We start from the raw sequence: 72,089 nt of genomic DNA, 5'->3' as shown, positions 1-72,089 counted from the left end.
ATTCAGTATAAGTCCGAAAACAGCGCATTCTGGCCTTTACATCGAACTATTAACAACGATAACAATGATCACATTTACAAACACCCAAGCCCTAGGTGGAGGAAAACTCACCCAGGCGGGAATCGAACCCGCGACCCTTGGAATGGCAGACGAGGACGTTACCCCGCCGCCACCGGGGTCGGCGTATGAATGTATATTAATGCATACGTCAAGGCACTCGTGCGCATACACAAATACACGCTTTTATACATTCTGCAATAATTTGTGTCTTTTACCAAAACCCTTAAATTTTAGTCTTTAAATTAATATATTCGAGCGATTGGGATCGATCCTGTAACGATTTCATATCGCAAGAGAGAAAAACGAATAATCAAATGTATTGTAGTCGCTGTCTTTCTCTCTTTTTTATTCCTGTACTCGAATAATGTACCAATTGATGCCACGATATTTCCTTCGATGTCTCAAGAAAACTGAGATGACTTCTAGTTTTCCAAGTCCTGCCTGCTATCTTCGTGAACCAAGAGGCTTCCAAATTAATACCTCAAACATATCCGTCCCCCTTAACCTCTTCTCGAAGCAGTCTTGAACGGATTTTCTGTGAATCTTATCCAGTTCCTGAATTGAAGGTTTCTCCGATGGATCCCCAAATCCTTGCCTCATGCAATGATTCGTCCGGAGAAAAACTCAGTGATGCACTCTTCAAAGTCTCTGTGCACCCTAACGCCTTTAAGTTGCTGATTCTGTTGTGCAGAATCGTCAAACTCTTAACAGAAAAAGTTTAAGTTGTTTCAATCCACCCGTGTTGCAACGAAACCTCCATTGATCCCCCCATTTATCTTCGGCTCTGGTACTTTCATTTCTTGGGCAATGAGCAGGCACTGCTTGCTCAATGCCCAAGTTCCTCTTTCTGTCACTTCGACTCCCTCCGAGTGTCTCGAGGGCACTTATCCCATCCAGTCGGATTGCCCTGGGGCGGCGTGACAGCGGGGAGGCGGGAAGGATTGAGCCAGCACAGAAACGCACTGACCCTCTCACATCCGCCACAACCCCTTCGCTGCCGGGTGGATGGAGGAGTGGAGGAGAATGTCCTCACCTTCATTCTGACCTCCGGCAACCCCTCCCCCTCAATGAGCGAGGAGGTAGTGACTTCCACGGGACAGGAGGAGGGGGTTGCCGAAGTGCTCTTCGTCTTCGCTGTGACGGACGCTTCGAGTTAACCGAATCATCGCGTCACATCCTTAAGCGTTTTAGCACCCTTGACATCAGGGTGAGTCGAGAGGTTGGTTGAAGGTTCCTTCCTTCCGCTTCTCCCCTTTCCCACCATTGTCATGCGACAGGAGGGACGAGACGGTGAATCCCGCCGCGAAGGTAATAACGTGGGCCAATTTCCCTCCCGAAGGGACTTTTCGCGAGTGATGTGGACTCCTGTCTTCGGAAGAGGAAGGTCTCGTCCGAGGGGGTGAGATTGGGGGGGGGAGTATAAGTCCCGGGTTTGCCCTCGCCCTCGTTGATTGTCCGGCTTTCTGTTTTCTTTTGTCTAAATATCTTTTTTTTCCATTCCCTTTTGGTTCCCTCCCCGCACGTCCGAATCCATAGAAGGAAGTTTTCATTCTTCCGCAGCGGCCTTTTGAGTGTTTTTTTTCCTTTCTCTCCGTCTCCTCTCTCTCGAAGAGATTCATCAAAAATTAGCCCCGCCTCCTTTGTTTAAAGCAAACTCGTTTCTCTCGTCCTCAGACTGAATAATACATTTGTGCGTGCCCCATCTAAGGAGGATTCAATCCTTACCCCCTCCCTGCTCCTTATTCCCCCCACATCCAATCCTCCACTCACCTCCCCCTCCCCCAAAACCTTCTCCCCGCCGACACGCAGGACGACCCCCAGATCTTGGAACGAACGCACTGTCGCAGGGCGGTCGATCGTCCTTAATTTAAATTCACACCATCCCGGCCCATACGGCCGAGGAAATGAAAGTGGCCCTTGCTGAGCAAGTGCTGATGCGGAAGGAAAGAAAGCAGGGAGGAGGAGGGTTGGATGGATGGATGGAGGAATAAGAATGGGAGGACTGAATGACAGAGGAGGGAAGAGGGACAAGAAATTTGATGGGAGAAAGCGAAGGTTGCGGAGGAGGCGGTTGTTCGACGCCGAGGCGAACTGGTTGCTACATCCCGCACGCACTCCTTGTAACGAAAGGACCATGGGGCTAGGGCAAAAGTCCACAAAATGATTGAGATGGCAACGGAGTGAATTATAAATGTGTATATAGAGAAAAAATAGAAAAATGTTCAAATCCGGCATTTATCGCTTTGAAGATGCTCGTTGAGGGAAGCAAAAGGAATAAACATTTTATATTTCCTGTGAATAAAAAAAAATATGTTTCTAATGTCTTTAATCAGTACGTGTATGTTTTATGATCAGCAGTTTTAACGTCATATAGAGTTATTGATTCTATATCGAGAACATGAAATGCATGGAAATAAGAATGAACATTGAATCCATTGAAGACGCTGCTCATAAAATATCTTCGGCATAAGTCAAATCTAAGATGACAGAGATTTGAAATAGGAAAAGAGGCGACTTATTTAAAATCCAATACGTTAATAGGAGCGCACCGAGGGCAGTGAAATAGGAAATGATGATTAATGTTTGTTAGCATATTGAGGCAATGTGTTCCTTCGTCTCTGGATTCTTTGGATTAATCCTTAGGCGCATGCTACGTTAATAGGAATGGCAGTACCTGGTAATGGTTTAAAGGTAAAAGAGGGACTTGATTCAAATTTGAGAGTGGGCATTCGGTGTAATAATTCAATCGGGTCGGCAGATGATAAAATGTTAGTAACTCAACCATGAAGTTTCATATATTTAAAATCACGTAAAATAAAAAAAAACTAGAAACTCAGATCCGCCATGAAGATCAAACACAATCAAGACGATAGTGGAATTTTTCAAAAAATTACAACAATTTAAATTTTTCGAATGACCGGATCGACAAAAGGAGCCTTTTTAAGGGACAGCAAAAGTAAAAATAAGTGGAATCGGCCTTATACGGCTCGGAAAAGTAAACCTTGAGCAAGGATATTTTCCTTGCGTTATCTTTGAGACGCGAGTCTGGAAGAGGTCGGAGAAAATGCGATGGACAGAAAAAAAAACAAATAAAGAGGAGATGAATGTGTTAGAAAGGGAAATTTGTATTGAGATGCCATTAATGGCGATTTGAGAATACAATGATAGAGGGCCTTACCCTCACGAACGCGTTGGAGGGAGAATAATATTAAGAAGGGGGAGAGGGGTAATTTGCATTTAACTCGAAAGGGGGCAGTTAAAATGAGGTCTTAATGGTGATAGTACAGGATTAGAAATTTCCTTCGAATGGAAATTATGATTACACAGTAGAGTTTTTTCAAGAATGAAAAAAGAACCTCATGTCGTTTCAAACTGATGATATTTTGGTACAGCTCCCAATTTAAAATAGATTTAGTTGAGAGTAGATGAGAGCTTGCCCGGTAATCACTGAATTAATTTCCCACATCGTCGTCGATTCGGCGCCCCTCTGTTCGTCTTCAGTCGCTTGCTATGTCCACCAGCTTCTTTTACTTTTTCCCTTCACGCGTTCATTAATTAAGCAAGCATCTCATAGCCACCCATTTCATCAATATTCAAACCTCAAGACAAATAAAAATATTCGTTGGTTCATCTCAAACTTACAGCTTGATTACATTGATAATTGGATTTATTTTATAACGCAAATGGTTAATGATGCGAGGCATCACACAGTGCTACAAATCGGAATCCGAACCCAAATTAAATGTTTTTTTTAGACAAGACTTTCAGCATCCCAAACACAATAGGTCACCCTCCCCCCCTCCCAAAATTTCGAGGCGATCGGTTTGAAATTACAATTTGATTCTATAATGTATTTTTTCAGTCAATTCGGGGTTCATTAGCGTAAGAGAGAGAGAGAGAGAGAGAGAGAGAGAGAGAGAGAGAGACACACGTCTCGGGATGACTTTAATTGGCGGCCTTGTTCTTTGACGCCCTTTGGTACGCTCAGCTTCTGCCTGCCGCCCTACCCTCGTCTGCCCTCCATTCGCCGAGCGACCTTTGAATACGTCGATAGTGGCGTCAAAGGATCTTACCGAGGTGTCACCTTCGCTCCGTTAGGAGGAGCACACATACACACACAAACCGACTGCCGGAAGACTGTCATGGTAGAGCTAAGGAAAGGAAGAACGGATTCCTAAAAAAAAAGGGGGAGAGAAAGAATTATCTGTCTCAGCGTGACATGATCCACGCGAACGCCAAGAGATGGGGGGAGAGGGAAGGGTTCCGGGTCGACTGTACTCGGCCAACTTTAAAAGACCACATCATTATTATCCACGTTCAAGCCAACCGTTGAGAACAAGGGGTGGATTACGAGAAAGATATTAGGCGACGATCGTTGAGAGACTTGTGCATGCTTCACTCCTTGCTTACAGAGGCGAGTTTGAGACCGTGCGATTCATGCTCTAAACCCTTCAGTAGGTTTCCGTAGTAATAAAAAGAAATCACAAGTCAATTTTAGTACTGAATGCATCGACGGCGGTAAAATGGTGAAGTGTGTCATTATCAAGGCATAGGGCATTAATTGACCAGGCGTGGCACAAAGCATGTCCTGGTACGGTGGTGGTCTATCGTATCAATGGTTGTGGTTCATTTTTATTCCCTTCTTTTTAGTATACCCCCGAGAAGTTCTACAGGTATAGTGGGTAAAATTAACACTCGTTTAAAATTAAGTTTTTGCCAACATGCACGTTTATGGGTTTGAATCAACACGTATGTCTTTTAAGGGATTTTGATTGGATGTTTGTTTCCCTTTCCTAACCTTTAAATACCCTTCCTCTCACTCATCCCTCACTCTTTCCATCTGGTTCTTTAGGCGTCGTCTGTGAGTGATGTGGATTTGATTTTTTTACAATGGATAATATAGTCCCTCACCTCGGTCGGCGATCGCGTTTATACCACTTATGTGGGTTGGTAGATATTACATGGCCCATTATGAAAGCAATGCGCATGATTTTATTGTGACGCGACTATCCATGGCAACGCGGTAACATCAGTCGGGAAATGTGGTGAGGGGTCTGCCCTTCTAACGCAGCCGGTCGCCAGTTTGCTCCGAGCAGTATGGTGGGAAGATGTGCCTCCGCGTGAAGTGTGTTTTTCTACTTGGTAACACGGCGCAATGGAGCGTTCGCATGAACAGTGATACGCCCCCAGCCGCACCTCCTACATCGTTACCAACTTCCTGGCCCGGAGCACCACCCTTTAGGGATAAGGAGAATCGGGTGGTCCCCATTCTCCTTACAGCCCCGACTTAGCTCCGTGTGACTTTATTTTGTTTCCCCGACTGAAGAGAGAGCTTAAAGGAAAGCATTGGGAGACTGTGGAAAACATCATGTTACAACGTTCCCGAAAGAAATTCCCGTCGAGGAGTTCCGGGGTGCCTTCCAGGCGTGGCAGACACGTCCCCGTAAGTGCAATGCAGGGGGAGAGTATTTTAAATAATTTTAAGCATTTGTACGTGCACGATAAATTAATCTATTTTCCCAGAGAATGCCCATTACTTTTATAGTTCCAAGTTCCAAGGGTCGCGGGTTCGATTCCCGCCTGGGTGAGTTTCGCTCCATCTAGGGCTTGGGTGTTTGTAAATGTGACCATTGTTATCGTTGTTAATAGTCCGATGTAAAGGCCAAAATGTGCTGTTTTCGGACTTATACTGAATAAATAAATATAGTGGACCCTGTATGTTTCAATTAAATTTGCTCTTCTTGCCAACACGGTAGCAGAACCTTGAGGCTTATATGGAAATAATTTGAGATTTCACCACTGTCACAAAGCAATAAATACTGTTTTCTGAAAATGGATTTATTTTGGTAATTATTTCGGCGAATTTCTCTTCATTTGCCGCAATTTTTCATTTCGCTTGCTTCTTTCGTAATTATTTTCATTAGCTCCTGCATTTATTTTCATTACATTTCTTCTTCAGCGCTTAAAAAAAACCTCGTACTTCTTCTTGACCTTAATTTTGACGCAGTCATTCTCTCATACAGCTACACAAAGGCAGATCGACATATTGGTCACTTCTACCCACATTCTCAAGTGCCTCTAAATGACTTACTCACGACATTGGAGGTTCTTAAGCGTCTAGATTTTAACATAGTTCTGAGAAGTTAAAGCAAATATACGTAAGAATTTCAACTCCTCAGAGCCAATTGATTTTCGTCTATGTTAACCCGGCGCTAATCCATGTAATCAACAATGGTGGCTTCTTTCGCCAAGAGGAGTTGATGATAATCTCACTTGGCCAGCAAAAAATCTACTTCTTAAAGTGAGGAGTTGCGATGCTCCTCTTGTGCCAAGCAAACGCACCGAAAAGGAATTCGTGAAAGCCGAGATTTATTTGAGAGTATTTTTTTCCGGATCTCGGTTAATGCAAGTCGTAAATATATCTGGAGTTCTCCGTTTATTCTACCAGCTCAAGAAGTTAGTAACCGGGAAAGATGACTCTCGCTTCAGTTCACTTTGTGAATCATCCATCGTCCGTTTAAATTTTTACCGCCTTTGATTAATGATCATGCAATATTTACGTCCTCCACAAGATCCAGACCATGAGGGTTTCTCAACGTTGGGAACTAATTAGCCATAATGATCGAATGTAACCCTACGCCTTAATGGAATTTTGTACAGGGATGTGAGTCCATAAACGAGAGGTTTTTAATCAAAGGTGAGAGTTCACTTTAAATCAGAATTTAAAAAAAAATGAAAGGAGCTGGATGGATGGATAGAGTTTCCAAATGAATCAAGGCTTAAAAATAACGGGTGAATTAAAAAAAACCTTATTTAGTTTTAGAAATCAGTAAGGGCTGAATTTTTTCTTTAATTACGGCCGAATAAATTCAGATGTCGTCAGAAAGATTATGTAGCACAAATTTCCATGAAAAATAAACACGCTAAAGGGATTTGCTCATTTACGGAAAATTAATTTGTCACGCTAACAGCGGTGAGAAACAAGTGAAAAATAATTTGAGTTTACTTTATGGCGATTAAACTTATATTTGCGGTATGATGAGAATTACATTTCAAGCATGGAGGTAGGTAACCTCTCGGCTCTGATCTTAACCATGCACTGAGATAACTTTGCAAAGACAATCGAACCTTTTACAAGTAATAGATACTCGTTAAAATACTGCAAGGATAGCTATGCATGTAGAAGTAGTCTATGCTTGAAAGGGAAATTAAATTTCATATACGTAAATGACATCCTTACTCAAGAAAGAAAAAAAAGACTCGTAAAAACTTTGATATGGAGCGTAGCTATGTACGGCGCGGAAACGTGGTCATTGAAGCAGGAGGATAGACGTAGACTGGAGGCTTTTGAAATGTGGGTGTGGAGAGGAATGGAGAAGGTGAAATGGACAGAGAAGGAAACAAATGAGGAAGTACTTGATATGGAGGGCGAAGAGAGGGGTTTGTTGGGAGAAATCCTATGGAGGCAGGAAAAGTGGCTGAAGGGGGTATTGACCGGCAGCGGGATGTTGAAGACTGTAATTAAGGGGAGATTGTTAGGCAAACGAGGAAAGGGAAGGAATAGGATAGGGATGTTGGACGGGATGAAGGGAGGAAGAAAGTACTCAGAGCTGAAGAGGGACCTGATTTAGAGAACGATGTTGTGTTTTGCTAGGCGTCACAAATTATTTAATTAGTAATTATGTCCATCCAAAAACCTACCTTAACCGGTAGATTACCTAATAATAATAATAATACGTAAATAAGAGAAAACCCTATTGTGACTTCTTATTCTATCGATAATCCTATTGATTTCTACTTGGATTTTAGTCCCATAAAGATACCTAGGCCCCTACTACAGAATGCTTGGCGTAATATTAAAATTAAGTTTCATGAAGAAAACAGAAAGTAATTATTATTAGCTTGCCATTCTAGTCACCTTTTGACAGGAGCAGTAAAAGCTCTGTGTATTATCCGTCGAGGGCTTGGACGTTAGATTACCCGCCACTGCTCATTGCGGGTATTTTTATTTCATTATTATAATTAGCTACTCGTTAAAATTAATGAAAAAAGAAGTGAAATAATTATTTCACCGTTTCGTAATGTTTACAAAATGACATTAGATAAACAAGAATATCATAAAACCTACGTCCCACATTAAATATTTCGTGCCTCCGTATGCGGACTGAACTATCAACAACTAATTTCACTACATGTATGAATTATGAATATTCCTATTAATATTGCCTCACATTTGACCCAAAATTATACCATGCGTAAACCTGAATATTGGTTCATCCTTCGCTAGTATTTAATATAGCGTTTAATTTTATATATTTCAAATCCTTGCGAAGTTCTCCAGTGAATAACATTAATCATTCATTCACTATCACCACTATGCATGTACCTCCGCCTCAAATCATTATGGGGGCCGATTGGTTAAGATTCCGAATACCGCTTGCCCATGCGGACGTCCCGAGTTCGAACCACGGCAGCGACGACAGCGACCTCCATGAAATACCAATCCCTACTTATGGGAGCAAGTACGTTGGGATGAGTAAAATATGCGTGGGAAAAGATGTTCAACTTTAATCCAGTGGGATATAACTGAATCTGAAAAGAAAAACTATCAATAAATATCAATTATGATTATACTGATGAACCCACGATTTCTCTTGAGATTTCAATTTAGCGCCTATAGCAATTACTACGGCTTATTGTCTTACGGATTCTGAAACTTAAGTTACAAGAAAACATAGAAAGCTCTCTTTATCAGCTTATAGTCTTGGAAGATGCATAGTACTCGTATATAGAAGGTAGAATATAGTTGAAAAATATTCAAGTTGCGTCCTAATGACCTCCGCCCTTATACTTCGTGGCGGGGTGTTGCCTAAATAAAATTGTAGAGCTAAAATATTTTCGAATTGTCCGTCCTGCAAGAGTAGAATGCTACCGGGTAATTAGTGACTGCGGTGCTTGTAAAACGGCGTTTTTAGTGAATTTTCTTAATTGGCTTCTTTTTGTACTCAGTAGAGTAGTAACTTACAGTATAGAATTCGTAATGTGTACGAAGGACATTGAATGAACGGCGCCCAGTCGTCCCCCTTCCACGTGCGCTTTCGGTGAATTGCGGAGTGACATAACCATACTGAAGTAAAACCATGACCACAGTAATTAACCCGAAGGTCGGTTTGATAGGTGATGGTAGAGTTCACCCAGTACTAAGCCAGATGGCGTGTGAAATTCAAACATCAGGGTAGGGGGGCCAGTTCCTTTCCCTGTGCCGGTTATGATTTCCCAGGAAGATCTGGTACCCGAAAAATCACATAGCTTGGGTGGAGCTGCAGGTGCCCATGTCTGTATGTGTGTATATACATGTATATATATACACACATGCACGCGCAGCCTTCGTCAAACAAAGAAGGAACCCCTCCTTTCTGCGGAGAAAGGTGGTCTTGCCACCGAAAATTTCGAAACAGGTGTGTATCCTTGTTTTCTACGATAGTGTTTTCTCGTATATTTTATGCTAACGCCATCTCCTTTCTTCGGTTGAATATATATATATATATATATATATATATATATATATATATATATATATATATATATATATATATATATATATATATATATATGTGTGTGTGTGTGTGTATATATATATGTGTATATATATATATATGTATATATGTTATATATATATATATATATATATATATATATATATATATATATATATATATATATATATATATATATATATATACATATATATCCCCTCCCCGGACTACAACCTTGACATGGTGGAAGGGCTTGTGCGTTCCGATGACCCTTAGAGCTGTGCTGGCGGGAGTAATAATAATTGCTCCTGTTAGGGCACAAGTTGTTTAAAGAGGGTAGGGAGCTCGTTGAAGACGACCATCGCTCTGGACGGCCGTCGACGGCGAGAACCGACACGAATGTGGACAGAGTGAGGACACTGCTGAACACAGACCGACGCTTAACCAGTAAAGAAATTGCAGATAGGTAGAAGGTTAGGAGCCAGACGAAAGGTAGTCCACGCATCGTCTGTTCCTCAGTGAGGCGGCTGCAATGGCGTCCGACCCCAGCGGGGCGGCCAGTAAGTGATGGTGTCACGTTAAAAACACTATTGAGGAAGGCAACGGGAAACCACCTCAGTTATCATTCCCAGGGTGCCTTGCCCAGGAATCGAACCCAGGCCCTCCGGTCAGTAGTCCAATGCTCTACCCCCTGGACTAATTATAAATACATACTTAAAATATTGTTTTCAGCACTCAATCGAATGCTAATAGAATGACAACTTATTTGATTGAAGAAGAATTTTCATCAGCTTCCTTGTTGTACTGTTCTGCACAGTTTTAATTTATGAAACTGAGGGTATGAAGTGAAATTATCCTTGGAAGAAAATAGTGTTTTCTAAATTCAACATTAGTTTTAAATTGAAACTATGAGATTCTCAAATTGAAAGCTGGGAATAAATACAGGTTCCTGCATGTTCATGCACCCGAAAAATCACATAGCTTGGGTGGAGCTGTAGGCACCCAAAGACTTGCCCGAGAATCGAACCCGGGACATAATGAAGTAGTAGTGTATAATTAGAATTGATAGTGTTCTAATATCCCCTGCCACACGTCCTTGCGACGGATTGCGGGGTGGTACAAGGATGTACAGAGATTTAACTTCTATACCACTAGAAGGGTATCTGTAGGGTAGGATGTAATACCTTCAGCCCCGCGACGCGTTGTTCCTCGTCAAGAGAAGACACCATCAGTTTCTGTCCACCCTCCGCTATAGAACACTGCTATCTAATTGAAACACGCCAATCCCGAGACTGTTGGCACAAATGATCTTATTTCTTGATTACAACCCCTTGAATCCACTAATCTCAAAAATGACATTCCGACCATGACGCAATAACCGGCGAGTGTATCGGATCCGGAACGCGGATGACGATGAATAACATTCGATTTTAGAAGATCAGAATGTCCTAATATCCCTCTTAAAGGGATATCCACGCGTGATAATCATTAACGCATTAAGGATGTCGAAATACTGTAGACGAAACTGAAAATTCAAACGTCTATCGCTGGGAGACATATTATTATAGCCGTATTCACTGCTAAAACTATTGGGGGCATTACTTGTATACTTGCGACATCCTCAGGTTCGGAACGTTTTTGTTCCACTGTTCGAAATGTTGTATCGGCAAAAATGAGCCGTTTGGGCTCCGAAAATACTGACATGTTGGCCATCATGCGCGAGAAACGTCACTTTCTCTGGATTCATTGGTTCATCAGTGTGTATCAAAGTGTAAACCTTCTTAAATAACGTATCAATGTTATTCAGAGATTTTTTGTAAAGGGGTGAATGATATTATTTTTTTGTTTTGTGTAATTGTTAAGGTTAGTTTATCGACTATTTTTTGTGTCGCGCTTTTGGAGATTGACTGCTTATATGTCAGTTTATTGTAGCCGCGGGAAATTCATCTGAGAACTAACTCCAGTAATACGTTTTCGAATATAGCGGCATTGCCCTTTTACTTTGCGCAGTTCAATTCATTCTTGTAACTACCAGGATTTCATGACCACTATATTGTGGGTGTAATTTTCCGTGTTTTTTTTGCATGTGGTATTTTTCTTTTTTACGGTTGGTGACCTAACACCCCCCGCCACACGCCCTTGCGGCGGCTTGCGGGGTATTATGTAGATGTAGATGCAGATGTTTTTAAGTTTCCCTTTCAATCCCTCGTCCCTCTCCGCGGGGGCAAATTCCTGCTACCTGCAACGTTGGGTCGCATTCCCTGCCTTTTAGAGGCTCTTTGGGGGTAGAGTGTTTCGTGGTGCATTTTCATGTGGTGTTTCAATTTCTTGCTTGTTGTGTCCTGGCTTCCGTGTTGTAGGATGGCTTTCATGCCGCATCATGGGGTGCAGTTTTTTAGTTGTTTTGCGGTATATGTGTTTGCATGAGTATTGGATGAAGGGATTTTTGCATGAGTGTGTGCGCTGCTGTGGGTGTAATTTTCCGTGTTGTTTTTTTGCATGTGGTATTTTTCCTTTTTACGGTTGGTGACCTAACACCCCCCGCCACACGCCCTTGCGGCGGCTTGCGGGGTATTATGTAGATGTAGATGTAGATATGTGACCACTCTTTTCGCGTCTTGTGTTTGCCTGTTGTGGATGGACCCCCTGCCACACACCATTCCACCACGGTGGATTAAAGGGAATGATATTGCCATAAACATAGTAATCAACCCGAAGGTCGGTTTGGTAGGTGATGGTGGAGTTCACCCAGTACTAAGCCCGACGGCGTGTGGAATTCACAATCAGGGTAGGGGGGGCAGTTCCTTTCCCTCTGCCGGTTATGGTTTCCCAGGAAGATCTGGTACCTGAAAAGTCACACAGCTTGGGTGTAGGCGAGGGTGCCCGGAGAGACTTGCCCGGGAATCATACACGGGCCCTCCAGACTGCAGTCCAACGACCCTGTACTACCGTGACCCACGGGAATGATATTGGATACCCTTATTATGTTAACCCCGGTATCTGTGAGACGGGGTAATGATTGTAATTGTGCATGCATGACTGGTGACCTAACACCCCCCGCCGCCCGTCCTTGCGGCGGTTTCCGGGGCATTATGTAGATGTAATGTACACTTGCATATTATTACGGCTATCGGTTATCGCCACTGGTCTTGAGCGAGGGAATTAACGGGTATCCGAATATCAAACGGCTATCAAATTTTTCCCTCACATTAATCTCGTACTTATGGAAATATTTTGTGGCGCACAACTCATTGTGACTCTAGTTACTTAAATAGTTGTTATTATTTGACCACTCAATCAGTTCCTAACTTCGTAGTAACACGGAAGGTGGATCGTGCATGCTCTGCTGTGTAATCACCCCGTCCATGATCCCCAGCGGTGACCTTAAAGATATATACAATGCAGATGCAAAAAAAATAGCAAGTACTTTGCTGTCATGAATAAAATGGCAACCAAACGAAATAAGGGAGTGCAATTAAGAACACTTTAAAAGTTCTTATTTTTGGGTTTCAACTCCATGAAAATAGCAGACATTTTCCAGTAGTTTATGCACATGTAATGATTGGTGCGATTTTAATAGATAAAGTTAACGTTGGAGTAAAAGTGCGTTCTCTCATTAGAAAAGATCAGATTGCTTTCTTTATGTGAAATACAGCAATTAAAATAATCAAAACATTTCAAGATCTACAAACTCAAAAGAAAATATTTATTAAAGGAGATATATCCACGAGTGTACCCAAAATTTGAATATATCTGCCATCCTGTTGTTCATAGGATATTACCATAGTCTCTGGATTGATATAAATTTTTGGTACAACGCGAAATGCACGCTCAAAGCATCGGCATTTTGGTTTTTGAATCACAATACCATTAATCTTTCGTAGTTTAGGTCTAGACAAATGAGATTATGCCGTTCGCGAGCCAAAAAAAACTAATCAATGTGTTCACAAATGAATGTTCCATTTGTAAAACACTTTAAAAGAGTTTTATGGAGCATCGGGGTTTCAGTTCCGATGATTCGTGAATCATGTATTGCATTACTGCGAACCGGGTGCTGAATACGCGGTGGTTAAGCGTGTAGAAATAATTGGCGTTCGAATACACACGGGCAACACTCCAATTCCGCGACTCGGGCGGAACGACCAGCACAGATTGCCGCAACCACAACATCCCTCGATCCACCCTCAAGTGACTTGATGACGTCCTGCGAGGATTCGAACGACCCTCCCACCTTCGTCCCCGTCCATCCGTGCGGCTGACACATGAAGGATGTGGAATTTTGTGCGGGCGAGGGGCGACGATAAGATCTATCCCGCCCCCACCAGCGCGACGACCTAGGGATCCTCGTCAAAAAAAAGGCATGCGCCTGTTGAGTCGGTGTGGGGGTTTGGATGGGGAGCGAGGGAGAGACCTGTGCCCCGCGGTTGTGAGAGTTAGTGACTCGTTGTCACGCACGAAATCCCGAGAGAGAGGAGGCGACTTCTGGCTCATCTACCATCCCCGCGCGCTCGCTAATTAATCCATGTCCTTAATCCTCGTCACAATAAAATGAGAAAGAGAGAGATGAGGTAAGAACAAATTAATTTAAACGAGTTGAAGACCGAAAACATCACGAAATATGTTACTGGCTCCGTCGTATTCCGGTAGGAGAGATCATGAAAAATAGATTAGAGAAATTAAGTGTAGTGTCTTCAGATTTAAGGTCCCTCTTTTCCCGTGAGAGACATGAGGAATAAGAAATAATGGAAACGATGGAGCTGGATAAATAAATATTCTAAGTAACCTAATATGTTACCATTGTTTTATCATATAAACCTTATTTTATTTGTTCTTTCTACCAGCGAGCTATCCTACACAAAAACAGAAGTATTTTACATTCAGATGCCATAGTTCGTGTAGCTGTTATAAACATTAATTCAGTTATTTAAAGTACCTGCTTTTCTATAAGGACTGCACGACTCAATTTAATTCAGAATTATTCAATTTCCATGATGTATTTGTAATTTGAAGGTAATCTTAGCTCAGGCATAAAATTTAGAGCTATCTAAAATTTCCTTTCCTGTATTTTTTCTGTTATGTTATGAGCTCACTTTGTGTCGGAAGTTAAATTAATATCTACCTGACTATTTATTGGCTGACTTAACACTTAAGCTAGGCTCTTCACAAGACAGATTTTAGGAAAATTGAATGAGACTGTATGGGAGAGTTGCTCTTTCACTTCAGTATTTGGAACACATATGAGAAAACGATAATTCAGGAATTTTAAAATTCTAAGCAGAAATAGACCAGATTTGTTCAAAAAATTGCTTCAATAATAGAGTATGCATGATGGGTGCGTTGGATAAATGAAATTTGGAGGCCTTTGATTCACGATGAGAGCAAGGAAGACTTAGACATTTAGAAAGGTACGGTACACCTGAGTTTTCTTACGATATAGAGGAAATTCATATGGTACCAAACTGTATAGATATAAACCACCGAGAGAATAAATGAAAGACGGTCACCGTCAACGACAAATTCAAGGACTCGTTCATCAATCGCACGATATGAAATGATGGCAAAATCGAGCCCAAGCACCCCAATTTTTTCGTTTCAAAACCAAATTAGAAAAAAAATTAACTTAAAGACTTAACTTTTATTGTTTTACTCAAATAAATCGATTATTCCATGATGGATATAGGAAGATATATGTGTGTATAAGTCCGCGTGTTTTTGTATATGAGATAATATATATTCAAATGCTTGTATGAATTAATAGTTGTGCATGTATGGCTGGTGCCCTATCACCCCCCGCCACTCTCCCTTGCGGGGTATTGTGTGGATGTAAGCAATGACAAATTATGGTGCTGCGTCCTTGGTGCGGAATAACCCCCTGTCATACATCCTGGCGGTGGCTTGTAGGGTACCACGTAGATTAATCCAATTTCTGTTGTTCCGCGTTTGATCGACGACTCAAGGTTCTTTGATGTGCTCTTATTTTGTGGTATCCAAGTCGAACCAAGAGTATTGGCTTTGGGTAAAGGACTTGGGGTAGTATTTTTCAGAGGGGACTGTTTATGATTTTATCCCAGTCGATTTTTTTCACTCGTGCACTAGGCATTGAGGCAACATCTCGAAAACCCATTCCCACCCCAACCCCTCTTGCGGTCGTGAACTAAATAAAATCACGTTCCGAGGTGCGTCGCACATTTTCGCGGGATTAAATGTGATCCCGAGCAGAATTTTCCTTTGACTTCTCCTCTCGCAAAGATCGAGAAGCGAGCTAAGCCTTAAAAGAAATCCCCTCTTGGGAAGATAAGCCTTTTAAGATTCAAGTTTATCAAATAGGTCGGCGTTTCTCTCCAGAGTTCTCCCTTTCCGCACATAGCCCGGTGATTTCCCTTTATAGAGGGAAACGGGAGGAGGAGGGAGGGAAAAATAAGTGAATGCGCATTAAATGGAAATCAGTTTTTCGCCTCCCACCCCCCACCATCTCACAGAGGAGAGCACGAGTCAAGTGGGTTTCGATCGCTCGTGGCCACGTGAGCCGTTCTTTAACCGACGCCCGCAAAGGGAGCTGCTCGCTCATGGCCAATCTTATTTTTATTTTTTTTTTCGTTTGCTTATCGAAAACCTAAGGTCGACCCTTTAAGAGCATTTCAAATCCGAAAACATTTATAGTATAGTCGTGCCCGCGCGCGGAGACAAAGAGATACCGTACTTTTCGAGGGTGACACTCTCAATTGACGTGCGCGTACCTAACACTGGGAAAAGGTACCTTTTTTCGTGGAGTCGAACCGCGTCTGTGGTAAGAAGTGAAACTCACAGAAGCATTTGTTGTCGGGAGGAAAAGGGATCTGCCGCAAGAGCATCTGTCGCCGCTCGCTTCTACGACCTTGCTAGCAGTCTGGCAACTTCGCTCAACGGTCGTCATGGTCGTCGCTCGGGCACCTCTGGTAAGTGGTAATTCAAGGCGAGATACTTCCGAGCGCGTCGTCGATATGCAATGTGCCCGATCGCGGAGAGAGGGTCCGGAGGAACGTGTGGTCGCTCCTGTTGGGCTGCTCCGTTCGGGTTTGCTCCTTCGACCTAAGATAGCCTCCAAATCCAAGAATTTCTCACTTTATTCGTATTTCTTCTATACCCATGGTAATTCTATGGTGCCCTGATCATTTTTTTCAATTCTCCCTCTGAATATTATCCAAGCGGGTTCTTCCTCGTGAGTTTCTCTGTGGTTTTTACTACTTTTAATTTGAGACCTCCATCGACTTGCAGGAAAGTCATATGCTTCGTCTTTCCATTTGCCCATTTAATTCTTCTTTATTGAAACTGCTTCGGTTCTCTCATTTGCTCGAGTTTTCTATACATTTTCTTCACCAACCGTTTCCAGCTTCAGGTTTCCTCTACGTCTGCACATTATCCCAAAAGCTGCCACAAGGGGGTCTGGCGAGGATAGTCCGGTACCAGACATTTATTTACAAATACTCACTTATTCATTAATATACGAGGTATGTTAAAAAAGTATCGCGACTTTTGTGTTTTTGCAAATATTATTTACTTATTCATGAACATCTATTTTGTCCCCTTCAAAGTTTTCCCGATTAGATATTATACAATTGTGCCAACGTTTTATCCTATCCTCGAAGCACTTCCAAAAATATTTTTGTGATCTTGTTCAGCTCTTCCTTCGATGCAGTCTTTATCTCGTCAATCGTAGCGTAGCGTCGTCCTTTCATGAGCCTCGTCAGTTTCGGGAACAATAAAAAGTAACTGGGGACCATATATGGAGAATACGGTGGCTGCGGCATCATTAGTGTGTCGTTTTTGGCTAAAAATTCGAGCATAAGTAACGATGTGTGAGCAGGGGCGTTGTCGTGGTGCAAAAGCCAGTTTTTGTTCTTCCACAAATTCGGGTGTTTGTGGTAGATTGCTTCGCGCAAATTGCCCATAACTTGCAGGTAATATTCCTTATTTACCGTTCTACACCGTGAAAAGAACTCATGATGCACCACGCCCCTGCAATCAAAGAAAACTGTATGCAAAACTTTCACATTCGACCGAACATGGCGCTTTTTTCGGTCTTGGTTCGTGCTGCAGCTTCCATTGGGATGATTGAGCTTTAGTTTCCACGTCATAACCATAAACCCATGATTCATCACCTCTGGAGAAAATTCGGTTCGTCGCGGACAGAGTCCAACACCTCATTAGCAATGCAATTGCGTTGCTGTTTTTGGTCGAAATTGAGCAATTTTGGTACGATTTTTGCGGCGACCCGTGTCATACCCAAATCATTGGTAAAAATCGAATGGCACAAGCCAATCGATATGTTTAGGTCCTTAGCAACAGTGATTCGACGATTGGCCAATACTATTTTCTTCACTTTATCAATGTTTTCGTCTGTTCTCGGGCGTCTGGCACGCTCTGCGTCCTTCACATCTTCTCGGCCCTCTGGGAACATTTTGTACCACCGGTAAACGTTGCATCGGTCCAAGGTAGCTTCTCCATATGCCACAGTCAACATTTGAAATGCGTCCGCGCACTTCATTTCGTTTTTCTCATAGAATTTGATACAGATTCTTTGGTCTTTTTTTGGAATAGGGAAAAATCGAAGACAAGCCAAAACACGTCCAAGCAAAACAGCTGTCAACAATTAACTGAACTTTCAAAATGACCGAACTTTTCGGCATAAGTGAAAGACATAAGTACCAGCATAACGCTACAAAAAAATCGAAAATCAAATATACGTAACCCGCGGAAATTCAAAATTTGCGATATTTTTTGAACAGACCTCGGACGTATATACAGGGTTCGTCCGGAAAATAAGTGTACTGAGCTCAGGAAAAAAAATTTATTACACTTTTACATATCTTAAGCTAATATTCCTCAAAATAGGACCCTTGTGAGTCGATACACTTGTTCCAGCGGCGTTCCCATTCCTGGAACGCTCCCGCGAAGGCATCATCGGGAACCTCTCGAAGACTCGTCGTCGACCTCTTCTCTGCCCTCCACGAACATCTTGTGCCACCGAAAGATCATGTTTCTGGACAAGGCTGACTCCCCGTAAGCCTGGTTAATCATACCGACAGTTTCGGTAGACGATTTCCCAAGCTTTACCGCAAATTTGATGGAATAACGCTGCTTCGGCATCGCGTTCCGTGACGTGGGCCGAGCGTGGAGGTTCGCGTTAACAGAGCTCCTCACTACAGCACAGCTCAGAGCCGACTGCCTTTTTCAGCGTCGCTTGCCAACATACCCCCCTCCAATCGCAGCCCGTCAGAGCGGTGCTGGGCGCGCCTGGAGCGGCGCACCCAGCCCAGGAGTCAGTACACTTATTTTCCGGACGAACCCTGTATGTATGTGTTCGAGTAACTCTGGATCTTATTTTTTTTAGAAAATATAGGAGTGGTTACGTCTAATTATGTTGTGATTGCTCATCGCGTGAGGGACGACCGAATACTTGAATCTATCAGTCTATCTCTCGTATTTTATCCTGGTAGTCCAATCTGCCAATTTACATGCAAATAGAGACTATAAAAATTCCTTGTATGTCGAATACCAACCAGTGCGATCTGAACCTTTCTAAAAGTCTTCGGCTTCCCTGCTGTTATCATGACTTTTAGGACTCTTATCATAATTCCTCCAGGATACTCGTCACGCTTACACTTTTCTCTTTGCAATATTGAACCATTCTAATGAATTTTCTCTGAACTTTTTCTAGTTCTTTGATAAGAATTTTGTCCAATGTTTTAAAAAATTTTATTTTTTAGTACGACTCCCGCTTAATTTTATCTTGCTTGATTTTATCCATCCTTTTATCCCCATTATCGTATTTTTGCATATTTTAACGTATGCTCAACACATTATTGCACTGCACAGTAATTAGCGTAGGTGCACAGGTTTTGCTATAGGGGTAGAATACTGGCCTGCTACCCCAATGGTGGATATGAACGGCATGTGCTAGCATGGGGACTTATATTGCGGTATAATTTTCCGCGAAGTTTTATGTCAGCCGTCAGAACTCTCGTAAACCAATCACTATCTCGGCTAATAATAATAATTAAGGGAATCAGCTCATTTTTAGGCGCAAGATGGACTATTTTGAGCTGGAGTTTTAAAGGTTATAATCAACCTTTGTGATCACCCGCTTTCTTTGTGATTACTTTAACTCTCCTATCCTGGTTTATTTTAATTGTGACAATAAAAGTATGACTTCAATATCGGGAACCAATATGTACTGTCTTGTGAAAGTAACAGAAAAATTAGAACCGTTGGAACATAACCCTGAGGGCAAGATTATGTGATAAAAGAACACATTTTCACATAAACAAGCACGCTGAGCGTGATGGGGAAAAAGAAAGAAAAATTGATGCTCAACAACAACGCGCAATATTAAATTTATTTGTTTGCCCTCAATTTCTTACAGCTACTCAGTCCTATGCTCCTTCCTTAACATTTAAACAATCGCCCTCATTACTTAATAAAATATTCGCAATGTAGTGGTATTATTAATGATAGCCTGCCGTTCAAGGTAGGCTATTGTGGTACCCAAGATTATTCACTGCTACTGTTCTATGTCTCGTTTAGCACGATGCAATATGATTTTCTCCCATTCCATATGCTTTTTGCTTCCCTTCATTTCGTCCTACGCGCCATTTATTTTTTCCTAGCTCTACCTCTCTTGGCCAACATTCTCTCCCTCGATCAGTTTTCAACATTCCATCGAAAATCAAAGTATCATGTATCATCGTTTCAATCCTCCTTCAGATTTATCTCAACGACCCTGTCTCCTCCCACACTAATCCTCGATATAAAAATATAATAAATATTTATTCTTGCAATCGTTGTTTTGAGCCAGGAGAATTTTTCCAGGGTATTCCTTGGCAGAAAATTCGAAATCGCTTCGGGGTATCAAATTTGAAACCTTGTTAATTTTTACAAACTAATCTTGGACTAATCTTTTTCAAGCCATATGTTGGAAGTATAATCATAGTATTTTTATATTTCATCTCTTAGTTTATTCTTCTAGCTACTAGGCGTTCATCATTCATCAAAGGCAGTGGTTTTTAATCTTTCTTTACGGTTGGAATCCCTCTTGTCATCAAAATATATTTTCCTGCTCTCTGGGGGAAGGAAATTTACAAAAATAATAAACTAAGAAAGATATTCAAACCTACGTACACGAATCTACTAGAATTTAATTGGAAACTAACTGGAATATAAATAACCACCTCAGGCATAACTTTGTGGAAACTTTAATATTCATTTTTCATGCCTTAATAAGGGAAAAAGCGCCAAACTATGCATTTCTGATTCCACCTACGTATTTTACTATTGAAATAATATTAAGTACGTATTATAATGGTATGAATATTTAGAGTGTTGTTTGAAACTACAGGACTCTTCCTCTTAAGTTACATTAAATAATTACAAATTCAATAATAAATTACAAATATGGAATATTTATGATGTGAATTAACCACATTGTTAAAAACAAATCTCGCGAAATTTAATGAATATTTCAAGTGGAATGCTTCGGTAACGTTTAGTTCACATGTTAACTCCACATTGGTTGAGGAGTTACCAATGAAAGGACGGTTTGAATACCTTACTTACGGATCATTTCCATTACTTTAACTTTAACTTACGTACGGTTCGTTTCCTATCGATAATATAAAATACCTGATGGGTGAAAATAAAACTTATGTAATTTAATCTAAATATTTTTTTAAGCCAAAAAAAGGTTTGGAATGTTTCGAACGAAGATAATCATAGGAATGAAGAAGAATTTGACCAGAAAAAGAAGCTTTCACAAGGAGGAGGGATTTAGTGACAGGCGTAATGAGTAAGGAAGTTAAGAAAAAGCTCGTAGAAACTTTGATATTGAATGCGATTTCGTGCTGCGTGAAAACATGGGCATTAAATACGTAAATTGGAGGCGTTTAGGCTGTGAGTGTGGAGAAGGAAAATGGCCAGAAAGGAGAACAAACGAGGAAGTACTAGGAATGGTGGGTTAAGAGAGGGAAACACGAGGGAGGAAGGAAAAGTGGATGCGTATAATTTCGATTGACGTTGAAATATTGAAGAATGTCATAAAGACGTTGGGCGTAGAAACATGCTGAATTCAACAGTTCAATATGGTTTAGGACTTCAGGGTATTTCTTGCCATAAGGGGCTGAGGAACGAAGCGACGTCCATCCGAAACCCATTTAAAACGGTATACTACCACATAAATAAATAATTAGTTGATCTTATAAATGATTCACCGAATCAGCTAGTCAAACGGCTCATTGCTTTTTTTCCAAGTTACGTCATCAACCCTGCGTGTAATTCAAATTTTGCATTTTTTATTCAGTCATTTGACTAATAAGCTGTTTTAAAATATTTGTTTCTAGTCTCTATTTATTCGACTTCTCATGCATTAAATTTATTATATATACAAATTTGAGTTATTTGTTTAGAGAAAATTTACGATTCATGAAATAAATGGGCTTTTAATTGCCATGCATGAAGATCTGTTTTTTTTATATTGCTTGCATGATGTCGGAGAAAGTAAATAGGAATGGATTCAATTTTGTATTTCCGTGATATATCTTGATGCGCATTAAATTTTAGGGCAGGGCGTAAAATTTTAAAACCTTGCTTCGTCCCGTCGGTCACCCTTTTTGCAAACGGGAACCGCAAAGAATCCCGGCTTAGTTATTTGAATTCATTCCCCGTGCGCAACTGATACGAACGCGCCATTGTCACAGTCTGTCGAGGAGTTATTTATGATTTATGCGTCGCACGGATGAAATTCCAGAACTCGTTGTTGTTGAGCGACAAAATCAACTTTTGGGGATGTGCCGTCTGCAAATTTTCCATTTGTTCCCCTCCCCCCGCATTTCCCGTCGTTCGTTTTCATTTATCGGCCATTTAAACTCTTACCGCACTGTCCAGCGTTAAAATTTCAATTTGTGACGCGGGGAAAAAAATGGCCGCGCGGACGGATGCCAGCGGACGATTTATTCGCCCCGGAGAAACGCACCCTCCGAGGAGAATTCTTTCTTTCACCCTCTCCTCTTCACTCCTCACCATTGCGCATTTTCCATTTCCGCCATACACTTTCTCTCTCCGCTAATATCCTATGGAGGGTTTATTTCAACGACGCGGAAAAGAGCCGCACGCCTTTTTTTTGCCGCCAAAAATGGTAAAAAAAAGTCACTCACATGAAGCAATGCTTCCACCACTCCACGGCTGTCCTCCTCCCATTCCCCCCGCCATTTCCGGGAACATCATTCATTTCTCCGGGTTGACTCCGGTACTTCAGTGGGCTTGCTATTAGTCACTATTGTGGCTCTTATTATTGATGGATGGGTGAAGGAAAACGACCCAGTTTCGGGTGCCGCACGTCTTTCGAAAATTCTCGCTCCTCGCAGCCCACTCTCGTCGACCTTTCACTCCGGCCCTCATGAATGAAACAAATGCGTTCCTCACACGATCGGGCGAACCTTGAGAGGAAGAGTGCCGCTGCCCTCACAAATCGTTTTGACTGTTACGGATCTCGCCTCGCGACTGTCGTAGTTATCTTCTTTTCGGCGCCACGGAACAGTTTCGAATGCATCAATAACCGGCAATTTTGAGGGCGGGTGGAATATTTTTTCTCACTCGAAGCTGGAGAAAGGTGCGCATTTTCACTCAACGCGAAGTGTATAAGGGTCGAGCAGAGGAAGGGAGACGTTTAAGAAAAGTTCATGACGATTCCCGTATCTCTCCACCCCCGGAAGGAACCTGGGAAGCCTAAGCGATCTATTAAAAAAATCCAAGGTCACGTATTGTCTCCCTACATTTTGTGTCCCTATTTAGAAAAAATAGCGTAATGTGATAGATGGCAAAATAATAGATAATGACTCGCAACTCTTTGAAAAGAAATTTAAATATCGTAGGAATTCAGTTTCGACGAAAATTCGCGTAAAAAATTGCGTAATGTGATAAATGGCAAAATAATAGATAATGACTCGCAACTCTTTGGAAATTCGTTCACTACTAGATTCCGAGAGAAATTTATATCTTATGAAGCGGATAAACAGAAATTATCGATACTCGATTTCATTCTATCGGTGATCGCATCTTTTGAAAAATTGTAAAAAATTAAAATTCTGTTTAAACAATTACTTTCAGGGGATAAGTTACGATAAAAAGTTTATAGAAAAGCCCTTCGTCTACAAAGTCCCCATTTTAATATATTACTAATATATAACGACTACAAAACTTCACTCTTTAGCGTTACAATCGAGGAATTCGATACAATTCGTGTTACACAAATTAATAATTTTTTGAACTATCCCTCCGGCAAAAACCTTATCGGGCATGCATGTATACTTGCATACAGTCCGTTTATACGTGTATGTATGGTCAGACATCACATAACGTGGGAGATGGCTGAAACATATTTAGGTGACCTCAAAATAGTCACTGAATTCCGAAGTCGATTTTTTACATAATATGCATTTGTCAATGCAAACAAAACGAAGGCTATGAGGTTTCCGAGTATGGGCAAAACTAAGTAAAATGTAAAATTAGGAAGGAAAACTTAGAGCAAGTGGAACTATTTACATATCCTGGAAGTTTATTGGACCAAGATGATCAATGTAGTAGGCATATGAGAAGAAAAATTGCGTAAGGCAAAGAAGTTTTCACTAGCAGGGGTGAGAACTTTGGTTTAGAGCGTGGTTTGTACCGCTCATAAACTTGGGTTTGTGAGGCAAGGTAAGCGCGGATTTGCAGGCTTTTGATGGATCGTATTGGAGAGGATAGAGTATTGCTAGGAGAAATCCAAAGAAGGCAAGAAAGGTGGATGACAATCATTTTGAATAGCGATGGAACTTTGATGAATGTGATGGAGAAGAGGTCCTTAGACAAGTGAGATAGGAGGAAAAGGATGGGCATGTTGAAAGTAATGAAGGGAGGTTGAATGCATGCGGCATTGAAATAGGGCTAATTGTAGTTTGGGGTGTCAGGTTGTGTCTTCATAGGCAAGGCTAATAAATCTATATTCACTTTAAAGGCATATTCACTCTGTGTCCACCCCAATAACTACATCAGACGCTGGACTACCATAATTATCTTTCTTTCTCTTACCTTAACTATCTGGGCTGAGAAGAAACGATGGCAATTCAAAGGAAAACGCATAACGGACGAAAAGTATCCAGTAAACAATGTTTTTCCGGAGAAAACAATACAAATTATGTAGTTATCGGATCGAATTGCCTAATTTAAGGGATGAATTACTATTGAATGCCTATTGCTGATTGGATGTTGGATACCTAGGATGAGATAACACCGAGAAAAGACAGAAGAGAAAGGAAACCAGTCTATGTATTTGCTGGGCGACCTCAAGCAGATGGGATGGCGAGTTCCAGGTGCTTACAGGAGAGAATTGGAGCACAAAAAAGGACCTCACCCCCTTAAGATATCATGTGTCTATGTATATATATATATATATATATATATATATATATATATATATATATATATATATATATATATATATATATATATATATATATATACATATATACACACATATACATACACACACACACACACACACACATATATATATATATATATATATATATATATAAATATATATGTGTGTGTGTATGTAATCTATTTTGGCTTCTATTTTATTTGAAATTGGTGGCCTAAAAAATCCTAACTTAATTTCAAAATTTCTCCTTTTCCGGAAGTTATCTTTGGCGGTTTTACACCATATGTTTCGATGAATTGCCTTCAACAAATAGTTTCGATACCGAGGACTTACGCTCTACATATACATATTTGCCTGACCGAAAGTATTTATTTTCCTTCTCACTCCAACCATCCAAGCTGAGACAGATTACCCCGGAAATTCGCAAAAAACTAGTTAAAGAAATTTAGTATCCTGAAAGTCATTGATATTGGAAGTTTGGAACAATGCTTTCTCCTAAATGGAGTAATTAAATGTGGAGAATATTTGATACAATCAATATCTCTCCATCCACTCAACAGTTAAAATTAAAGCATATTTTTCGAGTGATATTTGAAATTTTCAGAATCCATGAGACAAGTATGGGATACAAATTATAATTTATCCATAATAGTCGGGGACATAAACTAGAACAAAAAGAATAGTCTACCTATTTAGGAAATGTTTTGGAGAAGGGTGAGAAGAGTCGTGGTGATATCAGAAAAAGAATTACGATAGGTAAGGAAGAGTTTAATAAGTGACAGGAGTTGATAACAGGTACATATAGTAAAGGCGTAGAGAAATGACTGGTGAAGTTTTAATATAGAGCGTAGTTTGTGATTGCGCATGCATGGCTGGTGAGATGATACCCCGCCACACGCCCTTGCGGGATACTACGTAATTGGACTTTTGTATCACTCGGAAACCTGGTCATTGAGGCAAGAGATTGAGCGTTGATTGGAGATTTCCGAGAAATGGATGTGGAGAAGAATGGGGAAAATAAAATGGACGAAACTTTCATTGGATACCCTTTCACACTTCGAACTTTCAGATAAAGTTCTAGGTATGATAGGGAGAGGGAGACGGCTGTTGGGAAAAATTTAAAGAAGGCAAGACAAGGATAAGTAGGGGATACCGAGAGGCAATGGGATTGAGGGTAGAATACCGAAAAAGCGGGCTGGAGGAAGGAAAACAATAAGCATTCTGGATGAAATTATGGAAGTTAGAAAGTAAGCAAGGCTAAAGAATGTGTTATTGTGAATGTAGTATGGATTTTCAGAATTTTTTGTATAATTTTAATTAAAGCTCACCAGTACGGTTGTGAGAATCAATATTAATAAAACAAAGGTTATGCGATTTTCTAGGAAGAAAAAGGCTCAGCTTAACATTAAAATAGGAGGGGAAAAACTAGAGCAGGTAGAACAGTTTACGTATCTTGGTAGTGTTTTGGACCAACACGGTCAAAGTAGTAGGGACGTAAGGAGAAGAATTGCGCTAGGCAAAGAGGCTTTCACAAGGAGGAGGGAGTTGATGACGGGGACGTTGAGTAAGGATGTTAAGAAAAGACTCGTAAAAACTTTGATATGGAGCGTAGCTATGTACGGCGCGGAAACGTGGTCATTGAAGCAGGAGGATAGACGTAGACTGGAGGCTTTTGAAATGTGGGTGTGGAGAAGAATGGAGAAGGTGAAATGGACAGAGAAGAAAACAAACGAGGAAGTACTTGGTATGGTGGGAGAAGAGAGGGGTTTGTTGGGAGAAATCCTATGGAGGCAGGAAAAGTGGCTGAAGGGGGTATTGACCGGCAGTGGGATGTTGAAGACTGTAATTGAGGGGAGAATGTTAGGCAAACGAGGAAAGGGAAGGAACAGGATAGGGATGTTGGACGGGATGAAGGGAGGAAGAAAGTACTCAGAGCTGAAGAGGGACCTGATGTAGATTAGGATGTTGTGTTTTGCTAGGGGCCATAAATTATTTAATTGGTAATTACGTCCATCCAAAAACCTACCTTAACCGGTAGATTGCCTAATAATAAATAACAGTGCGGTTGTGCGTAGAGCTGGGATTCATCAACTACCTGCCCTGAAATGGTCGACTGCTGGCAATAAAAAAAATCTGATCCTAAAAACTCAGGTCTTGCCCGTAGTTGAGAGGAAGATATTTTCATAAATTAGACATAAGGGGTTGGTCTGTAAACATTTAACGTTGATTTCACCTTTCGTATATGTATTTTAAAAAATGGAATATCTTGTAATTAATTCATAATATTTTTTTTAATTGATAGACATTAATATGAAGGCCGGTTGGTCTTTTTGTTTCCCAAGACCTGATTTCATGGGTGAACCTTAGAAAATTCAGGAAATCACATTCTGGAATTCCGTGATATTAACATTTATGCGCGTTTCTCGCATTTGAATGAATATATCTCGGGAAGCAAAAATGTCTCCAGTGCTCACTGACTTTCATTTTAAAAATTTCCAAGGGCAAGAAAATTAAAATTTAGACAGAGAAGCGAGGGAAGACTTAATAAGATATTCATTTATTCGGTCCATGATGAATGGAGAACTTGATTTCCGGAAATAAAGAATCAGATATACTTCCATAAGTTCTGTGCACAATTCCCTTGAATGTTACCCGCCTACACACTCATTACAATGCATAATGGGCATTTCCCTCGTGACCGCGGAATGAGATTTCATATTTGTTAGGGTTGAACGGAACAAGGGTGTGAAACAGCTTCCCCTAGTACCATAACAATAATCATTTGGCAAAGGATGTTTATGAAATTTGCTGACTCTTTTAAATAAAATGCATTAACATATAACCTAATAAAATTAATTTTAATTAAGGGAAAAATACATGCTGGACTACCATGAATCTAATAAATGAAAAACTCCAATTGCCATAAACAGTCGATGGAGTTGAACCTATATCCTTTGAGCTCCTTTTGAGCTATCCTTTGAGATAGTAAAGTTGTCGTGGTAATCTTCCTGGACGCCATCCAAAATTTCTTGCGAAATTTCCACCCTCGACAGTTTTTGTTTCTAGCTTAAGACTTTCGGCACCAGCTTCGCGCACACTTTCCTCATCGCTAGAGGCCTTGTTACAATAGTGAGGACGGTTCCGACTGAAAGGCCGGTCTCCTCGCTGATAGGGGAGATGGTTAAACGCCTGTCAGAGCCCAAAACCTTTTTCACTTTGGCCACCTGAGCATCGGTTCGAGCGGTCGTCGGACGTCCGACGCGGTGCTCATCTTCGACGAGCTCCCGGCCTTCCTTAAACATTTTATGCCACTCAAAAACTCTTGTACGGCGTAAAGCATCATCCCCATTAGCCTTTTTAATGAGTTCAAGGGTCTCTGACGCGGATTTCCCGAGTTTAACGCAAAACTTCACAGCGTAGCGTTGCTCAACGGTGCGCTCCATACTGGCGCGACGACACCACAAACAATCACACGTCACAAAGATCCACCTCCTTTCTCAGCGCATGCCCGGAGGCGACTGAACTGAAGTGAGCCTTAGTGGTGGGGGACCCCTCTACCGAGCCGACCGGTCGGACCCCAATCCACCCCTCTGTTGAGGTTACAGCGAACCAGTCACGATACGTATTGTACGGACCCTGTATTCTTCTTCCTCTTCCTCTCTCTCTCCTTCAATTCCTTTGTGACTCTTCTCAGCAATCAATTTCGGCGAAACAGATTTCCCGACTAAGATGCATTTCTCTTTTGGATTTCTCTCGGCAGTATTCTTCCCACTCCTAACAATACAAACTAGTTTTAAGAAATTTAGGGCAAAATAAAATTAATATTGTACGCATATGTTAAACATCAATTTTTCTTTCTTTTTCCCCATCGCACTCAGCGTGCTTGTCCATTTATGAAATAATAGTGCACTTAGAGTTACGCTCCGACGACTCTAATTTTTCTGTTACTCTCGCAAAAGAATACCAATTGGTGGCCGATATTGCAGTCATGCTTTTCTTGTCACAATTAAAAGAAACCAGGATAAGATAGTTTAAGTGACTCGATAGTACAGGAGTGAGGTGGGCGCGTACGATTTATGAAAAGGAATACCGTGGGTTAAAAAATAATATATTTATGAAATAAAGATTATTTAATCGATCTTATTTAAATAGCAAAACGACACAGTTATACGTAGCAAATTCCAGAGGATTGGGAGAGACGTCAGTTAGTTCATTTAATGATTAACCAAATAGTTAGGAACATCTTTTGCACAGTTTAATGGTAGAGGATGAGATTTAGGCCAAAAGTTAGTGTTCATGAAGTATAACGTCAAAGTCTATTGGATATGGAAGGGAATTCGAAAGAGAAAATTTGCCTTCAATCTGGACTAAAGGAAAAGGAGTACAGTAAAGTAACCGAAAAGTATCCCGGTGAAAACAAAGTCGGAATCAAGAGAAGAAAGATTGAAGCATCTCAAAAAAGGTATATCTACACTCGGAAAAGAAACAATAGAATCAGTAAATATGAAAAGGTTGAGAAAGCCATTAGTCGTTATTAATCGAGAGAAGAAAAGGGAAGGTTAAGGTGCAAACACAGAAGTAGGCAGGAGAAAGTGCAAAGAGACAAACAATAAACTAAGCCAAGAAACTAATAGGGTGAAAGAAACAAGGCGGAAGAAGTTGTGCGAGGATATGGAGAATTTACAGAGAGAGGGTGAAATGAGTGCGCAGTTCTGTAAGGTAAAATCACTACCAGGAAGTAGGAAAGGAAAATCCAGGCACGCCATCGAAGTTACAACCAGTAAATTATTAAATTACCCAGAAATGATTTAAGAGCGGTGGCTAGAATTCATAGACGATCTGAGAGGAGTAAGATATGATAACGATATTAGGTCAGCAAGTTTAGACATAGAAAGATTCAATGATGTCAATGATGAGAGACATGCTATTGTACTTGACTGCTAAAGAGAAAAGGCATTAAGAGAAATTAAATCGAATTAGAAAATGGGGATTAATAACATTCCTGTAGAACTATAATTTAGGAAAATAGGGAAGGAAGTGTTATTGTGGCCTCGTTTATGAAAGAGGAATTTGGCCGAAAGATCTTGTCAGATCAGCGTTAGTTATATCCCAAAAAGGGAAAGGCAACCATATATTAGAACTAGAGAACAATAATTTTGATTTCAGGTGAACAAATGATTACGGGGGATGATAAATTTCGGTTTGCAAAGGGAAGAGGTTCTTGTAACACCAAAATAGGTGTATATAGTAGAGCCAGGACGTTTTTGTAGCTTTCGTATGTTCCGAGAAGCCGTTTTGCTGAGTAAATTGCGTAGATGTAATGACTGTATTGCAGAAGACAGAAGTAGACTGGAAAGATTGGCCAATATCCGGAGCCTGTACATATCTCAGACTGATAGATGAGTGTAGTAAATGAAGAGTCGGTATGGGGTGTGCCTAGCGGGGGGTAGAATATGGCTATTCGGTATCAACTGTGCTTTTCAACGTATGCGAGGAGGAATAAGCTGGAGACAGGAATGAAAGTAGTAGGGAAATTCAGAAAATTAGTCAGATTTACGAATGATTAAACTTCTGTAAAGTTTATTGTCTCCGGCATAAATTTATGGAAGTTGCATGACACTTTGTGTGTTGGAATTACAAAGTCAACAATTTCATTTCATTTGAATATGTTCAGTAAAATTCATTAGTTAAAATGTTAAAATTATGACTGAGCACCTCACAAAATGATTGCGATACGAATGGAATGAGGATCGCTGTAATAAAACAAAATTAATGGGTTTTTCAAGAAATCGGAAGGTTAAATTATTTATGTAAATCGGAAAGCATAAACTAGAGCTATAAAACTTACGAAGAGTTCGGGATGAGGTGATCAAGGTAGAAGGGAAATAAGAGGTAGATTTACGTTTGGAAAAGAAGCTTTGAAAACAAAGAGGGAATAGGTGATTGTGACCTAGAGTAAGATTGGTTGAAACTTAGATGAGTAGCGTACTTTTCCACACAGCGGAAACTGGTCATTGAGGCAAGAGGATGAGTGTAGATTCTAGGCTTTTAAAATGTGAGGAATGTGAAGAAGAACTGTAAAGGTTTAATGGACGGAAAGAAAATTCAACGAAGTACTGGGTATGACAGGGGTGGATTTAGGATTATTGGAAGAAATCCAAAGTAGGCATGAATTATGGGTGCAGAGCATACTGATTAGCGATGCATTGCTGAGGACTTTGATGGAAGGGAGTACGTTAAGCAAATGGAGTAGGGGGAGGAAAAGGATATGGAGTATGTTAGGTGGAATGAAGGGTGGCAGAAAGTATGCAGAATTACAGGAGAGTTAATCATAACGTGGGATGTCATGTTGTGCCTTGTTAGGTGAGGCTTAGAAATACTACCTTGATCAAAAAGTTCCCGGAATAACCACCGTGTGGCGCTCCCATCGTTCCGATTTGAGTTCTGTTTTTTTTGTTAAATTGGTATATCTGTTGTTGATATTCCCTTTAAATCTTAGTGTCATAACTTGACATTTGCAAAAGTTACGTAGCCAAGAGTATATCTATCTCTGTGTGTGTTGGCGATTTTTTACAATTTCAGAAATGGATTTAAATTTGCAACAACGAACTTGTATTAAATTTTGCGTAAAAAACGGATTTAGTGGCGCACGGACGTTGGAAATGTTGGAAAAGTGTTTCGGCAACGATTCTCTAAAAAAAACGGTCGTTTACCAGTGGCACGAGTGGTTCAGAAGTGGTCGTGAGTCAATCGAAGATGATGAACGCAGTGGCAGACCATCGACATCGAAAGTCGGTGAAAAAATTGATAAAGTAAAAGAAATGTTGGTCAATAACCGCAAATTAACCATCAGAGAAATAGCGGAGGACTTGAACATTGCCTATGGATCCGCCCAAGACATTGTGGTTAATGATTTGGGTTTCCGTCGTGTAGCAGCAAAGTTGGTGCCAAAAGACCTCAATTTCATGCAAAAAAGAGACCGTGTTGACGTCGCAAAAGACATGATTTGCGAGGCTGAATCCGATCCCACATTCATCAAAAGGATCATTACTGGAGACGAGACGTGGGTTTATGAGTACGACACGCAATCCAGACATCAGGCAAGTGAATGGCGTTCACCAAATGAGCCGAGACCAAAAAAACCACGTCGTTTTCAGTCAAAAAAGAAGGCAATGCTGACGGTTTTCATGGATTACAACGGTGTAGTGCATCATGAATTTTTGCCAGAAGGCCAGACAGTAAACAAAGAGTATTATTTGGGCGTTATGAGACGTTTGCGTGAAGCAATTCGCCGAAAGAGACCAGAAATGTGGGCAGAAAACTCGTGGATTTTGCACCATGATAACGCACCGTCGCACAGTGCTATCATTATTCGTAATTTTTTGACGAAAAATGCAACAAATACCATCCAACAGCCACCGAATTCACCTGATTTGGCTCCCTGTGACTTCTTTCTGTTCAATCGAGTTAAAAAACCATTACGGGGAACGCGTTTTAGCAGCCGAGAGGAAGTAATGGAAAAATCGCAGGAAGCACTGATGGACATACCGAAAACCGAATATAAAAAATGTTTCGAGGATTGGATCAAGCGCTGGCATAAGTGTGTTCAGTCGATGGGGATTACTTTGAAGGGGACAATATAGATTTAGATGAATAAACTTGTATTTTTAATTTTCTGAATAAATTCCGGGAAATTTTTGATCAAGGTAGTATAGCAGTGGTAAGTTAGGGTGCCATCTAAAATGTACCTTAATCGGTTAAATTTTGGCTGTGGTTTTGAAATATTTTATCCTTTGATATCCCAGTTCTGGTTTAAGGAATAATTGACATTATTATCATATATTAATAGGGGTGATGTTTTAGCTCTAAGACAGAGTTGGTTACCTAGACCACTTAAAAGTGTATTCAAATTGGAAGCAAACTGTTTTATTCCTCTTCCATCGTTTGAAATCAATAGATGATACGGGTGTTGTCCGACGGCACCACACCCTCAAATTTAAATTTTGCACCGTTGAAATTAATGTCCTACTTTCACTTTTCTCTGAAGGAATCCAAACTGTTTTGCTTTTCATAACGTAAGCAGTTAACCCACAGAACAAACATCCTCCTTTGAAAGAGTGAATACAAATGCCGTAGCAACTTTAATGGGAGTTTGTATTCTGTCATTATTCTTTCTCGTTCTGAAAGTATAAATTGAATTTCCATTTCTGGGTAAAATCATGGGAAATGGGATAGTATTTAACATGGAGAAGAAGAGCAGCAGAATAATATTATATATTTAATGTCTTTCGCCAAGTGTTCATGCTGAATTTGGATAAAAGTAAAATTATAAAAAATCTTCCGTTTCTACATTTTACCTGATTTAGGACCAATAACGTTCTCCTGTTTCAGATTTTCAATACAATCAAATAAATATAAATCGATCGTATACCTTTGTTTTTCCACAAGCATAATTGAAAATTTTGGCTTTAGCAGTGAAATTTGTTTGATATGAATACAGCGTGATGGCATCTGGCATTTCTGAATTCTCCTGATTACATACCAACTTAAATTTTCTCTCTTGACTTGATCGTGATTCGAGTTATGTTGTAGATACAGGGTGCGGCAACATAACTTCTTTTTTTGAAGGAGTTCTGCTTTATAAAAAAAGGAAGTTATGTTGCCGCACTCTGTATTAATTTACGATAGTAATAATATTGATAATTACTTATGTGCCACGACTTTGTGGTTTCTCTTTCACGGCTATTTCACGGCTGCATTTAGATCGCTGCAGATTTAGTTCCTTTCGAATAATTAATTTGTTAAATAATGACGTAATTATAAATTACAGATTCAGGTGTGATGTGGTGGAATTGTTCCCATTTGCTCCCATAATTGTTCCCATTGCTCCATAATAATAAGACACGAAGACTATTACCATTTTCCACTTAATAGAGATTTCTTCTCGACTATTTTCGATGCAATACATCATCTTTAAGTGAAGCTCTCACTGTACAGGGTCCAATAGTTGTATAAATAAACCATAAACAAAGTCATCAACCTGAAGGTCGGTTTAGTAGGTGATGGCAGAGTCCACTCAGTATTAAGCCCGACGGCGTGTGAAATGCACACATCAGGGTAGGGGGGCCAGTTTCTTTCCCTGTGCCGGTTATGGTTTCCCAGGAACATCTGGTCCCAGAATAATCACATAGCTTGGGTGGAGCTGCAGGTGCCCAGAAACTTGCCCGGGAATCGAACCCGGGACCCTCCGGTCAGTAGTCCAACGCTCTCAACCCTCTGGACTACCGCGACCTTTATATAAATATATATATATTATATATATATATATATATATATATATATATATATATATATATATATATATATATATATATATATATCATAGGAGGGGTGGGGAAACCAGGGTGTTTCCACGTGCTGGGAGGAAGTAGGCGAGTGGGAAAAACCGAAGCTCTGGAGATGGGAGAAAAAAACAAGTAATAGTGGTGGTCGGTGGTTGAGGGTTTGTAGAGAAAGAGGGAAAGACAAAGGAATACGGTGAGTCCATTTGGCTGCGATGATAGAGGAAAATACCACCTCATCGCAACCAACTGGACTTTGTACTTCATTACGTATTCGATTAAATGGTTACAATAAATAGTGAGAAAATTATAGAAACTTCGCAATTTTAGTACAGTTCCAAGGAATGATCAACTTTCCTTCAGAGTACTCGTATCTACGTTAGCACATAATCGAAGGAGATGCTTTCAGAAAATATCTTGAGTAAAAGGTGTCGTGTTCAAGTCTTCCCTTCAGCTTTCCCTTCATCAGGTGCAATTCCATCTTACTAATGATATCGTGAAAAGTAGTTTTATCAAAAAATATCTCTCTATACTTCATTGGACGTCGATATGTGCGTTGATGTACAATTGCCGAAAACCATATCAAAAAAGATGAAGATGTGTCTTTGGAAATTGGTTCGGAGGTGAAAATGAGTTTTGCAGGATCGACTGTTTGAGAGATAGAGCAGAAGAGAGAGACCCACACCTCGCGCTCGCGTCAAAGAATAGAGCGGTATACTACTTGACAGCACTAGTGGATTCAGAATTATCATTGGGAGTATGGCACTAATCAATTTATACCCCTTTATATTGTACTCGTAAATAGATTTATAAGTATTAGCCCTTCGTGTTTTCGTAGGTCAAATAACATAAGTAAGATTTACAAGATTTGGGGAACTTCGTTATAAAAATCAACTCAGTAAAATTAATTTAATCCCAAATAATTTTTCATTGATTTAAATAAAAAGTAAATCTAATGTAGAACTCGCTTAAAAAGTTACACTCGTCAAAAGTAACTTGTAGTTAAGTTAAAAGTCAATTTAAGATTTCATTTAAGATGTAAGATCAAAATACTCTTAAAAGTATTTATCTACTATGTTAAGTACATAACATGCCTCTGTACAGCATTGCAAATGTCGTATTTGACTCACAAGTGCAGTTACTGATGTAGACTATAAGTGTTGCCAGTGCAACCCTTAAATACAGTTCCATCAGCAGTCAAAATCCCATGGATGACCTACTGCTTTAGAAGGCATTTAAACCAATAATTTAAAATATGAATTCTCATAGTGAGTTACACTCGTGTTAAAAATATTTCCACTTTGGAACCTGAGCACGTGTCATTAAAAAAATATAAAATGTTATTCTTGTGATGCAAGGAATTATGGCGACTAATGGAATTAATTATGTCTCAAATGAAACCAAATTTTAACTTTTACAGATTGGCAAATGAATGCTCAGGAAAAAACTTGGGATTTATGTCATACATTGAAAAGAAAATAGAACTAACTCTTTAAGTTGAAAGTTAGCCAACAACTATCTATGGATATTTTGTAAATATTTACGAGCCAGGAAAATGTTAATTCAAAATTGAATTTAGATGATAAGAGAATACGTTTCTTATATTCATTCTACCTGCATTGAAATAATAATGGCAAAACAAGTCTTTTAATATTAAAAAACAGTTGAAAATCAAAAGGGAATTAAAATATGCTGAGCATCCGCAAAGAAATATTAGATCTCTGATTCTTGGTTGTCCACTTTTGTGAGATTTGATGCAGGAATACCTAAGGTTACATACGTAACTTAATAATAAAAGTAGTAACATGTCACTTAATTTATTTATAAAATTTAATCAATTCTATTAAAAAAACAAATGGTTATATCCTTGAATAGGATAATAAAACTGAGAAAAATAAATCAATACATTGAATTCACTTCCTTGAGTCCTTATTTACTTGCTCCTGAGAATTGAAACTCTTTAAAGAAGCAATGCCATATTCTAGACCATATATGGGTCATGCATGGTAAGATTGATGACAAGACTTGGTATATTAATTAAAAGTAAAATTTACAATATTTCTGATGCATTTATAAGTTCATCATTAGTAATAAATAATAATTAAGATGTCATACAGGCCTGTCTAACTAACTACCTAACAGACCTGTCTAACTAACTAAAACTAACATACATGCCTGTATAATTTCATGTCCATTCCAGTCCTGTTCCTTCTGCCCAAAAACTGCAATTTTAGTATGCATGGAAATATTAATTTCTTACAATGAGAATTTGTATATGTTAAATCTTCTATTTATTTCCCTTCAAATTTGGGGATCCAAAATCTGGAGACTTCATCATTGAGGATTCCACTATTCATATCGAAAACATTGAAGGTGATTGGATAGCTTTTAGCATGTGAACTAGGCAATTTTATGCTACAGAGGAGAAGGTATGGTCCTCCCTCACTTTCTCTCCCCTCCTTACCGTGAGACTGTTCAGAGCCATCAAGCAATTCTCAAATATTTAAAAAACGGGCAGGTACAATAATTATAAACTCAAATAAGGAATTATGTTTTTTGTATTCATCGATTATTTGGGCTTGAATCTGTTTTACTTTTTATTAGATGCAGCATAGGTAGAATTAATTTTTCAATTAGTGGCTTATGTAGGTTCTGCTGCATGTTTTGGGCAAGTGGTTGGAGAAAGAATAGCTACAAATATTTTTTGGAGCTATGTTTTATACTTATGTACTTCTCATCTCTTTGTCATTATACCCTAACTCTCCTTCATTTCACTGCTATATTCTTTTAATGCATGCATGCACTCTTTCTTCCCCAAATGGTATGGAGGATGAATAAGACATAAGTGATGTCAACAACCACATTTGGACAGAACCTCAAGAAGAGAGCAGTATGACAATTAAAAACATTTTCTACCCAAAAGCCATTTTACTTACTGCTGATATTAAAGTTTTATATTTAGGACCTGGCATGCACATGTAGGAACCTCTATTTCTTCCCAGCTTTCAATTTGAGAATCTCATAATTTCAATTTAAAACCAATGTTGAATTAAGAAAACACTATTTTCTTCCGCAGATAATTTCACTTCACAATCTCTATTTCATAAATTAAAACTATGCAGAAAAGTACAACAAGGAAGCTGATGAAAATTCTTCTTCAATCAAATAGGCTGTCCTTCTATTAGCATTCGATTCAGGGCTAAAAACAATGTTTTAAGTATGTATTTATAATTAGTCCAGGGGGTAGAGCGTTGGACTACTGACTGGAGGGCCCGGGTTCGATTCCCAAGCAAGCCTCTCCGGGCGCCTGCAGCCAACCACCCAAGCTCTGTAATTTTTCAGGTACCAGATCTTCCTGGGAAACCATAACCAGCACAGGGAAAGGAACTGGCCCCCCTACCCTGATGTGTGAATTTCACATGCCGTCGGGCTTAGTACAGGGTGAACTTTACCATCACGTACCAAACCGACCTTCAGTTTGATTACTGTGTTTATGGGTTTTTTTTATTGAAAATTACTCATTATTTTGGTTGATTCTAGTTGTCATCAGACAAAGTAGAAGGGTATTTCAAATTGTCTCCTCCGAAAGGGAAGTTTTGCTGTACATTTACCATTGTTTTCATCAGTAGTCAAAGTAGAATTTAAATATGCCCAAGATTTTAAACACTTCCACACTTCAACACTCTGCATAGCGTGACACTAACTACCTTTAAGTAACACTTAAAATAAATTATTCTCTCCACATATTTTCTGCCTCCCTTAATTGCACTCAAAATGCCTAAACCTTTCCTTCCACTGCCTTAATTAACAAACGTCCTCCCCTTTATCACAGACCTAAACCTTTCATTGCCAAAAAATATCCTGCATCCATATTGTCTGCCTTCCTTGAATATCTCTCTGCTACTTTATCTTTCCCCTGCCATATCACACTTCTCTGTTTCTTTTTCCTGCTTATTGCATTAATTAAAATCTTTTTCACTCCCCTATGATTTGTTTGCCTAATGCAATTATTCTTCAAGGTCCCCAATGCTAAGACAAACTTGATTCAGATCACTTGCTGGATGATTGCGCCTTTATAAATGCTCTAGTTTATGATCTCCAAAGTGTTTATCTTTTAATCCTTGAGAACCTCATGACATTTGTATATAGTTAATTGTGATTCTCATCCCATGTCTGTCACATTTTTTCTGCGATGTGCATTTCAATGCAACAATTTCAGAGTGTAAAAATCATTCACCTTGACTGGGATCCCAGTCAAGGCGAATGATTTTTACACTCTGAAATTGTTGCATTGAAATGCACATTAGCGGATGACTCCGTTAAAAGTTACTGTTGCGGCATCTCCCGCAGTTTCTTTGGAATTTGTGATGTGCATATCAATTATATGCAATCCCTTGGCTGACTGGCCAACTAGTACTTGATCGTCCATAAATTTTACTGATTTGATTTATCCTCCACCTACTATCATTCCTCCCTCCAGCTCTTCCTGTTCCTCTCTTATAATTTACACTACTCTTGAGACACTGCAAATTGATGATGTTACATTTATCCTTTTCATGGGGTTAGAATGCCATTATTGGTTATACTTTACATTAGAAATTTGTGACTTTTTTTCCAATTTTAGGTGTACAAAATCTTCATAGCTTTCCTGATCATCAGCCTTAGGAATGACAGCATCATCTCTGCTTATGTTTTCAAAAGATGTGAACTGGCTCTTGAACTCCTGTCTCTGAATTTCACACAATCTCTTCTCCCTGACTGTAAGTACACAAATTTGAGATATATTTTGGCATAGTTATCTCAAATAGTCCTGAATATCAGGTCACATGATAAATGTATGGTGCCTTTATCAAGCATAATTTAAAAGAATAAGTAGTAAGCATTGACATTTTAGCCAAGGAAATAGAAGAATTGAATATTTCAGATGAATATGTTGGATTGAAAAGTGAAATCATTCAATAAATCAGTTTAATACATTGGTATTCCCTCTTGATAGACTAAAGCCTAAATTTGGTGATAGGATTTTGTCTCTTCTGATAACCCTTTGGGATAGTTAGATAATTAATTTTGGCAAATCAGGAGCAATAATAATTGCTCCTGGATGGTCAATTTTTGATAGTCCACCATTTTTATCATCTATAGAATTTAAATGTGATGTTGAGGAGTAAGAAAGTATCTATCAAATAATAGATGGAGAAAGGACACATATGATACTCCTCTATGAGTTGTGGTGGATAGATAGTGGGAATTTTTGGCATGATAAATACACATCAGAAAAGAAGAGAACCAGAGAGGAGTAACAGTATAGTATACAGTAGTGAAATAAAAGTAGGAAGGGTTATAATAAAAATGGAATGGTTTTAGAATGTTATTAGTATGGTTAAAACTAGAAAACTAACTTGGTTCTTTTCAGGTTTACCTGAAAAGAACCAAGTTAGGTTCTTTTCAGTTCTTTCCTTTTCGGTTCCAAGTTAGTTCTTTTCAGGTTTACCTGAAAATTAGAAAAAATTGAGGGTAAGAAGTAGAACTTAGAAACAGCTAACAAGGGGAAATTATTACAATTGTTCCTGAAAGGAACCACTTGATAGGAATAGGAGATTGAAATATAGTGCTGGGTAAAGGGAGGAATGGCAATAAGGTAAAAGAATATGATTAAAGAATTAGGATGAATAGTAGGGAGAAAACAGAGTTTTGTAAACGATAACGATTTCATTTTCATTCAAGCTTGGCTTTAATCCCACAGCAGATATAAATCTGTATGGAAAATATAAATAGATATCGGGAGACATCAGTAAGTTAACATTTTGGCTAGACACATGTTAATTGAGATATCAATTTACAGAGTGTTTTGTGAGCAGATGCAGACTTAGATCATAATGTAGAGCTCACAAAGTGTAATATCCTATTCAAGTGGATAATATAGTTAAGGCTCTTAGGATAATGAAGTTGTTTTAACTTGTGTACAGAGGAAATAATTCCAAATAGCAGCGGATGTCATTCTTCAAGAGCATCAGGTAAACTGGGTAGAGTAAAAAAAGGTGATCTTCTCTTAAAATAACAATGAATAAAAACTTGAAATGAAACAATTAGTATTATTAATGGAAAAAAGGATTAGAAAGTCATTGATTTCTTAAGATATGGTTGGGAAGAAAAAAAAAAAGAAAATCAAAGAATGTTAATAAAGAATTAGGAAAAATACACATAGAATATACCAAGGTAAATAACTAATAGCCCAAAAGAGCTGTTGAAAGAGCAGTGTGAGAATATGGAGTCGTTTGAGAGGCCAGAATAATGAGTACCTTATAAAGACAGGTGAAAGCTTTTTAAGGAAATATGGAAGAAAAATATAGTTGTACTTTCATAAAGACTTACTTGAACATTACTTGACAGAAAACCAGAAAATTGAGTACAGATATAAAGAATATAGTGGTGAAAACCTTGATATGGAACATAATTTTTTCAGCTCAGAAGCTTATTCATTAAGGAAAGAAAATAAGCATGGAGTATTTGGATGTGGCCATGAAAAAGGGAAATAAAAGCAATAAATGAATGGAGGATGGTATTTTATAGGAGAAGAGGGATTCAATAGAAATTCACGGAAGGTAAGAAAAGTTAATACACAGTATTTTTGGTGGCAATGGAATGTTGAAGACAGATGGAAGGATGTTAGGTAAACATGGTAGCTGGAGAGATAGTTTAGGAATGTTGGATAAAATGAAGGGAGGCAGAAATTATGTAGAGTTGAAGAATGTTTAATTTTTAAGTGTTACTGTATTTAATGTTGTGTTGGGCAAGACTCACTGGTGAAGCAGTGGTGTACTTCTGTGTCCATGAGCATCATACATCATCAATGAACTACTATTAATAATAAAAAATAATGGTGGTTTGAATTAAAAGTAATTGAAATACAAGTTGGCCAAGAAAGGGGTAAAAAATGAACCAAAATTTAGTCACACAAACTTAAAAATTATATTTTGACCTAATGAGTATGTGGCATTAATGGTTTCTTCTTCATCAAAATGCTATTTGGTTTGGCACATCAATTTTACAGGAACAACTTTCTTTATGGTCATGGTGGCTTTTGTATATTTTCATAAGATTATACGGGCTATAAACATTTCAGGTCGAAGATCCAGAAATTATGCCATTGATGTTACAATTCACCCTCCATAGAAGCACCTAATAAGTATCTATTTGGTAATCAAAACATTTTATTAGTATCCAAAATAGTTAATGTGCAAGTTCAATATTGTATGAATATTGAATAAATGTTAACATGTAGTCCCTATATATAATCACCCAAAATAAAAATTCAGTTGTCATAAGCTCATGCCAATTGTCAATGCTCATTGAAAGAGTGTCCATTTTCAGTAAAAATCCTTTCAAAATTTTATGGATGGTAACTGGTGGCAACTTTGGATATTGTATGGATGTCCACATGAGGACTGTTGTGTGGATGTTATAGTGAGGTATTAATGCCATTACATGACAGAAATATAAATATTGCTTACTGCAAGTGTTTTGTAATAAAAATCTTATTATCATGAGTTTCTCCTAACGTTATTCCTTCTGTTCATCACTAATAACTTAGCATAAAATCCTGTTTATAAAAATATCAGAAATTGGAAGCTAAAGTTTATAGAAGTTTAGATAATTTTAATCGATATAATTAATACAGATGAAATAATTACATCCTTATTATAAATTCAGCAAACAATTATGTAGACTAATTAAGTGTATTGTACTGTTATTGTTTGTAAACCACCATTCATTATTCTATTGAAAAATGTTGGCATGGATATTTTCTTCTGAAAAATTATTCCTGACTTATAACTCTTGACAGGGGTGTGCTTGATTGAGAATGAAAGTGGAAGAAACTCGTCAGCTGTTGGTGGACCAAATTCAAATGGCAGCCATGATTATGGCATCTTTCAGGTATTTATACGATCACATATTAGTATTTTAACTGAGCTATTAATAAAATGACTTTCTCAATACATCAACCCATAATGCCGTATCAAATTAAATTTCAAATATTTTGAAGCAGTGCTTAATTATTATGTTCTCCCCTCATAGAAATATTACAAATTTGCACTCTATTAAATGACTCAATGTAGCCTATGTTAACAAGTGAGCAAGTTCACATTTTGTATAGTGATTTCCGGGTCATTTTTTAACGCCTGTTGTCCTTCTCAGTTATGCTAACCATATATACAGACATAAATTTCCCACAAGCATCTGGGAAAATAAAATAAGGCCTTAAGGTAGAATAAAATTAGTCATTCAAATTAATTTTCCTAAAAGAAAGAAAATGTTATGAACATTAAATCCCAGTAGCAATCTAACTATATTTTCTTTATTGCTATGTTTAATGAAATTCTTTGATGACCAGAATTAGAGACAGTATTTTCTACATGATGACCCAATGTCACCTCCAGCACAGCTTAAGTATCAAGCCTGAATGAGCATAATGTGCATATGTAAAGAAAATAAATTACATCTGGATAAACTTGAACAGGATAAAATGTTGTCTAGATTTGAATAGAAGGATTGACCATTTCCATCCAGAAAAACATCAGGTTTTCCTTATTCTTAAGTTGTTAACTCCTTTAAACAAATAAAACTGAGTGATTTATTATTTATAGAGGAATTTTTACTTCCTATCCTTCTGATTCTTCATTTGTGTCAATAGCCTTAATTGTGATGCCCTCAAACTCCTATGTAGAAATATCAGGTCAAACTCAAAATTAGTTTTTATAGTCATTCCCCAGATACAGCTGGTATCAAGAACATTATGGTATTAGATGATAAGATTTTATGTGGTCTTGATATACTTTTGGCTGATATTCACACTTTTGTTGAAGTACCTCTTACCAAGAGTGTTGCTGATGAAAGCCATTCAGCTGAAGAAGTGCCGTCCACATTGTCATTTTATGGATAACCTAATGCTAGGTTAGGGTATTAGGTATTTTGAGGGTGTTTTGACATTGTGGTCATTTCACATCTCACATGTAACTGTACCCTCTAATTATTGTACACAAGATGGATAAAGATAGGCATCAATGCTCTTGCTCTGAAAAATTAGGTAAAGGGTCAGGTGATGAATTTAATATCATAATTCATGACCTCAAAGACTTATCTCTGAGTGGTATATTTGAGAAGCTTCTTAATTATTGTATGATGAACTATATGGGTGATAAAAGTATTTTATATGCACAACAAAAAATGCCATGCCTCCTAAATGCACAAGACTGGATTTAAAATATTTTTTGCTGCTTTACTGATTACAAGTTACCATAGATTACCATAAGAATAAATGTATTAGTGTCTCGCTGAAGAATGGAAAATTGCTCCAATGTATGAGATAATAATGCAGATTACTTTATGGATGTAAGATCTGGTGCTTTCCCGGCGTATTTGGTTGATGAAGTTTTCTCGGGTCTTCCACTGGGTCAGGGATTCCATGTTGGCCGATGTTTCGATGCCCGACTCGTGCATTGTCCTCAGGGATGATGATTGCCAATCGGTTTTTGGCCACCTTATAATTTAGAGATATCAAGTATTTGATATTCTTTGCGAATAACAGTGAAATACATAGTTATTATAAAGATTAAATATTCAAAGTCAGTCATTTTATAGATGTAAATAACCTTTTTGCCTGCAAACTTTAGTCAGTATGTGAGTCAATATTTGAATATCTTTAGTGTGCATTATTTAGACAGACAATTTATAAAAGGTAATTCTGGTTTCGTTTCAAACAACCAATGCTTAATGATTCTCCAGGTAAGATTTTTACTATATCAATGATCTATTAATTTAAGGAACCTAATAAGTCTATTAGAGGTAGGTTTTAGGATGGAATAAAATTAATACCTGAAGCTAAATAAGGAACTTCTTGTCAAGATTTTATCCCTTCCTAATTAAATGTTTAACTTCACTTTCCTACTCATAAATCAAAACATTCACGTGATTAATCTTCTTTTTATACCTCTTACATTGCTCCTGCAAAGCATTGAAAAATAATTGCAATTCTTTGGTTGCCCTTCTTCTACCCCTGTTAAATTTCCTTCACTATATGAATGTGTTGAAAAGTACCAGCAATAACAAGCATCCCTGTCTCACTCTCCATCTCAAATTTTCAACTGCTACCCTTGCCTGTGTCATATGATTCGTACGCAAGTTTGAAATAAGTGGCCTATCACATCAGTCTACCCCTATATTTCACAATATTTCCATGAACTCCATCAACTGCTCAGTTAAATACCATCAAAATATCCAAAAAGCACCCAAAGACATCCCCCTTTATAATTAATATTTCTTTTTATCAATGTTCTCATCAGAGAGATGGCATCAGTCATTTCTTTCCACCTCGTCCAAACTAATTTTCACCTAGGTAGTTTTTTACACTGTCACATAAACTTCTACTGATGATTTTCAAAAGTAATTTTGCTGCTTGTGAAAACGTACATCATTCCATGGTCCTCATACACTGGTACTTTCCTTTATTTTTGGTTAAGGATTAAAAATTGACCCAAGAAAATCTTCTTGCTGAATTCCTTCCTCATAAATACAGTTTATAAGTTCAAAGAATCTCATACTTCCATTTTTTCCTAAACTTTTTAGCAATTCTGAAAGGATATTATCTATTCTCACTGTTTTTTTCAACTTCATCCTTCTTATTGTTAGTGCTTTTTCTACGCTGCTATTCTGAGACACTGGCTATCCTTCTCTCCCACGTTACTACACTATTCGATGTAATAACATAGTGTCTGATTTCAGGTCATATGTTTTGCTAGGAGAAGAAAGTAAATGTAATTTTGTACAGTTGTATTGGCTTTGTTCACCCAAAACCTTCCTTAACTGGTTGAATACCCAAACAAAAATAATAATAGTAAATCATTTTCCAGCATTAAAATGCATTGTGACTGGATGATCCTACAGATAGCTGTAAAATGTAAAACCCTAAGCTTGGAGAGGGATTGTATTGAAATTTACCATGGAGATATATCAATCTTCACTTTAGGATAGCAATTCTCTTTTATTTTCAAAATTTAATATAAATTTTATGCTTTTGGGTCTTTATTGTAATCTTTTTTATTATTTTAGGTTTCTGATTTTGGTAGGATTTGGATTGATATATTGACTAATTACTGCTTCATTCCTTGGCATTAACTAACATAACTGTACACAACAATAAATCCTTCAAACATACCTTTCACCTGCCTTCATTCTGGCTAGCATGCCTATTCTTTTCTTCCTCCCGATGCAGTTGGCCACATTCTCCCTATTACATACTATCTTCTCTATTCCATCATCAATCAAAGTACCCTGCATTCACCTGTATTACCTCTTTTATATTTCTCCCTCCGACCCTCTCTCCTCCCCTATCCTGACTATTAGTTCTTCATTTGTTTTCCTTTCTATCCATTTTGACCTTTCCATTCTTCTTCACACCCACATCTCAGAAGCCTCCAATCAATGCTAACCATCTTGCCTCAATGACCAAGTATCTGCTTCAATTAAAAAACTATACTCTTTATCAAAGGTTTTCTTATTTTTTCTTGACATACTTACTCAGAGTCTATGTCAGCATCTCTCTTTTCATGGAAAAGATTTTTCGCCTAAGGCAATTCTTCTTCTTATGTCTCCAGTACCTTTCTGACTATCTTCATTCAAAAAACTTCCTAGATAAGCAACCTAATATACCTGCTTTAGTTTATGCACTCCAATTCTAATATTAAATGCATCTGTATGTCTTGAAAAGCATATAACTTTGTTTGTTTTTGCATAGATTCTCATCCCAAACTTGGTATCACACTGGTTTTGAAATGCGCTTAGGTTGATTATAATCCTTAGGCAGAGCGGCTGAATAAAACTTGACCATCCACAAATCTAACTCATTTACAGAATTCCCCACCTACTTTTATTCCCACCTCCAGCTATTCCAATGCCTGTTTGACTATTTCCTACCAAAACTTTGAAAAGCACAGGTGATGGTGGACAAGCCTGACTTGCCTCCTTCTTGACTCTCCATCTACCATATGATCATGTGAGGTCCCACACATGTGCAAGTTTCAGTTAAGTTGCCTATCCTTCCAGTCCAATCTTATCAGTAACTGTACCAACTTTAAAATAAACTTTTTAAAATCTTCTAAATGCATAATTAAAATCCATGAAGCAAACAAATGCATCATAATTGTATTCTCCATTTCTTTCTACCAGTGCTCATGCTATATGTTTGCTACTCTTTGTCCAAACTTTTTGTTCAGTGCCACCCCTTGCCAACACTCTTCCCCTCCACAGTATACATTTTACTCCTTTAGAAGAGATGCCTGAACATTATATATACGAGGGTCATCCGGAAAGTAGTACCCGTTCGTGAAATAAAGACACAAAAGTAAATATTAACAAACATAAAAAAATTTATTTGAAAGAGGATACTTTAAACTACTTCTCAACATAATCTCCAAGCAAATTAAGGCATTTGTCATAACGTGTGACAAGTTTCTGTATTCCTGCTGCATAGTCCTTCGCCGCCAGCTCATTGAGATACGCGAGGGACCCATCTTGCACAAATTTTTGCATAATGCAGATGGTGTTTAACAATTTCATGAACAATTGTTCGAGAAACATTGGGAAAATGCTCACAGATGTCATCAATTGTGACGCGCCGATCGTTCCTCACGAATTCGTCAACTGAGCTCACCAGTTGGTCTGTAATGACAGACGGTCTCCCCGAACGCTCATCGTCGTGTGTGTTCCCCCTCCCCATGTTGAAGTTGCGACACCACCGCCGAACAGACGACTCGTCCATTACATTGTCTCCATACACCTCCTTTAATTGGCGATGAATATCACATGGGCGAACGTTTCTTGCATTGAGGAATTTAATCACTGCCCTCACTTCACAACTGGCGGCGTTCTCAATTTTTTTAAACATTGTAAACAATCACAGAAACAACAGAGGCAATGCTAGCGTCACGCAACTTGGCTCAGAGAAGGCAGACAAGCCACTGAAGCTATCTGACCTCGTCCAGCGGCTACTCGCGTCGTCAGCACTTCATGCGGCACGAACGGGTACTACTTTCCGGATGACCCTCGTATTTTCGCATTTCTTGTCCTTTTAGTTCTCTTTCTAGTTAATAAAGTAAATTAAGATTTTATGATGTCATTTCCTGCACTTTACATTTATATCTTAGTTTTTGTCAAGTTGACTGTGTATCCGCAGGATCACCAGTTAAGTATTTTTTACAAGGGAATGTTAAGTAAATCATCATTCATTGTTGTGCAATTCTTTCAGTTCATGGTGTTTAACTTGAGGAGTAGAGAAGTGTTTATACTTGAGTTGTAATGAAGAAAGAAATCCATTTACCTTTATATCCAGCAGCACATCTAGGGTTTGTGCTTTCTGGTGTTGTTCTACAGTTGCACCCTCTTGAGAAATTCAATTTTATCCCATTTGGGGTTATGTACCCCAATTCTCATACCACTATAGTGAATAACAACAATCACCTAAAAGTAATGCTTGATACGGTTCTTTGGACTAGTTTATTATAGATTTTGATATCCAACTATTGCAGTACTAGGTTCATTGATGTCAAACCAAGGATTGTTTAATGTATACATACACAGAGCAGAAAACTGGCAAGGGAGCTTTTAGAACCAACTCAAGAACTTTGCATTAGTGCATACATTATTGCCCTTCAATGCCCCCATGATTATTGCAAAGTTGAATCAGGGTGCCACCATCTTCTATGTCATTCCTTCTTCCCGATTAAGTCTAGGTTCTTGGATCAAGATTTTTGTTTCCACAATCCAATAGTTTTGTAAGTATATTTTCACTGTGGTTCACTATTGCATTTTATTGATTGAAAGCTGGATTTACTTGGGCAATGAGCACAAATACAAACACAAAAGGATAAGCAATACTTATTGGCTATTTTATGAAATGAATAAAGTGATCAATATTTTCAGATCAATGGCAAGTATTGGTGTGGAGAAGGAAAAGACTGCCGAATCCCTTGCTCAGGTAAATATAAGCAAAAGGATTGATATGTAAATTAGTTTATATTTAACTCCATTTCATTTGATACAGAACAAATTAAATCTATTCCTCCATTCAAGATTGCAAAATTGCATTTATATATGCAAATTCAGGAATGAATTCATATGTATTTAAATCTTAAGAAAGATAGTAAGAAATAATGAGCTCTAAGGCCTCTCAATTAAATAAGAAAGGAGAAGAAAACTCCAATGGCCGTAAAAATTTCACTTAATTAAACTTAAGAAAGATGTAAGCAATTTTTTTATTGAAAATTTATGAATTTAATGGTAAAAGTAAAATATCATTTTCATTTTCAATGACAATTTAAAAAAAAAAGTCAAGACAAATTATGAAGGAAAAGAGATATTTTGTATGTAAGGACTTACATTTTGACTTTGAAGCCAATTGTATGTTTGCATCATAAAATATTTCCATGGGTTAGGTGCCATAAGGAATTCTTTTATTTGCATTAACAATCGAAGGGGAAGAATTTTCATCTTGTTTTCATTTATCTTATGGGCACTATTTTTTTGTAATATTGTACTTTGGAAAAATATGCAACTGGTTTACTCTTCTAATGGTAATGATATTGTCATCCATTAATCCTGAACCTTGCACTGACCCCTTCCATGACCTACTCATTTGAGGTCCCTGAGACATCCTATGACTTTCTTTGTGATTCCTCCGCTCATATGTTTCCCTTTGGGCTTTATTATGGGTTTCAGTACATTTTCATGCCTCAGGATCTGACAGATCAAATCTCTTGTCAACTCTTATTCTTGTGTGTATCCAGCTTCTCTCTTTAAAGTAATTCTTCTTTGATACTTTATCTATACATTTAAATTTCATAATCCTTCAGTAGTGCCAGATTCATTCAATGTTAGTTTTAAGACTCAACAACAGTACATCCAGTAGTATAAATTTAATCTTCTTTACCTTGCTTCACTGCTGTAGGAAAGTAAACTCAAAGTATTAGTTTAAATAAATGGCTTTCTTATGCCAAAGCTAGTATTAGGTATTACTTGTCATTAATAGTTGGTTCTTCTGATAGACAGCATTCTTTCCATTTATATTTTGGCTACTTCACTCTTGGTTCTTCCATTGCTAATGAACTAGCTACCTAAGCAGCTTAACTCCTCTGCTTGCTCCAGTATGTATTTCCCTATTCTTACTTTGAGATTATGATTCCTTCTTAGACTACTACTCACTACTTTAGTTTTAATCTTATTTTTCCTGAGGTTCTACTTTTTCTCCCCATCTTCATATTGGCTTGTATCCTTGTCAGATTTTCTTTCTTGTCTGCTAGAATAGCTAAGCTTTTATGCAAGAACAGCATGCTTATCATTTCTGTAAAGTTATATGTCTCCTTTTATCTTTTCCTTGATCTTGTTCTTGTTCATTATCTCCTTAATATAGACATTACAAATCAAGGGCAATTATGAAATACCTTTTTCTACTCCTTTATATTTTACTTTAGCTTCTTAAGCCTTACTCTTATTTTTTACTTAAGCTTCTTCTGTAGCCTCTTCTCTGTGGTGAGTCTGAAAGCAATAATAGCTTCTCTTATTACTCTTCTTATCCTAAATTCAAACCGGTCCTCAGTGAAGTGTTCTTCCACCATTAACTGTAGAATATATCACTTCAGAGGTTGCTGCTGCCCCAAAAATTTTATGTAATGGGGTAGTTCCCATTAGCTTTTCACTACAGATACTCCTGTTAACATTAATATTTCAGCTGGTAAAGTAGTAGTCATCACAACATTTTCAGTGAAATGAGAGTCTGTGATGTACCAATCACTGCCACCTCCATTTTTTCTCATATTAAGAGGGACTGCTACCCTTTCTTCTGGGCAGCTGATGACTTATTGTGTTATGGCAGCCATTCCCCTAGTCACTGCTCCTTTGTAGGATTTTTTGAAATTAATAGAACATTGTACTTAAGGAAGGACTCTTGTACCCAGTGAGTACTACATGAAGTGCCTTTAGCAAAGTTTTTTCATTATTTCTGTGATCTTCCCTTTTGTTTACTCAAGGAAGGGGGGACTAGTTGCAAAGATGAAAGAAAACAATATCCAAGGAGCCCTCAAGGCTCCCTTGGATGGAACTGGAGGATGACTTTTAATATTATGAATCCTCAAAATTTATAAACACTCTTGCTTGCATCCCTAAATAATGTACAGCGTTATGATAATAACAGAATTCTCTTACCTTTTCAAGAGTAGGTACAGGTTGAGAAGTCTCTTCATTTTTCTTAGCTTTCATTTACCCACCTAATACACAAGTATTCATATTATCAGTTTGAACTGAGCATAGAATATGAATCCTTCTTTTTATTAGATGTCTAAAGCCTTGGCTCAACTCTGGGCTATATTTTAAGCGGCATCAGTATTGAAATTTGAAGGCTGTTTGATTGACAGGCATGATTAGTGTTTTGGAAAAGAAAATTCAAGTGGTGTTGCAGCATGTTGTTTCTTGATGGTGGTGAGGGCAAAATACGCAAGTTATCAGCATTGATTGAGGTATCATAGGGGTCCCTTATTAGTTTTAGATGGCTGCTATGGAAGGGGTTCTCCTCTCCTTCCTTTCCCCCAACACAGGCAAACATTTTTTCTCCAAATGTGAACCGGAGTAATACCTCTGTTTTTGTTGACCAGTCCTCTCAGTAACCAAATCTTGCAACCAAATTCCTCTCAGCATGCACTCTTTATATACCCTTTCCTCAGCATAGGTAGTGACTTAAACCATTTATAAAGCTGTATTCTAGTATTCATATTTTACTAATTTAACCATTTGAGTTAGGGAAGTAGTGTTTAGCTAGCTTCATTGGGGTGTATGCCACTGCCACTGGCCTTTACTGGATGGCAGAACACAGATTATAAAGCTGACCTATTTTACTGTTATGATATACTTACCTGCTTCAGATTTGCATTTACTGTTGTAGCAAAGTTGCACTTAAAGAGACCTATTCATTATTGAGTGATGAGAAAGATTTTATATCAAGATTTATTTTATCAGCAATACATATAAATTGATGTCATTACACTACATGTCATTCTAACTTTCTATCACGTAGGTCTATGACAGAAAGAGGATGCATACGTTTAAATTCATAGACCAAGGTTACCCATAATTTTCTTCATCATAAAATTTATACGTTGAACTTTTTAAATTAAAAATTCCTGAAAAGCATTTTTCCTGCAAGCATTTTTTTGGGGAATTGAACTGTTTTTGATGATGAAGATAAACTGGTGGAAGATAAAAATCAAGAATTGTTGTGAGAGTTATGCAATGAGTTATATGATGAAGAAAAACTACATGTGTTAGTTATTAGATAAATTTAAAACATGTTAAGGGCATAATGGCAAATAGAAAATATCAATTGTAAAAGTTTCTACTTGGGTTTTCCTATTTGGAAAATTTTTTTGCAATATTTCCGAAGTTGGATAAATTAGAATGAGTCCCTTTAAAATTGGGTTAGATGCCCTTGAGAGGTGGGACATATTAAAAAGATAGAAAAAGTTCAAAGAAAGGCAGCAAGATATGTACTCGGAAGGTACAAAAGGACAGATAGTGTCACAGAAATGTTAGATATACTGAAATGGGAGAGTTTGAAAAACAGAAGAAAAAGGAGTAGGTTAGGTGCAATGTATAGAATTGTTAAAAAGGACGAAGCATGGGAAGATTTATGGCAAGGGATAGAAAAGCCTAACTTTAAGGGAAAAAACGACCATAGCCTCAAAATAAAAATAAGGACGCAAAAAACCAATAAGAAAAAATACTCTTTTTTAAATAGAACTATAATTGATTGGAACCAGCTGCCTGGAGGTTTGTTTGAGCCCTTTCCATCCAATTTTAGAAGTTTTAAGTTGAAATGTAAAGCAGCCACTGGGTAATAAACTTCATTGTAGTTATGAAAATATTGTTTGTATGTGATGTGGATGGCATTTTGTAGGTGGAAGTTTGTTTGTATGTGATGTGGAAGTGTCATTATGTAAAAATACTTCGTCTTTTATCTGTTTTTATGTGTTCGAATGTAATTTTCGTTGTAAGAGTTATCTTTGACCTAACCTGACCATTGCCACCAGGAAATTTGCCTAAATGCAACGTAATTGTGTAAATAAAATAAATATTCATTTTTAAATGGCAATTACAGACAACTAATGAAAGTGCTAATGGACGCCAACTTAGTGATGCTTATATGTATAATACTCTGATCTTTATTGCATTCTCAATGCGGTGAACTGTTTTAGAAGCCATGAAAAATGCTTATATACATTATGATTCCTTAAGAAGTGGTTAATATTGAATGTGCTAGTATTATTTATTTGATAAAACATCCCATTTTAATGGCACACTATTATTTTGCAGTTCTTATCGATGATGACATAATAGATGATGCCAAATGTGCGTTGAAAATATATAAAAGACACAATTTCAATGCTTGGAATGGTTGGACCAGAAGATGCAAGAATGCTACAAAGCCAAACTTGGATAATTGCTTCCCAACCAGTGGAGACAATTAAGATTATTTCACGGCACATTTTAAAACAACAGTACATTGACAATATTTTAATCATGTCATATATTGAAAATGATTGTAATGAAACATTAAATACAATTGAAATGGTATTGTATCCATTATTTTTTTGAATAGGGCAGTTTTTGGTGGTTTACTTTTTTAAAATATTAATCTACTGATCAAGGTAGGTTTTTTGATGGTGCTATGATCACTACACTTCTAAGGTGCCCCAGAACTAACTAACGTAAAACTATGCACCACTCTAAACAATTCTTTAAATCTGCATACTTGCTGTTTCCCTTGATTCCGGCCAACATGCCTAATGCTTTCCTCTTTCTTCCCCATAACTTAACATCCCTCCTTTAATGACAACTTTCAACATTCCATTACTATTTAATATACTTTTCATCCTCTTTCCCTTCCTTCATTAAATTCTTCTAATAAAGTTTCCCTCTTCCTATACTTTATTCAGAACTTCTTCATTTCCATTCATTTATTTAATTTTTTCATCCTTCTCCATGCTCACACCTCAAAAGCCCAAAAAATGGTCTTATGCTCAAAATCAGTCTTCACCAGTCTTTTCATTGTGTTTAATGAATCTTTTTGTCATCAACTACTCCACTTTGTGGTAACCTCCTTACCTAATGGATGTTTACCTGTTTTACCTGTTCATTTAAATTTAAAACTTTGCTAATGGCACTTCATGTGGTACTCGCTGGGTACAAGAGTCCTTCCTTAAGTACAATGTTCTATTAATTTCAAAAAATCCTACAAAGGAGCAGTGACTAGGGGAATGGCTGCCATAACACAATAAGTCATCAGCTGCCCAGAAGAAAGGGTAGCAGTCCCTCTTAATATGAGAAAAAATGGAGGTGGCAGTGATTGGTACATCACAGACTCTCATTTCACTGAAAATGTTGTGATGACTACTACTTTACCAGCTGAAATATTAATGTTAACAGGAGTATCTGTAGTGAAAAGCTAATGGGAACTACCCCATTACATAAAATTTTTGGGGCAGCAGCAACCTCTGAAGTGATATATTCTACAGTTAATGGTGGAAGAACACTTCACTGAGGACCGGTTTGAATTTAGGATAAGAAGAGTAATAAGAGAAGCTATTATTGCTTTCAGACTCACCACAGAGAAGAGGCTACAGAAGAAGCTTAAGTAAAAAATAAGAGTAAGGCTTAAGAAGCTAAAGTAAAATATAAAGGAGTAGAAAAAGGTATTTCATAATTGCCCTTGATTTGTAATGTCTATATTAAGGAGATAATGAACAAGAACAAGATCAAGGAAAAGATAAAAGGAGACATATAACTTTACAGAAATGATAAGCATGCTGTTCTTGCATAAAAGCTTAGCTATTCTAGCAGACAAGAAAGAAAATCTGACAAGGATACAAGCCAATATGAAGATGGGGAGAAAAAGTAGAACCTCAGGAAAAATAAGATTAAAACTAAAGTAGTGAGTAGTAGTCTAAGAAGGAATCATAATCTCAAAGTAAGAATAGGGAAATACATACTGGAGCAAGCAGAGGAGTTAAGCTGCTTTTATTTCTCCCTCCAATATCAGGAAGAAGAAAAAAAATATCTGAGTTAGGAATTTGATTTGCTTGAAGTCAGGGAATACTATAGCGTTGGCTTTTCTGCAATATACTTTTGAAATAGGTGATATCCTCTACTTGCTCTTATTTTTGTCGACCCACTTTGAAGCATAACTTGTCTTTTCTACATATTGAGGATATAATTTGGTTCACTTTCTTGGTTTTATTCATCCTCAGCCCATATTTCCTGAATTGGTTCTGTAATTTGCTTATTAATGAATACCATATCTTAGCTACCTTGCTCACCAAAGCTTGAGGCAACAAAAGATAGGTTAATAACCTAGAAATTATGACTTCTCAATCCTCAATTTAAGTTAACCTTATGGTAGCTATAATTTTATTGATTTATAAAAATATCAACAATTTAGCAATGATGGAATTTCTCTTGTCATTTCATTTAGAATAGCTACCATAAGAGTGCATGAGAAAAGTGTGCAAAGATTCTGGAAAAGGGAACAACTTGAGTAAATAATTTCAGACTTGTAGAGATTAAGTGGAAATGTAAAAATGATGTTAGACTTTTTTGGTTTTGGATAAATGAAATACTCACCATGAGATGGCTATTGGATGCTATCACCAAAAGGTGGGCATGGAAGACCAAATACATCTTGTGCTAACATCAACAATTGAATGGGCTGAGCATTGTCTTGTTGCCACAAAGCACTCTGGCATTAGGATTCAGGGTGCCATGGCACCCTGAATGAGATTTTTATGTCAATTCCTCCAATTTACTTTATTTCACTGTGCAAAACTTGTGCAAAATTTTATAACAGAAGACTAAAAAGTGAAGGAGATCGAATGGAATTTGAAATGTAATGGCCTCTAAAGAGAGGACATAATGAATGTTGCTAAAAGAAATAAAAAACAGGTGTAAATTAATCATTTAAATCAACTCAGGTATAGTTGCCGTTGTCATTTCATTACCTCTCATGCTCACTTGCTTTATAATTTCTCTTACTTTCAACTAAAATTATCATTTGATCTGAGCTAATGGAGCATGGAAAATGCAAACACAGTAACCAATGGTACATGCATTAGGTATAAGCAAAATGGGCACATTGGTTAGTTCCCTGATTTTAAGAACCAAAAGGAAGGAAAATTTTTATGTATTTAAAACAGGCACATGGTAAGACTTTGTACATATGCACTACTTTCAGGATATTTCAAATTTATTTGTATTTTGACTTAATGGAGTTCATAGCACTCGGACACCCACACACATTACTTACCTACCTTACAATTATTTTAGTGTTAGCTCTATCACTGTAGCCATCTATCCAAATGTACTCTTGATAGGTTAGTATAGAGTTTAGCAAATATAAGCCCTATGACATATGAAATTCATACGTCAGGTTAGGGACCAAAGTATATCTACCTTAACCAAACTTTCCCTGTCCTGAGTTTGGCTTTCCAGGAAGATCTGGTGCTCAAAAAATCAAACAGCTTGGATGAAGCCGTGGGTACATCCATGAGGATTGGGAGTTTCTACTCAAATCTGAAGTACATAGGGGAATGAGCTAACCTCATCCATGCAAACTATTTTTTTGAAGTGAAATTGTTACGTCCACACAAACAACATTAAAATTATCTTCATCAAATAATCTCAATTCTATTTTTCTCCTCTTATGCTCTCTTTGGTATAAGATAATTGGGAATATATTTGCACCTTGATTTTTTCTTGCTATACTGAGGTAAGGAGGTCATATATTTGTTTTTTTTTCATTACATTTATCATAAATTGATGAGGATCTTATGTGACTTATGGTGAAAAATAAGATAGTATATGTTTTTCATGAGCAAGTACAGCATGGAAGTTATGTCCTTTTTTATGTTTTTCTGTCAGTTCTCATAAGAGGCTCTTAATTAAATTATTTCGTGTGGAAATTTATAATTGTTTCTCTTGAATAGAGTTCACTCCCAATTTCTCTTCCTCTCTCTCTATTCCCTTATTTCCCATCCCTTCAGGCCCTCAGACCGATTCTCACAGTTCCTTCCTCTCCCAGGGCTCTTCTTCCTCAATTCACCTCCTCTTTCCTCTCCATCTCCCACACACTCCCTTTTTACACGTTTCAATGGGTCTACTTTTTCTCCTCCTCCCTCCCATTCCCTTTAGCCTTTCTCCCCTTTCGCTCACCCATCTACCCGTCCATTCGACCATCAATCTCGTTCACAAGCGCACTACGTGATCATTTCACACCAGTGACCATTGAGAAAGACATTGCTTATTTCGGCCGGGAACTATTTCTTTACTTTCTAGGACGTTGCACGCTCGACGTACCTATCCGAAACTGAATTATATCCTGACAGGCAAGAATCACGCAGTTTCTGAACCAAACGAGTCCACCGTTTCGTTTTGTAGGAATACTTTGCAAATACTATACACAAGTAATTGCACATCACTTGAAATCGAGGCTCGTGCGAGTCTCGATTTTTTCTCTTTGTGTATGAAATTTCCCAACTAGAATGTCACCAACGGGAAGATACCGTTCACTGCAAATATATTTGAATTTATTTTACCCTTTGTTTTCACGAAAAACATGAATTTGTACGATTATACTCTTCACGACTTTTTTATTCCAACTTCTTCGTTTCACTTCTTAAATTTAGGTTTGAATGACACATAATGGAGACTGTGCTACAGATTTCGATTGCGAAGTAACAGGACCCTGTGCGAATACATCAATCTAAGGCCAGTCCTTTGAGAATTGCAACCTATCGTAGTAGTATTAGGTTAAGGGAAGGCAACCGACAGCTGAGTTCATTTGCGCCATTAGGGATGGATGGGAAAGGATGAAGGGTGGAGAGAAACCCGGCATCGGCATTAGCCTACTCTTAACGAAAGGCGGCAAGGGGTTCCTAGTTTAACATCCCATCTGCGTACTCACTTAAGGTGCTTTCCACAAAGCACCTCAAGAAGGGATCAGGACACCATTGATAAAGATATGTCACCTCCAGGATTCTAATCCTGGAGGTGACAAACTTAACTTCCTTTCCGACTAACGAAATACTTCGGTAAAGTGCTCTCTACAAAGCACCTCAAGTAGGGATCGGGATACCACCGATTTAAAAGCCCCGATTAGCCGCCGCACCATCCCGATCCCCGCACAGCGTATCGCCTGACATTTAGGCCCCAATGTTTGCATCCAGACATGGTCAACATTAACAAGTTCGGAACGCGAAGATTCATATAAACTAAAAGCAGAGGAAATCATCCTAAGAAGTTAAGACCTGTTCCTTCATGAATATCTTAATTTTAATGAAATACCACAGCCGAGCGTTTATTAGTGACCTAATAACCATCACTCATAGGATGAAGTCTGGGGAAAGAAGTTCTTTTTGGGAATGCATATACATACGAGTTCTTTATTACAAAATTTCTCGAAGCACTGGCTTGCTAAATCCAAGGTGTATTGGATATAGCGTGCTCAGTGTAAGATGCATTATTATCCAAGCTCTCCTTAAAAATATATGCACAGTCGTTACTTATTTCCTTTCTATTATGTGTCCTCTAAACCAGCCATTGGGTCAGGGTGCAGGTTTGTCAAATCTGAGGCTAAAGGCTTTTCTTCCGCGAATGCCCTGCCCAGCCGAGACGCATGTTTCGATCTCTTCAGGACTTCAATTTGCGACTGTTAAGTACAAGCCTGTAAAATGGAGGGCAGTGTTGCAAGATTTCCTCAGGTATTTCCATTCTACCACTAGAGTTAAGGCTATTCTGTTGGAAATTTGACAACTCAATAGCTGTCATTTTACTCGCGAAGTTTCTGAAGGCACCACTATCCTGCCTCATCGTGACTCTCGAGAGCGCTTTGGAACGTAGCGTGCTCAGTATTTGGTTGTCTTATTAGAAATGTATGCTCTCCTTAAAGGAGGACAATTCTACTCTATGCATGATAAAATCAACGTCGTATTTTCCAAAATTTGATTTAAAAAAATATAAAATTCATGTGACCATGCTGCAGTACGGAAAGTAGCGTCGTGCCGGTTTTTTGTAAAAAGGCGATTGGTGGAAAATAAAAAGTTGATTTTAGCATGGACTTGAAACGCTTTCACCAAGTGACTACCGAACGTTTAATGTTCTTAATTTCGTTGTTTTCCACCCATCCACGGAATCTCCGCGCCAAACACTAGTGGAGAGCGGGGTACTATATTTCCCTGATTATTTCCCCTTCAGCACACCTACATATCCCATCCATATTTCATCTTCCAAAAATTTTGCCCCGTTGCACTCTCCCCCGTCAATCTTTCCCTTGCATTCTTCACTCCCTCCCTCCACGTCCGGCTCCCTCCACCCTGTCTCTTGCCCACCTTTCGTGATACGTCAGTGATCCCCTCCCCTAGCCTCTCTCCGAACTGCCTCTTGCGAAGACGGACGAAACTCCTTGCAGTAGCGATCCTTTAGCTTCGGACGTCGGACTTCCTTCCTGCGGTTTGTTTCCGAGTAACATTAATTCCCGAGCTGGAGTTTGTGAATCCGAAAGGGATCTGCTGCTCTATGGCTCTGTACTGTTTTATTAGTGTATAAAATATTCTTAATAGATTGATTTCTTATTATTCATTTGTATTAATCTTACATTTCAACTTTTGTTAGACAGCTGTTCTGCTGAGAGGTCAAATGAATGCCAGTGAGCCAAAGTAGAAATACACGTGGTAGTCCAGTGGATTGAACGTTATGCTACTGAGGCTTCGAAGCACTAGGCGGTTAACCCAAACTGATTTTTTTCGAGTAACATATCTTCCTGGAACGCCAAGTGGCACAGGGAAACTTGCCCCCTTACCCTGATGTGTGAATTTAACACTCCATTGGATTTAGTACTAGGTGAGCTCCACCCTATCACAGCAAACTAACCTTTGGGTTGGTTATTATAGTTTAGTTTCGTTTTTGTATGCACATGAGAACTGTTATAAATTTGCATTTATTTTTCAGGTGCACACTAAACTAATGTGATGGACGCCAAAGCTGAGGCCGCAGGCGATACAGTTGAATTGAGTAGTGTTAATCCCGAGGTTTCAACGTAAGTTTCTTCCACGTGAGTAGAATTTTTTTCTTGTTGTCGCCCGAAGAGCTGATTGAAGTCGGCATTAATTGAATACCCGCGGTCTTGTTTTTCAATGCTACAGACCCATTTGAAAGGAATTGCGATATAGGCGTAGAGCCTTGAATTGAAAATGCATTATAATACCATATGCTGCCTCTCGGGGAGCCAATTGGAAATTTTAAGATAAGGTTTGACACTTTTTTTTGAGAGCACTCGGATTGGCTTGTAAGTTGGAGAAACTGCTCTGACCGGTGTAAGCGCATGTATATTATTGTAAAAAATCACAATTCCCAGTTTACTTAGACAGTCACTGGGTGATAGTGATATGCTTAACTCTTTCGTGATATTTCAGTATTCGTGGCGGAATTTAAATGGGTATTACCAATAATGCTTTCTAATGTGGCAGCAAGAGAAAAATAATAAAATATTTCGAAATCTTGGTCCACACAACTTAAACGAAGGCACTTCGCGGATCCCAATAAAGACTTTGTAATGAAAAATTATACGCCCATCCCTCCCCCCCCACCGTCAACTACCCTCCTCCTCTGTCCGGTGGGTATATATTCAATAGCTGTGTGAGACACTTGTACCTGATGATGCCGCAAATCGGTGAAACGCGCTGTACTATGAAAAAGTCTGTGGAAAATTATAAACTCCTTTAATAAGGATATCAAACAATTCCACGAAGTAACGTATGAATGTGTAAAGCATATAAAACGTAAATATTTTTTAAATCTGTAAAAAATAAAAAAATTGAGATTACTTGTAGCGATGACTAAGGTACCTACATGTTTGAGTATTTAACTCTTTGAAGCATTAGTATCAAAATAGATGTTCCAAAAGGAAATTCAATGATACCGAGTGGTATGAGAAAAGTGGATGTAGGAATGGAATGTTAATTTATTTTAAACTTTTATTTTTTGCCGATTTTAAACGATTTATTTTTTTGCGATACGGTGTGATGGGAGTGGACTCTGGGGTGGCCTACGGTACTAAGCAAGATGGGGTGGGGGAGGAATGCGTTTGAGGGACAAGATATGTCCGAGAAGAAGAATGAAAGCAGCTAGCGACTGAGTTCACGATTCCTTTTACATCTTTACTGACCCGTGATGCACACAATTTCTACTATGCAATTGATGGCCGTTCACAACGCCGCTATTTCATCTCATTCCACTCTGGCAATGCACAGATCCAAGTTTGAGATAATGCGTTGACAAAATATTTTTCCAGTAACTCTAGAACTAATTAATCTTTCCGTTAACGCTTATTTTTTAGAATAAAAATAATATAAAAATTGACGCGTTAAAGTGAATTCGCCGGGCGAAAGGAAACTTTCATCAGAATAATTTTGCTGGTACCAATGGGAATGCTAATGGAGAGAGAACAAAACAAAAACTTTTTAAGAGGCACTTCTGAAATCGTCTAAAAATTTTATTACCAGCTTCTGTGATGATTTTTCTCTTGAGAAATGGGAATTTTTTGTGATTTTTCGCAGAAGCATAACTATTTGTTGAACTTAGTTAAGGATTAAATTAATTCGTATTTTATTTGAATAAATTGGATCAAACTTGAACCTTTCACATGACTGTACGCAAAATTTGTTATATTCAACTTACCTTAAATTGCGTTAACAAATTTATTGCCCTTGTTACTTCATAGACTTCATAATAAAAAGTAAATAATACTAATTATCTTAAGGATAAAATTGATTTAACGCAGCTTTAATTTTTTTGGTCTTTTAACTTAAAAGAACCTTATTCAAAATGTATTATATTTAACTAAAATCAACTGAGTTTACTTTTACAGCAAACTTCTTCATGTCTGTGTACCAATTGTATCCTTTGGCCTGCTCCGGGACATATATGGGCGGGGGTTAGTTTTTAGTGGATTTTTAAACCCTCTTCAACACCCGTGATGGGAGGCGAGCACTACTTGGTGGTCAACCGGGAGTGACCATGACCTGTGGACTATTTGAAGATAATCTTTACACGGTGAGCTAAAACTGTAACTACCCGGTCTTCATTTTCATGCGATTCGGCCATAGTTCCAGGTCACCGTTCGGTCGCCGCTGATTACCCTCTTCAACATTCTTTAACTGGTGGGCAACTAAGGGTGGAATTTTGATTGGGGTACTAAAGTAGTGTAATGGTTTTGGGTTTCGCTTATAGATGCTTTTGAACCTTTGCGCATTACGTTGTGAACTTTACTTTGGGAGTGTGAAGTATTAGGCTATAGTTTAGGTACAGATCGTAAGGGTTTAGCGGTTTTAGTGAATGTTGTTTTGAGTCAGTTTAGTTCTAATAGATTCGTGTCGTTCGCTATTTCACTTGGGATAAGTGCCTACACTTTGGGTTGTACAGCATATTGCAGTATAAAGTCTAATGTTGCTTCTTATTGCGACTCGAGTTTTAACTAGGGGAAACTTTGCTGAATAATTTTTTACTTGATGGATTCTTATCTTCAAAGCAGGTTGACGGGGATATTTAAGTTTTAACTTCGGTTAATGAAAACTGAGGGATTCCAGAAGGAGACGAATGGATGGATGGATGGAAATGGATGAATACAGCTCGTGTTATTTCTGTGAAATAAGCTGGCGCTCAAGATTTAAGAGGGCGAGGTTTTGTTGGACCCGTAATTGGGTGAGGTGATGGGGGTTTAAGGAAGACAAAGACTGTCGTTAATCATGGTAGGATTCTGGCATAGGAATAATGACAGAGCAAATTTTTTCGTCTCAGTGATAGGGTGCTTTGCCTACATAAGGAGCTCATCTCGCTTGTTTGATTTACTAGCTAAAATTCTGAAATGATGGGTGCATTTAAGCTGGTTATCTTAGTTGACGCCTTCGAATTTTATGTGCGAGACTGTGGGAATAGGATTTCGTTTAGTGTGAAGGTGAATCCCTCAGTTAGTGGTTTTTTTGTGTACAAAAATGGGACTGTAGTTATTTTGTGGAATTAACTTTAATTTACCGCATGCGAGTCCATTTGGCGAAGGTATCTACTACTAGGTGTCTATACATTTTTTCGGGGTAACCTGAGCTAAATAAGTTAGTCATATTGTCAGAAGAGAAATGATTCAGGTCACTCTGATTTGAGTATATCATTCATAATTAACGTAGCTGCAAAAATTCTTTTAATACCTATTTCAAGAAAATACTTTCCATGAAATCGAAAGTGAATTGACTCATGTGAGATGGTACGTGGATAGTTTGCCGGTGCAGAATACTATGATGTGCTCATTAGGAGTGGGACTCGCATAGTTCAATTATAATTTCATTTCAGTAAGAAGACATCGGACCGTATCCTATTGTCAAATTTATTGGAACCTCCAACTTCAGTCGTCCATCAAACGCCACTTGTGTTGTAAGTTCTGTGCGACATTTAAGTTCATTTATAAGATTGTAAACAGTCGCAAACAAAAGAGCAGATGTGGCATGCGTTTCTTCAAAATCGAATTTTATCTGGCTTCATTTGAATATGAAAATGTTACCACGCGAAGGATTTTGCTGACTCATTAGCAGCAGTTCAGTGAGAGATGACTTACCGAAGCGAACCTTTTCCGATGCAACGAGCAGAATCCCTCTTGATTTTCTGAGGAATTACTGAACAGTCCACGTATGAGATCTCTTCCGTCTTTCAACTTGCGATTAATGTACTACTTCGAATCCAATTGCCAAATGAGCTTCATGGTGTCACCCGGCAGAAATGTTTCATTGGCTATGGAATAATGTTTGAGAAGTTATTTTGTTTAATTACACTGGGTTCACGTGAAATTCAGAATGTCAAAACTTATGCGACTCTCTTGTAGAAGATCGGTCGAGAAGACCCACTTGTGCCAAACTTTTGTTCGCTCACTTGGTTGTGCTCGGATATCTTAGCCGATTGACGAAGTGTATTTTCATAGTCTGCTGCTTCACTTTCAATGGGAGAGGGAAGGAGATGAGTCTCAGTATCAAACTTTTCCTTGAAAAGATTTATAAACCGGCAAAGAATGAGGAAATGAGTCTCGCTTAATTATGTAGCACCGCTGACGGGAAAAGTCTACTATGGGCTCCCGGACGGTATTTCTCTGGGTAAAGCGATCTGTCGGTCATTTTGCAGAATGCATAAATTCGAGAATGTTTTGGGCACCATAAGGAGGGATCGCATCGGGATCTCCAGCAGTCGGCGTCGTTTCGAGTAAAGTTAACTTTTTCCACAATAAGAGGATAGAAATAGTGCACAGAAAATGTATGTTATAAGCATATATTTGTGCACAATGACTAATTAATTGCTTTTAAATATGCATTTTTCAATTTTCGCATCACTAAAATTAAATCTTTTAAGATACCAACAGAACAAAGTATTAATTCGAACGTTTTCTAATCTGTTTCAACTTCATTAGATTTAAACTTGAAGGTTTCCTATAGGGATGTTTGACATTATGTAACCCTAATGTATCTCGAGGAATTTAGAAATTTTTTTTTAACTTTCTCAAAAATGTAGAGCTACAAAGATTTTAATCTTCGTGCTTTTGCTTAAATTTGCAGGCCCTTCCAGTGACCACATTCTAAATGCGGAGATGGGCGGGCTAAACTGTCTACAAGGACTTCAATTGGCCTTCTTGGCTCTTCAAGATCTGTCAGTGCAAGAAGCCTAAGAATTACTGGCTCAATTTATCCACGTGAATCTTTTACTGAAATACTGAAGGAATTAAGTAATCTAGTTGTTTCAATTAATTTGAAAGGGAAAATATTGAATTTTACATAAAAAATTATTATAAATTTGAAAACAATAGCTGATACAGAAATTTTCCAGAAACTGTGCGACCTTCACCAAAATGACGAATTATTACGATTTGTACTGCTAATGAAAGACAGACCAGGGATTTATTTTCAATTGTGAAATAGTTACTGAAATATGACTAAAAACTTCACACCTTGAAGCTGCTCATTTAGCTGTGGCTCGCTGGGATGTCTCTTTTTCAAGGAAGATAGGACATACTAGGAATACCCATCGGGTCCCGTAAGTAATCCACTCGACGGGGTCATATAGATGTAAGCCAGCGTCCCGCTGCTGCAACACATCGCTGACCAGTCCACCCACCGCTCTTCCCTCGGTTACTTAGGGAATGTATGGTGCCATTTATGGTTAAATTTTAGTTTATCCATTTTATTATTTATCATAAGGTAATCTACCGGTTAAGTTAAATTTTTAGATGGACACAACTATCAAATTACTCCAATACTCACAACTATCAATTACTATCTTGTTACTCCTAACCAAATAGTAAATCCAGTATCCTACTCTACATCAGACCCCTCTTCATCTGAGTACTTTCTTCCTCCCTTCATCCCGTTCAACATCCCTATCCTGTTCCTTCCCTTTCTTCGTTTGCCTAACATTCTCCCCTCTATTACAGTCTTCAACATCCTACTGCCGGTCAATACACCCTTTTTTCCATTTTTCCTGCCTCCATAGGGTTTCTCCAACAGGCTCCTCTCTTCGCCCACCATACCAAGTACCTCCTCATTTGTTTTCCTCTCGGTCAATTTCACCTTCTCCATTCTTCTCCACACCCACATTTCAAAAGCCTCCAGTCTACGTCTATCCTCTTGCTTCAATGACCACGTTTCCGCGCCGTACATAGCTACGCTCCATATCAAAGTTTTTACGAGTTTTTTCTTAATATCCTTAATCAACATCCCTGTCATCAACTCCCTCCTCGTGAAATTCTCTTTGCCTAGCGCTCTAACCTCTTCCTAAAACTGCCCTACCAGACTCCCCATTCCCCACTCGAACCTGAGTAGTCTGAGACATGTACAGGTTGCGTATTAGCCTCCTGTCCCTCCAATCTATTCCTATTTTCTTCAATAAACTCGTCAGTTTTTCCCCATTTACTCTACCAAACTCTTTTTCGAAGTGTACAAAACAGGCAAATACATCCTGATTGTATTCTATATTCCTCTCGATTAGTGTTCTCATTACTGCAATGGTATCACGCGTACCTCTCCCCTTCCTAAACCCAATCTGATCATCCCCTAAGTAATCATTTGCCCTACTCTATCCTTTTGTTTATGATCATGAGAACAACTTTAGCTGCGTGGGATATCAAACTTATTATCCTGTAGTCCTCACATGATGTAGTATTTACCTTTTTCGGAATAGGAACTAAAACTGATCTCACAGTCTTCCGGCCAGATTCCTTCCTCATAGATACTACAAATCAGCCCATATAGCCTCTTCCTCCCACATTTTCTTAAACATTTCAGTAGTTCCGCAGGAATGTTATCCACCCCCACGGCCTTATTTCGTTTCATCTCCCTTAATGCCCTTTCTATCTCATCGTCTAGTATGCCTGGACCTAAGCTATCTTTGTCTACGCCATGCTCCTTTTCTATGTCTAACTTTGTTGGTCTAAGTTGTATACTATACAGTTCTTCTATATATTCCTTCCATCTCTCTTGGATCTTTCCTGCGTCAACTATTACCTTACCCGCCTTATCTCTAGCTGTTAGCATAGATCTTCTTTCTTACTTCTCGATAAAGATTTAACTTTGCTGTAGAGCGCACCCATTCCACCCTTCCTCTGTAAACTTTCCATATCCTCACACTGCGTCTTCCACCATGCTTCTTTTGCTTTATTTGTTGCCCGCCTCAATTTATTGTTCAATTCTTTGTACTTAATTTTGCCTAATTCTGTATTTACATTCTTCCATTTTCTCCTCTCATCCACTTTTGTAATCATCTCATCCGTGATCCATGGTTTCCTAGTCATTTTCGCGTTAACGGTTCCAATAGTGCCTTTTGCGGCTTTAGACAACCATTCCTTGATACTTTCCCATTTTTCTTCGATAGTACTTAGCTTTTTACCATCCTCCATGATTTCCTCTACAGCCTGTTGGTACCCCCTCCCTTCTCAAACCATTTAATGCTTATACATTCCATTTTCTGACTCGCCGCCCCTGACTTATCTTTTTGAAACGGACGCCACATTTCATAACAACTAAATTGTGGTCAGAGTCCGCATCCGCTCCCGGGAAGCTGTGCGAATTTATCACACTGTTCCTAATCCTGTGTCTAACCAGGATATAATCTAGCTGATACCTTACTGAGTTACCTGGCGTTTTCCATGTACACCTGCCTTTTTGTGGTGTCTAAACGAAGTGTTGGTAATGGCTAACCCATGTCTCCTGCAGAAGTCGACTGCTTCCTCCCCGCGGTCATTCCTCGTGCCTAAACTGTAGTCCCCGACCTCGTCACCATCTCTTCCTTCGCCTACCGTCGCATTCCAATCCCCCATCACTATCAAATGTTTCCCTGAAGGAACACACGCGATTATGTCCTCTTACTGGTCGTATATCCTATCGACCTCTTCTTCCTTGTGTTTGCTCGGTGGCATGTATACCTGAATAATAACCAAGTTCGTCGGCTCTGCTTTTATCTCTACTAGTAGTATTCTATCCGTTACCTGCTCTATGTTGACTAAGCCTCTTTCTACCTATTTATTCAATACTATGGCAACCTCTCGTTGGCTCTCATCCCCGCCACAGTATATTATTCTAATCTCTTCTATTATTCCATCTCACCTCACATAAAACTAAACTATATTTCCTTTTTCCATCTCTCGCTTAATATTCTAAAATTTTCCTGTCCTCATCATTGTCCTAACATTCCACGTTCCTATTCTAACTAATTTGGTCTTCTCCTGCGTCTTCTGTCCTGCTGCTGCCGGTTTTCCCTTGCAAGGGTTTCGTGCGATGACGAACGCGGAAGCCTTGCCTCCCCCGCTGCCGGGCACGACACACGGCTGATTGGGCCGAGCCCCGTAGTTACCAGGACTCAAAATCTCTTTAGCGTCCATCATATTGCTCTCGGAAATGATAATTGAGGTGGTTTCCCGTTGCATTCCTCAATAGTGTTTTTAATGTGACGCCATCACTTATTGGCCGCCCCAATGGAGTTAGACCCCTTTGCAACCGCCTCACTGAGGAAAAGACGCTGCGTGGACTACCTTTCGTCTGGCTCCTTACCTTATCCCTATCTGGCTTGGGTGACCCTACCAGGAGCAATTATCATTACTCCCGCCAGCACAGCTCTAGGGGTCATCGGAACGCACAAGGCCGTACACCACGTCAATGCTGTAGTCCATGGGAGGGGTTTATCCATATATATTTATATATTTTATAAGAAACCAGTCAATCTTATTTGATTTATAGCCATTAGTTTATAATTTAAATTTTATGAACTTAGAAGAAATAGGACTTTCTCTACATACTTATCACTTTATTTATCTAAAAATGTTGTAATTTTCCCTTCCGCGTTTCTCTCCCCAATAATCAGAAAGGCAAGAAATCAAAATTTTGTGAAATATCAGTAATTTAACTCAATTGTGGGACCATACTAATTTTCAATTGGAAAAAAGTTTTCATTTTTCTCATACTTGATTTCCTCCTCTATAAAATGTATATTAGCTGTGGTGGTTTCACAATTAAATTTATAAATAAATGAAAGGACTAACTTTGTAGTTCCGCACGAACAATTTATTCACACGACCCGGGTTTCGAAGTAAAACTTCATCATCAGGTGAGCTCTCTACATTTGCAGCCCTTCTTATATACAGCCAGGGCGGGGGTGAGGTGGAGAAAATCAGGAAGGTTTGGGAGGGGTAAAGTCAGGAAGGGTTTGCGTGCCGGAGGGGAGTGCAGTTTGGGGTCACCTCCGCAAGGTTGAAGGAATGTGGAGTGGGAGGGAGAAGTCTACACTGCAGAGCTCTCGTGGTCAGGGGATTAGGGAGGGTTGGATGAAGGGGAGGTGGGACGTGTGTCATCGGCCACCGTGAGGATTGGGACTTTAAGGAGGGGAGAGTGGGAGGCATACAAAAATTCGTAAACAATATTTTCATTTAAAGAAACACTATTTAAAAATTCTAACTGTTCTAAGGCGTCTAATCTATAGCCTTTGCTTTCAACATGTAAAATTTCGAAATCAAAATCACTTTTATGGTTATTTTCAATCAAATGCTTTGCGAATTGAGAGTTCATCTTTTTATTTCTTGCACATGCTTGATGCTCCTTCACTCGTTCTTGGAACTACAAAATCCCTTTCCAAAAGTCCTTTCATTTATTTATAATGAATCGGTTCCATAAAGTTACGCCAGAAACAATCAATCACAACAATTAAATTTGTTTTTTCAAGGAGAGATTTCAGCGAGAATTGAGAATGTTGCACCGGTGATAATGGACAACCCTGCCTTACACCTCTTCCTAACACTGCCCATCCGGACTCCCCGTTCCCCACTCGCACCTGAGTAGTCTGAAACGGGTATAGGTTGCAGATTTGCCTCCTATCCCTCCAATCTATTCCTCTTTTCTCCAATTTATTCATTAGTTTTCCCAATTCACTCGATCAAACACCTTTTCGAAATCTACGACACGGGAAGATACGTCTTGATTGTATTTTATGTTCCTCTCGATTAGTGCCCTCATTACTGCAATGGCATCACGCGTGGATCTCCCCTTCCTGAACCCAAAATGATCATCCCCTAAGTAATCATTTACTCTCTTATCCATCCTCTCCTTGATGATCTTGAGAACCTTTTAACTGGTTAAGTAATCAAGTCCGTTTTATAGTCCTCTCTTATTGCTGCTTTTCCCTTTTTTGGGACAGGAATTAACATTGATCTGACAAAGTCTTCCGGCCTAATGACTCTCTCATAAATGGTAAGAATGCTGTCCATAAAACCCCTCTCCCTCCCACATTTTCCTAAATGACGTAGTTCCGTCGGAATGTTGTCTACCTCCTCCGGTTAATTTGATTTCAATTCCCTTAATGCATTTCTATTTCACCATCGATTGAGCCTGGACCTAAGCTATCCTGATATACTTCATACTCTACCTATGTCTCAGCTTGCTGGTCTGTCTTTACTATGTACAGTTTACTACGTGTAAGTAGTTTCTCGATATATTTCACATATATTAAATCTTCTCTGATTCAATTAATTTTTTTCCTGACTTATGTGACTGTATGCAGCCCCCTTTTCCCTTCTAATTATCCGGAAATGCCTTTACCTTCCTGTACAGCGCATCGGTTTCACTCTTTCTTATTAAACTTTCTATATTCTCGCACTGTCTGCTAGCACGCTTCTTTCGCCCTTTACATATATTTTACAAATCAGTTTGTTATTGAGCTCTATACTTCCTTCTATCTATTCTTTTACAATCTTCCCTCTCCTTCTCTCATCTATCTCTAATCATCTCGCCCGTAACCGTAGTTTCCTATATGCAGTTCCTATAGTTTGGCTTTCAGCTTTCGATATTCCTCATTTTAATTGTTCTCATTTTTCCTCTAGTACCCAGCTCCCTGTCCTCGCAATTAGCTCTGAAACCTGCTGATACCCTTTTGTTGTTGTTCCTGTTAATGCATCCAAGTTCTATTTCCTTAAGTCTTCCATCTTTTGTCTTTCTGAATCGAGCATTGCACTCTATTATTACTAAGTTAATCTCAAGTCAGTGTAATCACCGGCAACTGCGAACTTATCACGATGTTTAAAATCTGTGCCTAACCAAATAATATAGTCTGATATCTTCCTTCTCTACAATGGTGCATTGCAAAGTCAATTAGTTCGACCACGGATTGCACTTAGAAATCGATTTTCAATTTTCAGGCATTCCAGGGTATTATAACAACTATAGTATACACTTATCTATTCTTACTGCACTTTTTTAATTAAGTAGCATTCAAAATTATTGACTAGTATGACCTAATTTTGTCATTGCGTTTTTCAGCATTTTAATATTGAGGCTAAAATATATGCTGCAGGTATATAGAAATTTATAAAAAATTATTTCTGAAGATACTTGTAATTAAACTCGATTTAAGCACCCTGTATTTATTTCCTTATCCACTATTTTGGCATCGGATCTGTCAGTTATTTATTAATAATTTTAGCCTACCGTTTATTATAAATAGTAACCTAACCTAAGGGTAATTTGTTGGTGGAGACAGCCCTTCTTCCCTTGTACTCAATTTCCTTAGCCTCACCTAACGACACAACGTGACATGCTATACTTCAGTAAATTCTTAAATTCCTTATACCTTCTGCCTTCCTTAAGTCTGCCCTACATGCCTGTTCTTCTCCACTCCTACCTCGCTTATTCAATGGTTTCCTCTTTTTCAGGTTTTACCACAAATTAAATATGCTCTCCATCCGTATCCCTCCAGGATACCAATATTTTTCTCACTCACAATGCCAACTCGATAGTTTTCCTTACCCGTTCATTTGAGTTTTTCTATCCTCCACATCCACCTCTCAGAATCATAATTAGACGTCTATAATTTTGCCTCAATGACCTCAAGTTTCCTCGACGTACAAAATAAAAGTTCCATGTCAAGGTTTTCAATAGTCTTTTCTAAATATTCTTATTCAAACTTTCATAATAAATTCCTCCCTATAAAACTTAAATCGTAGCCAAATTAACTTTGTGGAAATTAAACAGTGGGAGTATAAATACTTCCTACTATTCCACAATAATTGTCATATACCTCGAACCGCTTCATCATAATGCAATTCAGGGAGGGGGAAGGAAATATTCCCGTTGATCACATCACAGCCATTTAGTACCAAAGCTCTGGGTCTTGGAATTGGTTTTGGAAAAAATTAAATTTTCAAAATATCCTATATCCTTAAAATATGACAATGGCCGTTTTATCTTCCGTAAACATACCTTTACTGAATGTAAACTATTTGAACCAAAACCATAGCCCTGATTTACCTCTTTTACTCCGTTATATAGCCTTACTCGCCAGTGTGCGAGTTATGTATTAGACTCGCGTCCGACAATAGTTATGAAGGTGGCTGTATTAATAAAATTATTGGAAAAAGGCTAAGACAGGCCATCATTTTGTCCACTAACCTCTGATTTTCTAGTTCTTCAAAGTGGATTTCAGAGCATATTTCTCATGCATATTTCTTATTCTCATTCATGAAGGGAAAAATTGTTAAAATTTTTGTCGATTTGTAAATTTATTTTTAATTCCAAAAAACGTATGGAATATTTGTTAATATATAAAGCGCCAAATTGTAATTGTTTGATGTTGGTCAAACGGGGAGAAAATTTAATGTCCAAATGACAAAGTATGTCTTTTTACATCGCGAAGGAAGGGAACATTTTTTCCAGTTCTCCTGCGGAGAAACGACTTTTTTTTGATGAAATGAACAGCTTAAATGCTGCATTCCAATATTAAGTTATCCGAAATGACACTCGCATAAGTAAGCTTTGAAAGTCAAAATAGGTCGTAATATTCATGCAATAATATAATAATATTTCTAATATAAATTTGATTTCAACTTAAATAGGCAAAGTTTTCAGGTGGCTTCTTTCGAAAGTTAATCGAGACTAAGGAAATAAATACAATTTTCATTTTGTGGAGCTGACCACCAAAATGTGTACCCTAGATGAAGGCACGAGCTTCGAGCTTTGGGATTCTTTCCTGCTTAAGAATTCCTGTACAGGCCAT

General features: G+C 38.4%; 1 protein-coding gene across 1 annotated transcript; it reads left to right on the top strand.

Annotated features, from left to right (window-relative positions):
* The first annotated feature begins 16,117 nt into the window (after nucleotides 1-16,117).
* LOC139694854 (lysozyme-like) lies at nucleotides 16,118-52,952 on the top strand. The gene is made up of 5 exons (XM_071593378.1): nucleotides 16,118-16,531; nucleotides 39,010-39,145; nucleotides 42,229-42,320; nucleotides 48,360-48,414; nucleotides 52,797-52,952. The coding sequence occupies exons 1-5, from the start codon at nucleotides 16,508-16,510 to the stop codon at nucleotides 52,949-52,951; spliced, it is 462 nt and encodes a 153-aa protein (XP_071449479.1). The 5' UTR covers nucleotides 16,118-16,507; the 3' UTR covers nucleotide 52,952.
* The last annotated feature ends 19,137 nt before the right edge of the window (nucleotides 52,953-72,089 follow it).

Source organism: Hetaerina americana, unplaced genomic scaffold, assembly GCF_022747635.1.
Source record: "Hetaerina americana unplaced genomic scaffold, ioHetAmer1.1.p SCAF_57, whole genome shotgun sequence".
Classification (NCBI taxonomy): Eukaryota; Metazoa; Arthropoda; class Insecta; order Odonata; family Calopterygidae; genus Hetaerina; species Hetaerina americana.
The sequence above is the reverse complement of the archived record's forward strand: the minus strand, read 5'-3'. Positions and strand labels throughout refer to the sequence as shown.

Coding starts and splice junctions, on each gene's coding strand:
- LOC139694854 (XM_071593378.1), top strand. CDS start 16,508: ATGGTCGTCGCTCGGGCACCTCTG. Junction 42,321..48,359: donor ATGATTATGGCATCTTTCAG/GTATTTATACGA, acceptor CAATATTTTCAG/ATCAATGGCAAGTATTGGTG. Junction 48,415..52,796: donor CTGCCGAATCCCTTGCTCAG/GTAAATATAAGC, acceptor ATTATTTTGCAG/TTCTTATCGATGATGACATA.